This window comes from Indicator indicator, chromosome 18 (assembly GCF_027791375.1).
Source record: "Indicator indicator isolate 239-I01 chromosome 18, UM_Iind_1.1, whole genome shotgun sequence".
Lineage (NCBI taxonomy): Eukaryota > Metazoa > Chordata > Aves > Piciformes > Indicatoridae > Indicator > Indicator indicator.
The window spans coordinates 11,133,807-11,195,726 of record NC_072027.1 but is presented as its reverse complement, the minus strand read 5'-3'; the positions used below and the strand labels follow the sequence as shown (position 1 = coordinate 11,195,726).

The 61,920-nt window shown below is 50.2% G+C and overlaps 2 protein-coding genes across 3 annotated transcripts; one reads left to right on the top strand and one right to left on the bottom strand.

Moving 5' to 3' along the window:
- The first annotated feature begins 1,256 nt into the window (after window positions 1–1,256).
- Window positions 1,257–22,383, top strand: STK32A (serine/threonine kinase 32A). The gene is made up of 12 exons (XM_054389127.1): window positions 1,257–1,308; window positions 6,545–6,600; window positions 7,399–7,550; window positions 8,414–8,587; window positions 12,057–12,094; window positions 17,218–17,307; window positions 19,050–19,147; window positions 19,729–19,845; window positions 21,016–21,141; window positions 21,483–21,605; window positions 21,924–21,988; window positions 22,296–22,383. Exons 1-12 carry the CDS (start codon window positions 1,257–1,259, stop codon window positions 22,381–22,383), a joined length of 1,179 nt encoding a protein of 392 aa, XP_054245102.1.
- A 3,112-nt stretch (window positions 22,384–25,495) lies between these two features.
- Window positions 25,496–57,600, bottom strand: DPYSL3 (dihydropyrimidinase like 3). Of its 2 annotated transcripts, none has more exons than XM_054389308.1 (14): window positions 57,307–57,600; window positions 38,943–39,031; window positions 36,532–36,716; window positions 35,371–35,535; window positions 35,124–35,185; window positions 34,440–34,520; window positions 32,998–33,066; window positions 30,526–30,646; window positions 29,610–29,766; window positions 28,056–28,197; window positions 27,549–27,719; window positions 26,799–26,978; window positions 26,046–26,208; window positions 25,496–25,584 (listed from the first exon to the last, which is right to left on the bottom strand). In XM_054389308.1, the coding sequence occupies exons 1-14, from the start codon at window positions 57,598–57,600 to the stop codon at window positions 25,496–25,498; spliced, it is 1,968 nt and encodes a 655-aa protein (XP_054245283.1). The 2 variants fall into 2 exon arrangements, with proteins under 2 accessions (XP_054245283.1, XP_054245285.1); XM_054389310.1 differs by lacking the exon at window positions 57,307–57,600 and adding an exon at window positions 46,241–46,279.
- Between the last annotated feature and the right edge of the window lie 4,320 nt (window positions 57,601–61,920).

Here is a 61,920-nt window from a genome sequence, read left to right as displayed (position 1 = left end):
GCCGGGGGAGGCTCCGATTCAGGGGACATCCATGGCACCTGCTGTGGATCTTCCCGAGCTCCGAGGTGGATGCAGATGAGTTGGGGACCATCCGTAGTTCCTCTGGGACAGAAGCAGTAGGACAATGTCACACGTTGCTGCAGTACTCCTCAGCTTCAATTCAGGAGAACAGCAGCATCACCCACCCCTGAGCAGGATCCAGCAGTGAAGGAGTGGTAATCATTTATGAACCCTCCAAGCTAGCAGTCCTCTTCATAGGAAGCACAGTGGTCACCCACCACTGCTAGTTCTTAACAAAGCAGCTAGCTACTTTCCTCTGGTACAAACCTGCAGCCCCCTCCTGGGCCCTGCTGATCCCCTCTCCTCGTGAGGAACACCTCTGCCTGTGGGGTGACTGTAGAGCCCCAGCTATGCCACTCATCGGCTTTGCTTTGGTTTTGTGTTTATTTGCTGAGGATAAAATACCCTTGGCAATGTGGAGGTGTGCTGCTGGGCTCCAGAGGTGGGAGCTGGGCACTTCCCTGGCCATTCTCAAGAGGCAGCTTTCCCATGCCTGTAACGTTCTGCAGCAGCCACCAGACTGGCTGCCGAGACCCTGACACTACTGAGGAGTGAGTGGAGCTGCTGCTCCGTGATCTGACCAACCGTGAAGTTACCGTGGAAGCATTAATCATCTTGGCCCGAGGGAAAGCAATGATTTTAATAATATTGTGACTTTGCAGTGTGAAGCAGGAGAAGATGGATCATCACTGTGGGCTGGGTACACTTTATAAAGATACAAATTAGTACTCAGAAGAGGCTAGCTTCAAGGAATAAATACCTGTGTCCCTTCCTCGCAGCTGTTACCTATTGATGTATTGTCAAAAACTAAATTTAAGCTACAAGAAAATCTTGAGCAGCTGACCTTGCTTAACACCAATATGTGCTTCTCCATTGTGGCTGGCACCCTCTTGGTCTGTTAGTCTGTACCTACACTTTCCTTTGTGGACAGCAGTCTTGGTCTGTGTTACACTGCTGTGGTGTTCCTGGGTTTCTCTAGTAACATGCATTTTCCCTAATACTCAGTTTTGTCTCCAGAGCAATGAACCTCCAGTGGGAAATTTATGAGCTGCAAAATGTGTCTTAATCCTGAATGCTGCTAACTTTTTGCCTCATGCCTTCTCCAGGATGCAGCAGCAGAACGTTCCTCAGGTCTGCTGGAAGTGACCTGCAGGTAACAGAGAAGTGGAGAGAGCTGAGCCAGGGCTGAGCGCGCCATGGGAGCAAACACCTCTAGCAAGCCATCGCCCTTCAGTGAAAATGAAGATGGTAAGAAATTCTCCTAGTTGTTGTCTGGGACTACAAAGTACAGAGATTGTTATTCTGAGAGTTACCATGCTGGGGTTGCAGACACCCAGACATTCTTGATTAGCTAAAAGTGTGCAGCAGTTGCATGCCTTTGGTATCCTGCCGAGCTGTGGCCAGGGGCCGGGTGGTCTTTTCACCACCCCTCTCTGCAGCCAGGCAGTGGGAGAAGAACTGTTGGCAGAAGCCAGGCCCTTTGGAGGCAGGGGGGGGAAATGCTGCAGTTCTGCAGGCAGGTGAGGTTTCTTCTGAGGATCACAGCACAAGAAGGAATGGTATGAGGTGTGGTGGGAAGGTAGTTTGAGTAGTGTGTGCTCCCATCCCTGTTTTGAAGTTGGTGTGAGAGCCACTGAGAAAGACCTGGTCAGCAGCAGCAGAGTGGAGGTTCCTGGTGCCTGCCCAACTGGGCAGCTCTACCCACTGGCACTGGGAACCCAGCATGCAGGCTTGATTGGCTGGAAAAGGAGAATGCAGTGCTGGAGGCCAGTGTCATCATGCTGCCAAGACTGTAGAGACGGTCATTAAAAGATTGTTCCATAAATATATTTTCTGTTGCATGAGTCAGCTTGCCAACTGCCATATGGGCTTTCACCTAGGTTCAGTGATAAAATGCAGATGTAGATAAATACAATCACAGAGAAATAAAATATAGAAGAACCTAGTCAGCTCACAAACTGCTGTCCCAAATGTAAGAACTCCAGCTGGGGAGGAGGTAATCCTGGTTACTGGGGGCATAAGGAGAAAAGGAGAGAATGCTGGCCAAAATGTTGTCTTTCCCACGCAGCACCTGAGGAAAGAGGTCTCGAGAAGTGCCCTTTCATCCTGTAAGTGCAGGGATCTATCCCTAGTAGTGCTCTCAGTGCTTGTCACACAGCAGCCTCTGCCCTTGGCAGTGGCTGTCCCACTGCTCCATCTCCATGAGCATCTGCCTAGGGAAGAAAGAACCTGTTCTGCACAACACAATTTTCCCCTCACTGTCCTGGGCCACCCTTTTGTGATCCAGCCCTTCCCTCTACACCTCTATTCCTCATCCTCCAGGGAGGGTTTGGCACTTCAGGGTCTTGGTGGCTGCTGGTGCCCTCAAGGAGGAACCTCCCCTTCCTCACCCCCTGCACTGCTGCACCCACGACACCAGCTGCTCTCTGACTGCATGGCCAGAGTGGCTGCAGTCCCCAGCTGCTTGCCATTTTAATTTATTTTTCCATATTTTTTCCATTAGTTTAATGCATAAGAAGCCCATGCTGCAGGGTTTTTCTGGAGGTTTTATTGCTGCTGCATCTCACCACTCAGTAGTGGCCTTTCTCCCAGAGAGCTGCCAGAGCTAGCTCAGGATGACTAACACTGCTCTCGCTGCTGACTATCTGCCTGTGGGACTGGCTGCTGCAAACTGAATTCTCCTTGGTGGGGCTGGGCTTTCTGCTGAGCCTTTCTCTGGGTTCAACATTCTCCATGTGGTACTAGACCTTTTGCCTGAGAAATAAATGGCACTCCAGGCAGGGCAGTGACCTGTGCAGGGTGACTGTGCCTGGGGCAGTAAATCTTCTTGGGCAGGCTCTTACCAGAGCCAGCTCTGTGCTGGGAAAAGATTGGTTTCAGCAAACAAAACCTGTTGGATGTGAAGCCTCTGTTAGCTCCTTGCCAAAGGGCTTTCCAAGTGCAAAATGCTGTGCCCCACACTTGGTGCCTTTGTGTATCCTGCTGGGCAAGTCAAGGGAGAGGTCCAGTCCTGATTATCTTAGGAGGTTCAGTGTTGAGATATCAAGTTTCAGTAGGCTCCAGGCTCACCCCTGCACCCAGGCACTGTGTCCAGACCAGTGCAGTTGTGCTTTCATGGGCCTGCCCAAATCTAAAAGCAATAGCACATTTTGTCTCATATTTTGATATAATGGGGGAATAGAAACCCAGCTGAAATGGGGATGTCCTTTGTTAACTTTTCCATGATCTTGGCAGATTTGTGACCAGAGACTATCACCTTGGGTGTCATAATCTTGTCCTTATTCTAATTTCAATTAAAACTGAAATTAATTAAGAGCTTCCTACAGCAGGAAACAGCACAACAGCTTTTCTGTTCCATGACAATGGTGGGTCCCTGGGCTGTGGCCAGTGGAGAGCCACCTTGGCGGTGTTAGGGAGAGGCTTTTGCTTTGGGATCTGTGTAGATACAAACAGCAGCAATGTGAGCAGTGAAGTGCTCCAGAACCTGATTTTCCCCAGCCTGAGTTCCACCTCTGGCAGTTGGGTGCTGTAGCTGCATCTACCAGTTTGGCAGCTGTCTGACAGATGCTGCCAGATGCTCACTGGGGCATTGCTGGGAAAGGTGGGAGGAGGAAAAATCACAGTCTAAAGGATATTTTGCTGTTGCACCCAAAAATTAGGTCTGCTTCTCAGAGAACCATGCTGTAACCTTCGATGATTTAAATTCTCTCTCAATTTCCTTGAAAATAAAAAAAGTCCTGAAGAATACTCAGGCAGCTGCAACAAGGTGAAACCTTTTGTAAAACAAGCTTGTTAAAGAGCTGAGTCAGGGGTGAAAACATCTTGATTTATGTTGTGCTGTAGTGTTCTGAATAACCCTGGCAAATGTCTTCACCCCCATATGCCTCCATTCTTCATCAGCAGGCTCCCTTCTCCTCCCACAGCTCAGCTGTTTGCTCTATGGAGCATGGACCACCTTCTACAGAGTGTGGACCACCTTCTGCTGTGCAGAAACAGAAGAGAGCAGGGCTCACACCTTGCTGGGCTCCCCTCACCCTTTGATGTGCACACACAGTCCCTACACGTTTTCCCAAACTGCTATGATTTGCTGTCATTTGTTTCCCGTGGCACCATCATTTTATTATCTTTTTTTAATGGACTTTGCAAAGAGCTTTTCTTTGCCTTCAGCTGGAGTGGGATGCCAGCACTATTTTCTCTCAGCGTTTCCTCTGAGTAGGCACAGTGGTGGATAATAAACTGGTGAGATGAAAAGAAAATGTAATAACCAGACAGAAGGTTCAGAGCTGCAAGATGCTCTCAACCCTGATGCAGTCAGGATGAGACCATGTTAAAAGCCAGATTTTGTGCTGCTTCTGGGCAAATGGATGTGGAAAGCATCCTGGAGGATGGCAGCCAGATATTTTCCCCAGCTGGCCAAATCTGCTGGAAGATAGAGCAGAAATAGTTGGTAGGTGAGGACAGTGGCTGGGCGAGAGGGCTGTACATCATTCTGAGGTCCTTTGCCTGTGTGTCCTCTAGCAACTATCAGCTATTCTGTCCTTAAGTTGCCCCATGGATGTATCTTTGTTCCTCTGCCCAGGTCTATGTGGACTTCAGCTCCCCAACACAGAGTGACTTGGGTTGTCCTTCCTGATCCTGTGCTAGCCCTTGTTTTGCTGAGGCTGCAGTGAAGGAAGCAAGGAGGGGAGGGAACAGAGTGAAAATGGGGGAGATTACAGTGACAGAAGGCAGATGGGTTGTAACAGACCATGGGGTGAAGGGGCTGGCAGGACCTGAGCACCTAGAAGCAGTGAATTTCACTTGGCAGATGGAGTCCAGTGGCTCTGGCAGGGCTGACTTGTCTCTGATCAGGATGTTCTTCGTGGCTGGTTAGGTTCTGTATTTTTGCATCGAACTATTGTTCCTTGAAGCTGGATTTAGAAATACAACCCCTCCTTTCAAAACAGTATGTCATGGTCATGCTTCAGTTGCTTCTTTATAGCAGTTGTACTATCTGCCTTGGCATCTCTTAAACGTCATTTTTCTGTGTTGGCATATCACAGGAACTTTCCCTCTGAAGGGCAAATGCTTTGGTGTTGTCATTGTTCTAGATGCCATCAGGCAGTGAAATGAGGCTTGTCAAAGCTGTAGATGTGGATTCAGGATGAAGAGCATGTGTTTGGTTCCTGATTCAGACACCACTAATGTTGGTACTCTTTGGGAGTAAGACTTGGGATTGGCTCAGAGTGAAAACTGGGAATGGCATAAAAGCTGAGACGGTACCTGGGACCTGAGGGTCCCTCTCCCCACAATCACAAGCTGCATGGGACAGCAGGCAGCCTCTGCAGCTCATTGCTCTCCATAGCAAGCTCAGGAGTTTTTCCTTCCCCTCTCATTGTCCTCTGCAGGTGATAAACATCTTCACTCTCCCTTTGCATTCTGCAGGTATCTACTGCCCTTCTCTCAGATGGTCTAACTGATAAACAGACCTAATTAAACTCCTTATCAGCTTGTGTTAGCTCCCATACTTGTGGCTGTTGTTCCAGGCTTGAAGTGATTCCATGCGTGAAAGCTGGTTAAAGATAATGAGCTGCTATAAATGTATTAGAACCTTTCTCTGGTGTCTTGAAGAAGCATTTTGGTGTGGTTTGGTGCAGCCAGCAGGAGCAATTGCTGAGCCTGACCTTCCCTTTGCTGATGGCTGCTGGGCACAGCCATGTGGAGAAGCATTAGCAGGGTCCAATCCAGTAACCATTGTTGCGGTGCCTTCTCCAGCAGCAGGTTTGAGCCCAGTGCAGTCAGTGCTTGCTGTAATCAGGGTAATTTGATTTGCTGTTTCTCTGGATCTCTTTACTGCCTGAGATGAAACACAGGCAGCTTCATCCTGCCTGATCAGAGACACTTGGTCTGCAGGGCCCTTCAGAGCAGCACTGCAGAACGTTCTTCCTTGCTGTGCAGATGTCCACCTCCCAGCCCCATCCTTAGCCAGAGGACAGGAAGTGAAGCACATTAAGATTCCTCCCTCCCTGGCTCAGTGCAGGGTCTGCAAAGGTGCTGCTCTGTGGTTCTTTTCTGAGCAGAAGCAGCTGTCCTGGGTGAGGAATAGCAGCAGGGGCTGCTGTCTTCATCTTGCACAGCTATTGAAGGGTTGTCTAGAAGCTGCCCATTTACGTCTTCATGGGGTATAAACGTGTGATGGACTCATCTTCTTTGCATTTGGTTTCAGCAGCAGCAAGATGATGCTGTCATGTTTAACAGGCAGGGCAGACTGAAGACACTCAGTGGATGGTTCCTTGCCTGGTCTGCTGTGGACAAAGGCTGACCCAGGGAACTTGCTGTCGCAGCTGAGCTGCAAAGACAAAAAGCAAGTTTTAAGCAGCAGCCACATCTCCAAAAGCAGCACAAACTTGCTGAGACAAACAACGGACACTCCAGCTCTTATGGAATTACATCATCAGATGTTTTCTCAGCCATTTAACGTTTGAATCTTTCCTCTTTCTTGCAGTCACTTTTGACCATTTCAAGATTTTGCGAGCTATTGGGAAGGGCAGCTTTGGGAAGGTGAGTATTTTGTGAACTGCTCACTCTGTGGACCCCTGGGAATGTGGCTGATTGAGAGATGGATGAGTTAGAGCCTGACATGAGCATAAAGAAGGAAACCCCTGCATTATCAATGTGACCTGAGCTTCAACTCCTGGTAATCAGGAAGGAATCAGAGCCCCATTCCTCATCCATTCCACAGCCACAAATTATATTACAGGAGATTAAAATGAGAAACAGATAAATCAAATGAGCTGAATTTAATTATCTTTCTGGAGAGCAATTTCTAAGACTTCCCAGCACTGAACATCACGATGCATCTTTATTAACAAAGAGCTACAGGCAATGTGGAAGGAGAGGCAATTTTTTTGTGAGGATATCTCTCTATAAAACAGTATTTGCTGTTAAGCATCAGGCTATGGTAAGATGGTTTATTTTTATGCTGAAATCAGTACTGGTTTCCATTTTCTAACCTGTAGTTCTGCGGTGGAAGGAGTCACTCATGTGGGAGGGACAGACACCACCAAGACTGATTAATAGTTTCCACTGTTAAATACAGCACTGACTTGTGTATGATTCCCTGTCTCACATCCTTGTGGTGGTGAATTCCTCACCTCTCCTTCCATTCAGCAAAGTTTCTTCTATGGCTGAAAACTGAGTGCTGGTGATCCATCCAGTGCTGCAACGTTGATGCGTGGACCTGGGACTTGGCAGTGTGGATTTTGCTAAAGCCCCTGGAGACCACTCATGTGGCCATGTCTCACTGCCCAAGTTTGCTGGCAGGTCAGCTCTGATCTGCCCCTTGATTTGCTCACCTAGGTGTGCGTTGTGCAGAAGAACGACACCAAGAAGATGTACGCCATGAAATACATGAACAAACAAAAGTGTGTGGAGCGTAACGAAGTGAGGAATGTCTTCAAGGAGCTGCAGATCATGCAGGGGCTGGAGCACCCTTTCTTAGTTAATTTATGGTAAGATATTGCTCCTTTACTTGCTGGCTGCATCTGAGATGTCAGAGACACTTTTCAGACCAGACTTAGCCACTTCTCTGCTGCAAGCTGGTTTCATGAGCAGATGGTGTCTTGCCACCACAGCATGAGGGCACCATGACGTGTGTGGTGCTGCCCACCAAGCTGGGCACCAGGTGAGGCATGCATGTCTAGTGGGAGGGCAATCTCAGGCACTGCCTGCAGGGTGAGCAGCAGCAATATCCCAAGAGTGCTCTGGGAAACAAGATTGCCCAAGGGGAAGTGTGGTGGGTTGAAAGACAGCATTCTCCAGAGCTCCAAGCTGGATTGGCACTACTGTGGTGAGTTATTGACTGCTTGTCTGGCTGTGACATGGCAACGAGTGAAGGGATCTTCAAAGATCCTTCAGGGGGATCATTCACTGCTGCTCCTATCCATGATAAGCACACCCAAGAACTGTGAGGCAGGCTCCTGCCCATCTTTATTCACAGCCTTGGGGAGGGGACAGGCAGCAGCAAGCTGTGTCAGAGTGGTGGATTTGGGAGGTTTGGATGTGGCTTTGTTTTTGAAGTGTCTGACAGTAAAAAGTTCAACATGAAAACATTTGGTTCCTGTTCTTCTCATGGACCTGCAGGTAGTTGTTCATTTAAGCTGCTCTGGCTCTGTTGTGGGTCTGAAAGTAAGTTATTGTCACCTCAAGTATAACAACAGGAGTTTAGTCCCAGTGGTAACAGAGCAGGAGAAGGTCAGAAATTACCATTTCCCAGGTGGAAAAGTTCCAAGGCAGGATGAGTATTCCCAGAGATACCACATGTCTCTCTTTTCAGTATTACCACCCCTGAACCGTGCCTGTCCATACATTTTAGGTACTCATTCCAGGATGAAGAAGATATGTTTATGGTTGTAGACCTGCTGCTTGGAGGAGACCTGCGTTACCATCTCCAGCAAAACGTGCGGTTCCAGGAAGGCACCGTGAAGCTCTTCATCTGTGAGCTGGTGCTGGCCCTTGACTATCTCCAGAGCAGACACATCATCCACAGGTCAGCTGGGGACCCCTGGATGGGTTGATGCTTGCAGACTGCAGTAACGGTGGACTTTTTCCTTTTTTGATATTAAAGGACAAATAGAGACTTAACAGCTAAACAAAATATTCTCCCAGGACCAAGCTTCCCAGGGAAAAGCGTTCCGTGTACAGGCAGGGAGCATCTCACTTCTCCCTCTGGGATGGCTGTAATAAGTATACTTGATTTGTTTGCTGATCCTGCAAAGCTGTCTCTGATAGGTTTAATTAGCTGTATCTCATTAATATCCATTCTGGTCCAGGGAGAATAGGCATCAGCACTCAGAATTCCCCTGCTGTCACCCTGGAAGGTGTCTCCCATTTGGTCCCTCCCTGCACAGCGCTGAGAGATGCAGAGGGGACCAGATGCAGGTTGTTTTGTGTGAGGTTAAATCCCTTTCTAAAAGTGGGGAGAATTTCTTTATGGCCATTGAGATTTCTTTTTTTTCATGGCCAATGGAAAAATACAAGAGCTTTTCCCATACATTCAAAGACCTGTAAAATAAGAGAGGAGGTCAAGGTTTTCCCTGGCTGGAGAGGGAAGTTTCAGCTCCAGACCAAGGGACATGCAGCTGCTTCCTGCTCAGCAAAGCAGACTTAGGGTCCAAGGGTTTTTCTTAGGAGCTGCTAAGAGGGGTTATGAACAGGGACTAACAGAGGATTAATAAAGGTGCAGAGAAGATCATCTCATTTGTAAATATAATTCCAGAAGATTGTTCTTGTGAGGTGTAAAAATGAAGCATGATACAGAATTTAAAACTGCAATATCCTGGCTGTTAGCAGGGGAAGGAGCATGCTGTGAAGGGCTGGTAAAGATGAACACTTGATGTTCACAGCATCTGGCTGCTATTTGTGAGCTGTGAAGGAAGGCAGAAAAGCCAATGTCTGACATGCCCATAGAATGCCCATACCTTGCCCTCTGCAGCAGTAGAGAGCCCTGGAGCACCAGAGGGATTTTGCTCTGATGCAGTTGGAGCCAGACCTCCTTGAGGAGAGCTCCTGCTTTCTCAGGAGTCTCGTCTTTCACGTTGCTTGTTTGGTTTTATACCTGCATAGATTTCTACTCTGATGCCCCTGATCTTGGCACAGCAGCCATCCCAGCTGCCCCGCTGTGGTCTGGGACATGAAGCTGGTGTGTGGTGATGGGGACCTTGTGCTGGCCCTCTCTACCCACCACCTGCTCACCAGCACCAAATAATGGATGAGCATGAATTAAAGATGTGAAATGCAGAGCCCTGAGCAGCCAGGGGTGAATCCTCATGCTGCTGGCTTGGCCTGAACATGCAACATGGGGCACAGGGGCAAAATCCTTCTCCGTGAGTGAGGTATCACAACAGTGGTATTTATAGGACTGAGGAGTTGAAGGTTCTTCACAGTTCCTTGCTGTCAGAACAAATCTGGATGAGAAGGAGGCTGATTCTATAATGATGAAAGATGTGATAGTTCTGGGAGCGCAGGGTGGCTGCATTCCCAATTCTGAGCCTTGTCCCTGCAGTTGTGTGGCCATGAGCATTGTGTGGCCACCAGCACTGCATGGCTGTAAACATTGCCAAGAGCTGGGCTGTTGTCCTGCTGTGGCTGCACCACGAGGACAGGTAGAAAGAGGACGTCCAAAAGGCAAAGCTCTGGGCCTTTCCCAGAGAGTTATTGTAAATAAGGATGGGAGCAACTCAGGTTCAGTCTGTCTACACTGTGCACTTCAAGCATCTATATGTGTTTCAGGTGAGTTGAGTAGAACAAAACACCTATGGCAGTCTGTTTAATTTGCAAGTTGTTTAATTAACACAGTAGTGCAAGTTGTTTAATTAGTACTATAACCTAGTGGGACAGTATTAGGTCGATAAAGTGACTCAGCAGAGTCAGTTTCCTGCAACATCTGTAACTGGGACCAGCAGAGACAGGCAAGAGATGGAGCAAAGCTGTGCAGAGGCAGCAGACAGACCCATGGCTGGAATGACTTCTCACCTACAGGGAGAAGAATGGGAACTATTTGTTGATATTTCTTTTTTTTTTTTTTTTTTTTTTTGGTCAGGCTAGGAAATGTTTATCAAAAGGAAATATACAAATAATCAATAAACAATGTGATCCCTGCTCGTTGTTTGTCTCTTGGGAATGATCTCAGTGTGCTGGTGCAATTACCATAGCCTGCACACCAGCCTTAGCATGATTAAGAAAGGCCCCAGTGGGAATTTAAAAAGGAGTAATTGTGTGTGGGGGGGAAAGGTTGAAAATTGGATGAGAAATGAAAAGCTATCCTTATGGTTCTTTCAAAAGTGGAAGTAATTTTTGTGTCAGGAGATTCAAAGTCCATTTTTTCCACGCTCTTTTTGCTGAAACATTTTTAAAGTCTTTGCTTAAATTAGTATTTTCTCAAAAATACCAGGTGTGGCATCACCTTTTGTTGCTGTCACATACATGCTTCTGCCCTTCTGGGCTGTTTGGCTCTGAGCTGAGGCTCAGTTTTGCTGCACTTACTTGGGAGAACCATCCCCTGAATCCACCCTGTAATGTCCTGACAGAGACCTGTCCCTGTGCTCCCTTGTGTGGGGTGAGGGTGGCTCAGGGAAGGTACCTAGGGTATTTATAACCCACTGGCAGAGGTTTGGGTGAGAAGATGGCAGCTGTTATTATAATTAATTATATTGGCCCTTCTTGACTCCAGGTGCCCAGGTGAATTCAAACTCTAGCTTAATGACAGCATTTTTACCATAAAATCCTAACCCTGCCCATTTCCTCCCTTGAAGCCCAGGGCTGATGGGCAGTGTCAGGATGGCACCAAGTTACTGAATGTGTGTCTGCCTGCTGTGTGCCAGGCTCCTTACAGGCACTTGGCTGCCAGGTGCCAGGCTTATCCAGTAGTGGGTGAGCAGGCACTGGTGTAATTAGCTCATTAAAACCAGGTTAATGCCTTGTAAAGGCACTGGGGTGGATACAGTTGATGTATCAGGTGTACCTGCACTGTCTTCAACAGGAAGCCTTTCTCTGCAGCATGGCTTTAGGTGCTGGTGTCCTGGGTTTGGGTTTGGTTTTCAGTCAGGAACTCATTTGTTTCTAGAACAAAGATGTTAAAATAATTTGCTCTTTACTGAGTAAATGGGGAACCGTTCTCAAATAGTACTGAAACAGGTTAAGAACTAAAAGGGGAAAAAAAAAAGATAAACAGAAACTCTAATGGAGGTGGAGTACTGCCAGTCCAAACCACAGCAGCTTTCACAGCCACAGCCCTCTGCCACCATTTCTGCTTTTGTTCTTTGATTAGTTATTCTCTGATGGCTAATCCAAACCCTTCAGGAATACCAGGGCTGAAGAGCCCCAGCAGACACCTTCCAGGCCACACTGTCTCTGGGTGTGTGTCCTTCCAGAGGCCAGGCTGTCTAAAGCATCTGCAGCCATGTATCATGTCACTTTCCCAGGCTAATAGCTGACTCCCTTCTCTGCCTTTTTCTCAGAGACATCAAGCCTGACAACATCTTACTGGATGAGCATGGTAAGTGCCAGTTTCTTCCTGGTCATGAACATGCAAAAAAACAGAGTCAGGAACCAAACTGAAGGTCAAGTGCTCTCTGCCTCATTTTGTGCTACTCCCTCACCCTCAGATAGGTGCAGAATGAGACCATCCTTCCCTGCCTTGCTTGCTTTTTGAGTGACAACACCTGGTACCTCCACGGTGTCCTAGGAGCATTGGCAGGGACATGTTTTGTGCTGCTTGTGGTCAGGTGCCTGGCAGACCTTATTCTAAGACCCTTTTGGCTCTTGCTTAAAACTTTCTCAGCATGCAGTTGTTTGAATGGAAATGCTGGTGTGATTGCAGGCTGTGTCATGAATGCTCACAGGCAGAATGAGCTGTGGCTGAACTGATAATCTTCACTCAGGGATTTTTTTGTTCCTTGAGTGTTTGACACTGGGAGGGAGCTCCAAAGAGGATTTGGAGTGGGTACAATATAGATATTGCTCTTGTTTTTGATTTAGTCAATTGCTCTGGCAAAACTCTAACTTGCATCCCTCCCTAGACGCCTTTTGGTCCTGACAAAGCTCTCCTAGTGAAGAGTTGTCTGATGTTTATTAGCTTTTCACTCATTACAAAATCACTTTGTAATTTCATGTCATTGAAAACTAGCTTGTTGTGAGAGATATTCAGGAGCAACTAGAGCAAGGCACTGAGGAGAAAAAGTCAGTGCAGGGACAAGGTGTTTCTGAATTTATGATGACTTCAGGGGTTGCAATTGAGACGCTGAAGCTCCTGGGGATCACTGTGGCTCTGTGTGACAAGGGTTGCCTGGCAGCACCTGAGCCCAGGCTCTGCCTGTTTTGCATATGACCTCTAATTTCAAAGTGCAAGCTAATTATTTATTTAGGACCTGTCAGCACAGCTGGCTCTGCCTCCTCCTCCAAGTGCAGAAGCCTCTCCCCTGCCCCATGCACAGACTGATGCAGGGACCCATCCTGCTTCCCATCAGTGCCTACCAATGGACTGTGGTCCTGTTTGGCCAGCCTGGGCCAGGGTCCCAGCATCACCAGGGCTCCAGGCCCCCCAGCACAGTGTGGTGCTGGTGCAGAGCTGAGCTCAGTTAGCCCTCGCCAGTAGATGCTCTTGGTGATTTGTTACCATCATCCAAGAACTTCTGTACCCACAGGACTGAGGTGCCACAGCCCCCTGTGAGGGAGCTGGGAGAGCTAGAGCCATGGAAATGTAGGTCAGTGTCCCTGAAGAGGGAAAAAAAAACAGAGGAAAAAGCTCCTCTTGTCCCTGCAGCCCCATTCAGCCCAGCAGGATCTACCCTGCATGCTCTAGTAATGACACCACAATTTAGGTTGATTTTCAGTCTGTTCTCTGCTGGCTGTGATTCTTTAACTGTCTGTGGCAGAGGTTTCAGAGCTATTTGCTATGGATGTACCCTTGACCTCAGTGTCCTTCTGACTGCCTTGTAATATTCCTTTTCTTCATCCATAACAGCAAGGGTGTGCCCTCTCATGCATACAGAAAGCTTTATGCACACACAGTTCAAGTTTTTCCTGTCCCCAGAGCAGATGTTGCTGTAGCATGGTTATCTATCTATATTCAGCCTGGTAGATTGTGCTTGTTTTTCAGTGTCTCTTTCCCCATGGAATGGAGCTGCAGCTCCTCATTCTCTCTCCCTTCAGGAGGCTTTCACAACAGTGATCAGAAAATAGCTGCTATTTGATAGCATCCATTTTTTATAACGTTCTGGATTGAGACCAGGCCCCCAAGAGTACAAAGCGCCCTAAGACCCTCAGCAATCAGACTTCAGTCTTTCGTTTTTATACTTTTCTTGCCCCTCAACTCTGTCTTTTGGCTCATCTTCCTTTCCAGCTGTGAAGGCCCTTTCCAGCTGTGACTCCTTCAGCCTGTTGGATTTTCATGTCTGTTAGGACTTGCAGCAGCCTTTTTTGCCACTGTTAATCACTGCTGAGGCTGCAGGAGCCTTTGTGCACATGATCTGATCCTTGCCTAGCAGCCTGGTTCAGGTTTTGGATGGTACCAATGCCCCCCTCACTATGCTGCACATTGAGGTGTGTCATCCTGCTGCTGTCATGACCTTGACACACATCTCATGCATTTGCCTCTGCCACCCTGGTCGGTGGCATTCTGTATTACCATACCCATTTCAGCTAGGAAATTAAAGTGAGACATAAATAAATTGGAATATCAGGCAAATGTCTTGCTGTGCAATAAATAAAGAATTGGTCCAACATCAGAGATTGGGATCAGGTCCCACAAGGAAAAAAATCCTCAGCAGGAGACCACCTTCAGCAGCCATTCCAAGCACAAAGTGATTTCCTCCTTTAATGATGAGTCTATCGATTTGGCTCAACGACAGCACAGCTCACCTGGGAATTGAAGAATATAACAGATGGCAGTTTCCAGGAACTGTGACTAATTCATCTGGAGTTTTCAGCCAGGTCATTTGTCTAATAAAACTGAAGAAAAGCTCCCTTTTATCTCTAGTAAAACAGAGAAGGCTTTTTTGCAAGAGCCCTGTAATGGCTTTGCTCAGAGTTGTTTCTTATACTGGTGCTGAAAGGTTCTGGAGGGCAGTGCTGAACCAGGCAGGCTCATGCCAGTGCAGACACTGCACACACAGGCCCTTTGCTCTCTTCTCCTGTCTGAGAATCTCCATTCTTCACAGCTCCCAATGGCTCCAGGTTCATCTTCTTTGAAATGCTGCCTTAGCTGGATCTGCAGAAGCCTGATCTGTTTTGTTTTTTGGTTTGTTGTTGTTGTTTTTCTTCACAAAAAAAAAAAAAAAAAGTTATAGAAAGTTGAATGCACTGTGCAGTAACAGAGGTGCTGAATATCATCAGAAAATCCTTTGCCCTAATCCAGAACCAAAGGCTTGGTCTGAAAGTGCTGGTTTCAGGTGGTCAGAGTGAGCTCTGGGAAGGACTCAGTGTGGAGCACAGCTCTGGCTGTGCTGGTTCCAAACAACTGCAACCAGAGACTGAGCAGCCAGGAAAACAGGAGCCTCAAAGCGTGAGTCTCAAGTCCAGCAGCAGCAGCACTCAGTGTGTACCTCTTGGCTACCAGCAGCTTCCATCCCTGGTGTCTCAGTCCACCCCAGTCTGTAACACTGCCATGTCTGTTCAGCCTCGCTGTGCCATCCAGAGCCTTCTCCCTCAGCCTTGCTGGCTTCTCTTGGTAATTTCCCAAGAGGGCAAGTTTATGAAACTTGTGATCTGTTTGAAGTGAATCACTTAAAAGATGCGTCTAGAGAACAGCACATTTGTGCTTGGAATCTCAAATTCTTAATAAGTCTTTATGATTCAGACTGAGAACAGCTCCCCGAAGAGGGCGAACAGCTGGGGATGGAAGAGGGAACAATGCAAGGGTGTGGAGGACTTACCCAAGCAGGACAGCCTTTCTCTTGAGTGCTCCCCAGGGGTTTGTAACCTGTTCCTTAGTGGGTAGACTGGAGAGGAGCTGATGATGTGGAGCAGGGTGAGCAGCAGGGAGGGACACGTGCTCTGGGCAGATCAGTCAAGTACCCTGTGGGTACCAGCTCTGACACCTCACTCACACTCTCCCAGCAGTGTCCACATTTCACAGAGAGACCTCAAATTTTCCTTTTCCTCCTTCAAACTCCAAACAAGCTCCATGGATTTGATAAGGAAATCGGTGTCTCTGTGGCACTGGCAGCCCAGAGAGCCTGCAGGTGCCAGGACAGGTCCCATCTGAGCAGGGCTGTCAGTAGGTCACTGTCTTCCTGGGCTTCACCTGCCTTTCCCTGCTTGGGGAATTCTCATGGGGAAAGATGGAATTGCTGAAGAGCTGAGTGAGGATGAGGAATTTAGTGGTTTTAGGTGAAATCACAAATCTTACTTTTATTCCCTAAATATTCCCAGCTAGATCAGAGATGTGCAGCAGGCAAACATGTCCCTGTTTTCATGTCACAGAGATATAGTCACAACCATTTGGATGCTGTGAAACAGTTAAGTTAATCTTTACAAGACAACAGGAATTCATTACAGAAGCATCAACTTTCAGACCTATCAAGGTGTTCTTACTCCACCTGAACTCATGAACAGACAATGCAGTGACTCTTTGGCTGTTGATGCTAATGACTGAGGGCAGTACTGTCACAGAGTCCAGCAGCAGAAGCCACTTTGATTTGATCTCCGTGGTAAAGAGGAACAGCAGTAGCTCAGCCACCCTCTGCGATTGTAGAGGAGGGTGATGAGTCTGCAAAACACAACAAAGAAAACATCTGATGCTTTTGATAAAGAGCCCAGCTCCATCAGCAGTGAGCCAGTTCAGTGCCTTAGGAGAAGGTTCATGAGGTCAGGGAGAAATGGAAACTGCCTGACTTTAATCAGAGGAATTAGACTGGACTAGCCCAGGAGTTCCAAAGAAATTCTCTTCAGTGAAGCCAGCCTTGTACTGCTCACCTGGACTGCTGGGACAATGGGTCACTCACTGACAGGTGGTGGGAATGAGGGAGATTAAATTAGATGCTTAAAAAAAAATTTAAAAAGCAAGTAAAAGAGCAGGCAGAAGCTGGGTGGAAGCATTTCCTTTCTCATCCCTGCAGATCACACCTGCCTTTCATTTCTGTCTCAGTTGGCTGGCAGCAGTGACAGCAGAAGCTGTGCCTGCCCCCAGAGGAGGGGTCTGTGGTCTTTGAATTTCTTTTACAAGGCTGTTTTGCTTGCTGCAGAGACCTTCTCTAATGAAGGAAATGGGGAGTGCTTAGTACCTGGGAACATCAAAGGGCAAGTGGCTAGAATGTGAAAAATACCAAGGATTTTTGGTTGGGTTCTTAGTTGTTTGTTTTTTCTTTCAAAAATCGTAGAGGAAATTTTTTCAGTTCTCCTTCCCAAATTTAGGAAAATTTAAAACAATAATCATTAAATTATTTTTTTGAGACCTCCAATTTTTTTGGTCCCCAAAGGTTAATCAAGGTGATATTTGATATAAGAAGAGACATCTGTAAGCAGCCTGCAAGCTGAAATATTTTCCGTTGCTTCTCCCACCAGAATATATTTTTTTTCCCTAGAAACTCTTTTTCCATAGAGGATTTAAGTTTTTGACTCAGAGCTATTTCTGTGTGAAATTAAAACAACTCGAGTTACATATTAACCTCTGTCTTTCAGGACACGTGCACATCACAGATTTCAATATTGCCACGATGCTGACTAAGGAAATCCAAGTCACCACCATCGCTGGCACAAAGCCCTACATGGGTAAGCAGCAATGACAATCATTAGTTCTTAACTACTATCTCATGGGCTTGATCCCACAGCACTGATGGGGTGCCAATGGAGTTCTTTTTGATGGGAGTTTGAACTCCTCTTCCTCGTTTGTGGCAAAATGTGTGTGTCTGAAAGGAGGAGCAAGCTCAAGAGGTGCAGCAGGAGAGTATGGTGGGAGTTCTCCCCTTGGTGACACCCAGCTGCTGCAGCTGGTAAATGTGGTTTCACACAACACCACGGCAAGTGTACCATAAACATGGATTTTAGTGCCACTACACCACACTGTACAGCATGTTTTTGATTATAAAACAAGATAATTGCACTCCTGAGGTCTGGGAGCGTTTCACAGCAGCAGCCAAGCCATGCCAACATGCTCTTTCTCCCCATGCAAAGGAAAATGAAGCATGAGGTTTTGGCCCCTCAGTACGTTAGTGCACTTGCACTGCTGCATCACCAGCAATAATTGGAATTTTTACATAAGCTGGCTGCTTTAAAAAGCAGAATTACTCTGTGTTCAGGACAGGTGACTTGGCTTAAGACTTGCTGCTTTCCTGGGCAGTAGCACCTACTCAGCTGGGGCAGAAGGACTCTATTCTGTGGTGCCAGGCTGGCCAGTTGAGCGTGTGGCAGTGCTGATACCAAGCCTGCATCTGAAACAGGCAATGGGACTTTAGCTCTGGTCTAGTTACAAAGGTGAGAGCACACCTGTTTCTCAAGGCCATCCCACCACTTACACACACTAATCAATTAAATTCTGTAACAGTCCATTGAAGCAGAAATTGCCACAGGCCCCATTTCACGGGTGGGGCACAGAGGAGCTGGAACATTTGTTTGGGTTTTAACACAGTGGAAAATCATAGAATCAAGAAGGCTGGAAGAGACCTCAAAGATCATCGAGTCCAACCTGTCACCCTAAACCTCATGACTATCTAAACCATGGCACCAAGTGCCACGTCCAATCCCCTCTTGAACACCTCCAGGGATGGTGACTCCACCACCTCCCTGGGCAGCACATTCCAATGGCCAACCACTCTCTGTGAAGAACTTTCTCCTCACCTCCAGCCTAAACCTCCCCTGGCACAGCTTGAGACTGTGTCCTCTTGTTCTGGTGCTGGTTGCCTGGGAGAAGAGACCAAACCCCTCCTGGCTACAACCTCCCTTCAGGTAGTTGTTTCATTGTGTGCTAATTGCACCTGTAGTTAGTCAGCAGGGTGGGGGTTTTAAAGTGTATCAGCTCACAGGGCAGGAAAGTACCTGAGCTAAGATCCTGTGCTGGGATCTGGGTCGGGTCTGGCTCTCAAGGCGACGACACTCAGTGCTGAGCAGGACGTGAGGCTGGCAGGTCCTGCTGGGCAGGGAGCAGGGGCAGCAACCAGTGTGGAAGATGAGGGTGGGAGATAGGAGTGGCTGGCACAGTTACAGGTTTGCTCCTCTCTCCATGCCAAGGCTTCTCACTGGCAGGTGTTTCTGCTCTGCAAGGCTGACAGCAGTCCAAAAGATAAACTTCTGCAAGGAACCCACTGTGTTCTGACTCGAGTCCACCTTGGCAGTGTTTTGGTAAAGGAGCAATCCACCAGTTCTTGAAGAAAAAATCAGAATTACCCAGAGGTGTGGTAGTGTCATACACTAGGTTGTGTCCCAGGCAGAGAAGCAGGGTGTTCTCTGCAGTCTGTGTGGCTCCTTTCTGCTTGAGATCACAGCAAGGCAAACTCTCCTTTTGTTCTGTTTTGCAGCACCTGAGATGTTTAACCCCACAAAGCCCACTGGCTATTCCTTCGCTGTGGACTGGTGGTCACTGGGAATCACTGCCTATGAGCTGCTCAGGACCCGGGTAGGGTGCATGCTGCCTCATCCCCATCTGTCCATCCCTGTCTTTTAACACTCTGTGGGGAAGGTTAATGCTTGAAGACACAGGTTCTGCCAGGACACTGGTCATGGGGAGAAGGGACAGGTCCTGCAGCAGCCTAATGGCCCACCCAGGACTTAAAAGCCTTCCTGGAACATCATGTTTTCAGCTGATTGAAAAACATGGGAGGAATCCTGCTCCTTTTCACTTGTGAAGAATTGAAAACAGCAGCACATTTGAATATGGGGACAGCTCTAAGCATAGCTCTATAGATAGATGTAATATATATGTATATAAAACCTAAACACAGGCTGGGTGATGACACAGACTTTGGGGGGCTGCCTCCTGCCATGCTGTGTAAATGTCTGGTTATTATCATTGTTCTAGCTGACTGTTGTTTTGTTTATTTCAACTGAGCTACTATCACACAGGGAGAGACTTTCAACCAGGAGGCTTGGGGAATGAACAATGAGACTTTGTTTGAAACTTTTTTGCTCTGAAAAGCTTTCCCAAGGAGCCTGTAAAAGCAGGTAATGGAAGTGCTTCCCTTGTGTTATTCTCCACAGAGGCCGTACCACATCCGCTCCAGCACCTCCACAAACGAAATTGCTCACGTGTTCAAGACAGCAACAGTGATGTACCCTGCAGCATGGTCTGCAGAGATGGTGTCACTCATCAAGAAGGTGAGGCCACGGCCAGAGCAGCACTGGGGCTTGTGTCTGAGCACTGGGGGAAAGCACACCAAGTCATTTCACCTTGATTTGTAGCTTTTGGGGCAAATGGTGGGGAGTCGTTGTAAACTGTGTTCAGAGCCAATGCCAGTGACCTTCAGGTGGTGCTATGTGACAAACATCCAGCTCTTAGCATTGCAGCAGAGCTGTGCAATGACCAGCTGAAGATCTGGGTGGTGGGATGGAGTTTGTGCTGGCAAGCAAGGTGCTGCTAATGCAGCTCTTCTAAGGACACCTGAGTTTTGCTCCTAGAGTTTCTCCTGTAACTTTGTCTCTCTGCAATGATGTAACTTGGAGGTAGATAATCATACATACATCAATAAATTGGGACGAAAAATTGAATTTACATTTTAACTCTAAAAAAAACCCACAACATTTTTCCCAACGGTGAAAAGATTCACAAGAAGTGCTGAGGCTGCTGAAATCCTTTGATGCTGTGTGGTTTGTGCACCACTGTAATTAATTTTTATTAAAGCTGTTATCAAAATTGCTTCAGAATCATTACTGGGATCATTTTGAAGCTGAAATCATGCTTGAAGTGAAGCCATCACTTCAATAAACAGAACTACTGCTTGACAGTGCCAGGGGCTGTCTGCATGCAACAGCAGCAGAGCTGAGGTGCTCAGCCTGTGTGACAGCATGAGCTGCAAGGCTGGGAAAATGTGTAAATAGTTTTCTAGTTCTCAAATTAGTGTAGGCAATGAAGGAATCCTTAGTGTAGCTTTCTTCTCTCTCTCTTTTTTTTTTTTTCAAAACAGTAGGCACAAATATTTTTGTTGTCTCTCATTAAATACTCTCAAACTTCTTAATGAAAATGGGACATTGATCCCTTGCTGAGTCAGGATCATGGCATAGTTCCCAAGAAGAAAAATTGAAGAATATGTCCATTTGCTTAAAATTCAACAGAGCTAATATTTCATTAAGCCTAGCAGTAACATAGGGTCATGAGCTCAGCCCAAACTGGGAACTTTGTTCTAAATGATGGCAGGTCGAGGTCCTGGAGCTTCACCCCAGGGTCCATTCCTGGTGTAACTGCCACTGACACCTCTGTAGATGCCTGACCTCTGACTGTGCATCTCCAGGTCTTACTCTCTCATCTCTTTCATTTTACTCTCACTGCAGCTGCTGGAGCCCAACCCTGAGAAGCGATTTTCTCAGCTGAAAGATATCCAGGACTTTCCATACCTGTCTGATGTGAACTGGGATGCTGTTCTCCAGAAAAGGATCACACCAGAATTTATTCCCACAGTAAGGCAATTTGACTTTAAGAGCTTCTCAGAGTGCCCTCATGCCTGGCACCAGATGGCAGAATTATAGAATCATCACAGGCTGGCTTGGGTTGGCAGGGATCTGAAAAATCAACTAGTTCCAAGCCTACCTGCTACCAGCACAGACACCTCCCACTAGACCAGGTTGCTCAAGGCTCTGTCCAGCCTGGCTTTGAACATGGTGCAGTGGGTGCTCTGAGTCTGTGTGCAGGTCTAGTTAGTTTATTTCTGCCAAGATTCAGCTCCCAGATGCAGTCTGATTGAGGGGAGACTCTTCAAGACAGGCTCTGACTACTTAAGGCATCTTTCTCTCCCCTCCAGAAAGGCAGACTGAACTGTGACCCAACCTTTGAACTGGAAGAAATGATCCTAGAATCCAAACCTCTGCACAAGAAGAAAAAGCGCTTGGCTAAGAAGGACACCAATAAAAGCAACTCCTCCCAGGTGAGAGCCAGCAGGTACAAGCATGTGGTCAGGGAAGTCTCTTGTTTTCCCAGAAAGAAGATTGCCATCTATGAACAGACTTTTTTTTCCCTTGTGACCAACTTTATTCCCCAAACTCTTCCACATCTTCCCTTTGGAGGGAGGCAGCATGTGTAGATACCAGTTTGTGTGAGGAGAATCCTAATGCCATTCTCCCTACTGAAGTGCTACAGATGCTCTTTACCTACCTATTTCCTTGAAACTGTCCTTGTAGTATCTTCCTGAGTCACACTGTGAATTTTTATCTCATCTCTTTGTTTTTATATTTGAATGTCAAAGGCCTGCCATCTTCAAAAGCACCTGGAGATGCTCCAGAGAGACTTCATTGTTTTCAACAGAGAAAAGTAAGTGTTGGTGCAGAGGCAGCACAAGACACTCTGACCCTTGGCAAAGCCTTTCACAGAGCTGGGTTTGGTGCCACCTTGGCAAATGCTGTGGGTGGGGGTTTAGGAGCTTCATAACAAGAAGAGCAGGTACTGGGCATGCTGGTTGCTCTGGCATCTGCTGGAAACCACCCTGGCATTTCTGTCCTTGAGGTGGAGAGCTGGGCCCACAGCCACAAGCTGCTTGAACTGCCCCATTTGTGCAGGCACTGCTGCTGTGGGGGCTGCAGGGACCCTCACAGCTCAGCTGTCACTTTCTCTCCCTAAGGGTGAGACACAACCACAAAGACACCCAGGAGACACTGACAAAAAGCAGAGGCACATCCCAGGAAGACAACCAGAACAACAACCTCTGAGAGCAGCATAAACCCTGCTGGAGTGTTTCTCATGGGGCCTCTGCATGCCCACCTCAAACCTTCATGGCTCTGGGCCACTGGATTCATCCATTGCTACCAGGACACTGCCCACAGCCCAGGACAGGGTGGCTGGTGGGATATGGGATACCCACTCCCTCTGCCTTCCACCCCACAGATCATGGATCCTGGGTGTGGGGGGGAGAGGCTGTGGGTGCTGCCTCTGCAATTTGCTACAGCCAGTCAGACTCAGATCCTTTTATTCTGCTTTTTTTGGTGGCAGGAATGTGACTGTGTGAAAATGGATGAGACAGTTGTCACCCTTTCAGCTTGGCTTGCCAGCGTCACTGCCCCTGGTGCTGCCTGCAAGGTGACTGCCAGCAGCATCACCCAAGGGTTGAGCATGCATTGTTCATAGAGCTGTCATCACTACTATTGGTCTTGCTGGTGGATCTAGGCTCTGTAGAGGTCTTAAGTCTACATGGGCTCACAGCTGGTTGCTCCAGATGGAAGAGGCTGCTCTCAGCTGCAAGGTCTCCATCAGTGCATAGTGACAAGGGTAGCCTTTGCTTGCAGACACCTCCTGTGAGTGTGGGCACCAAGGGCTGGAGGTGGTGAAGATCTTCCTTAGCTGGAAGCAGCAATGATCTCCTTCCAGAGCTGGGAGGAGGAAGCAAAGGTGTCTGTTTGCCCCTCTCTCCTTGCTGGTTCCTTTAGACCTGTTTCTCATAGAGAAGGGCTGGCACGGTGGGTGCTCAGAGCACACTGACAGATGTGGACTGAAGAGGTAACAACCGGGTACTCCTGAATAACTGACATCCAGCTGCTTTTCCAGGCCAGCATTAAAAAAAAAAAAAAAAAAAAAATCCATCATCACATGATACTGTCACAACTCACTGAATCTGATGGGGCTTGGCCTCCAATACCAGAGGTAAATCTGAATGGGGATCTTCAGCCTCTCTGACATTGAAGCCATGCCTGATTTTAAGCAGCTCTCTTTGCAGGAACAGCTACCCTCTGGATGGAGCAGGCTGTGCCCAAGCTGAGGTTGGCCAAAGCATTTCTTTCACCTTCATGATGGCAATGATGCCAATGTTTAAGTGCTCTGGCAGACCTGAGGTTTCGCTTCCTTATCTGACATTTTCCCTGTTCTCAGCAATACAATGAATGAGTGAAGAACCATTTGCCTCCCACTTACCCAAAGGTGGTCTTTGTGTCCCTTGTGCCTTCCTGTCTTTCTGATAACTCAAAAATCTGACCAAGTCAAAAAATGACCTGAATAAAACACAACAGCAAAGGAAAGGCACCTTCCCAGATGATCAGCAGTCGTCGTTACTTCTGAGGTTACTTGCACAGCAAGGCAGAAGGGGTGTTCTTGCTGCATGGAGCCCTGAGGGTGTGCAGCCTGCGCTGGTTTCCTCTGCACAGTTGGTAAGTGCCCTGTGGGCAGGGAGCAGTGCACAGCAGTGCCACCACCTGGGAAACAACCAACCAGGGAAGCGTGACCTTTCTTCTGTCCAGGGAGTTGCAGTGCTGGAGTGGACTTAGTTCATGAGTGCTTACCAGAAAAGCAGGTCACTGCAAGTGGAAAGCCACCTTCACCTGCTAAGTCACAGCACACCCTGCTCCTCACTTGGGAAAAAGCTGCTGCTGCATAAACGTTGTACTGGGTTGGCAGAAAACCCCAATGTTTTGAGAACTTAAGTGACTTCTCTGCTTTCCCCTCTTTCTCTGTAAATGGAGGCACAGCCTCAGCTTGATCAGTACCAGGCAGGAGGGAAAAATCTTTAATTACTTGATAGCAGAACTTCACAGAACTCCTAAGCATGAGCAGCCTTCCTCACCCCAGCACAGCTAAAGGATGGCTGCATGGACAATTTTGTCCTGAGTTGCAGGCATGTAAAAATAAATATTTCAAGGTCAAATACTTAAGGAAAAACAAAAACAAAAACAAACCCAAGTGTATTTATTTAGCACAGCTTAAACTGGCACATAATTTTTGTAATACTTCAAAAACAATTGGGTTTCTCTGCATGCTTTGCAAGCTTTAGGACGGTAGGACCCTGGGTTTGATGAACAGCACTGGACAGAAGGGGAGGATTTAACTCTCAGAAAGCAGCCGCCAGGCCAGACCTGGCTGGGCTGACCCAGCACTGAGCACAGGCAATGCTGTGCAGAGGTGGTCTATGCACCACACAGATGACAGGTGCAGCTCTCACCAGCATCATAGTCCATGATGGCCAGGCCTGGCTGCAGCCAGGGACCAGAGGGACAAATTGAGCAGCCTGTCACACAATGCAGCATGCCAATTTGCCCATACCTCTGCTCTTGCCCAAGAAGCCCCAGACTCAGACCTGCAGCAGCGAGCACCATGCTGTTTCTGCCCAACAGCATCTTTCAGCTCCAACAGACCCTGCTGGAGCCCCACTGCCCAGCTGGCCCACAAGGCACAACTTCCCCCAACCCCTGCCCAGCAGCAGCCTGAAGAAGAAAAAAATCCAACCAGCCACAGCAGTTGTTTGAAGGAACAATTTTTTTTTTAATAAAGTGTACAAAGTAGTAAAACTCCAGACACGAGGCGCTGCGGCAGTTCTTACAGAGATGATTTGGGCTCCCCATGGAGCCTTGCAGTGAAACGCTAGCAAGTGCCAGGCGGAGATGAAGGACACCAATATGACACAGCCCCAGATGCCCCTGCTGGCACCTGTGAGCCTGCCCTGTCCATCCCACACCCTGCCTCCAGCCAGCCCCACGCTTTGCCTGCCCGGCTGGCTCCCCAGGCCGGATCCTTCCCGCTGCCCGCGCCACCGCGTCCCACACGCTTCCAACACGAACACCACACTGACCTGTCTGAGCGGCATGCATACAGAGAGGAGGAGTAAAAACACGACCCGACCGCACCCACGACAACAACCACAGGGGTTTAAGGCTATGCATAAAACAAAACGAAGCAATATCTTTAAAGCTAGGTAGCGAGGAGCGTTTGTGAAACATAAGGCTTGAGGCTTATCGATTCTTCAGAACAGGTTTATTTGCTTTTCCTTCTTAAACACCAAGGTACCATTTTTCCTCCTTCGCTTCTGCAGGGGTTTTGTTTCCTCCTCGGCAGGGACGCTTAACTGAGGGAGGTGATGTTGGAGCGGCCTCCCGGGGGCGCAACGATGCGCTTGCTCGCAGAGCGAACACCCTCATCGATCTGGGTACCTAGGAGAGGAAAAAGCACAAAGGAAACAGGGACACCCAAGTTAGGAGCATTTTGTTCATAGGACTGAGATGCCAGGCAGCCCAGGGTCTTGCCAAAGGACCTCCCAAGGCTGCCCACAGCAACCTGCTCCATCTCCGACTCCAGTAATGACCCCAAGAGCTGTGGTGGCTTCAACACCTGTGCAGTCCTCCATGAACAGACCCACACTGAAAGAGCAGGGGTGATGCTGTGCTGGCACCTCCATAGCCACAGTCTTGCTCCTAGTGAAAGGTGCACAAGGGTGGAGGGCCAGCTCCAGCCATGTCCTTTAAGGGACACACAGGGTCTAACCCTGCTGTGCTCTGCTCTTGTGCTCAGCTTGCCCCAGGTCATCTCCCACTTGCCCCCGCCACAAGCCAGGGCTGGGACAGTGTGGCCAGTGGTTCTGTGCCCTCTCAGCCCAGCCACCACATGTGTTTACCTGACAGGCTGAATCCAGACTGATGGAGGTTCCTGACTGGGGGTGTCTGCCTTGTTGGGGACCCCCTGGTTGAACCTGCAGGGGTGCCTCCCTTGGGAGTGGTAGTCAGGTCAAACACAGGTCCATCATACATGCCCCGGGGCACAGCATGCATCTCTGCCATCTGTCATTGAAGAGAAGACAACAGTGACACATTTCTGCTTCCAGGAAGCATCCTGCCATGGCAGCAGCACACTCCAGTGATTCTTGGCTTCACAGTCCCACTGCAGAGGCAGTTCACACCAGCAGCCTTGTGCACCTCATCCTGCATGCCTGAGACTTCCTGCAGCATAGTGTAGCCTGGTGCAGCCCTACCACCCCTCCTGTGTGACAGCCTCCCTTCACTCCCACCCTGCAGAGTGTGCACAGCCCAACAACAGGCAGTCCATCGGCATGAGTTTATGTTGCCTGGATGAGGAAGCAGAGGCCATTTTTGCCCATTCTCCTCATTTTGAGCTCAGCACAGACTCCTGCTGCAGCAGAAGAGGAACAGCAGCAGGCATCATCCAGTGCTGACCCACCCTCAGCATTGAGGACAAATCTCTCTGCCCAAACCTCAGCTAAACCACCTGCAGGCTCAAAATATATCAGTTTGCAGCACTGTTTCCAGGGTCCAATTAGAATAGCAGAGGAAAACCAATCAGTTAAAAGGGAAAAGGGTAATTAGGGCTAACAATATCCCAGTTCTGCCTTGGGGCATCCCAATCTCCTCACCTTCCTCCTGGCTTTGATGCGCTTGTAGACATAGTCAGGGAAAGGGCTGCTGGGCAGGAAGCGTCCAGTCCCCTGGGTCACATGCAGGTTTCCATCCTCCAGCATGATCTTCCCCTGGCATATGACAACCAAGGGGGCCCCACGGAGCTCCATCCCTTCAAAGATGTTGTATTCAGCTGCCTGCAACAACCAGAAGACGATGGTCAGGAGGCACATGAGCACTGCCTGCCTGCTCAGGGCTGGTTAGTTGGCACACCTAGCTGCTGGCATCACCACTACAGAGAGGACACCTGTGACAGCCTCCCTGGCCCTGGAGGCCTCCTTTAGCTCACTAGTCCTAAGACTAAGAACCCACCAGGACCTGCTGCTTCAGAGCTTGAGGAAAGCAAGGACTTCAACAGCAGAGGAGGGCAGGATCTAGGCTCAAGGTAAGGCATGAACAAAGCAAGCTAACAAAACCAGGAAAAGTTTGTACCTGGACAAGGAACCAGATAAGAAGAAATGCACCTGCCTGGGCCAGGCCTAGCAGAAGAGCAACAGAGTAGGATGAGAAAAGCTCCATGTTAGCCCAGGGCTCACAGACCTCCTGCCCCACAGTCACAGCAGCATTGCACAGAGCCTGGGCTCAGTCCCCACTCCTCAGAGCCCAGCACAGAAGGGCAGTGCAATGCTCCCAGCAGCCAGGCAGCATTCGCACAGTGCACCCCACAGAGCAGCCCCCAGCATTCCCACAGGTGAGCAGAGGCTTACAGACTGATGGGTTTTTGCCGTGACGATCTTCACGGCATCGGGGTCCCAGATAACCAGGTCGCTGTCCGAGCCCACTGCTATTCTCCCCTTCCGTGGGTACAAGTTGAAGATTTTTGCAGCATTAGTGCTGGTCACAGCCACAAACTGGTTCTCATCCATCTTTCCTGTGGCCTGCTCAGACATAAAGAGAACAAAAGCACTCTTCTGGAGACAGGAAGGGTAAGAGCCCCAGGAAGTACCAGACTCACTCCCAACAACGCACTGCCTAGCTGGACCCAGACTGCTGCAGCTGATCCCACTGCTGGCACCAGACGGCCCAAGAACTGAGGGCACCAGCACAGCTCCTGGCTGTCCACCCTAAACCCACAAGAGCTACCTCTGCTGCCCTGGCTTGTTTTGACTCTCAAAGCCAGAGGAGAAAGGCAGCTGGTGCTCAGCTCTGCAGAGAAGTGTCAGACATGCCCATCACACCTGCCTGCTCTGCCCTCTCCCTGGCATGGCTCTTACCACTGCCTTGTCCCAGATGACAGACATCCGCTCCTCTATGCCATTGGTCCCTTCTGGGATGGCTGTGAAGTTGTCCTTTCCAATTGCTTTCTGCGCAGTGCTGAATGTGCAGTGGGCACTTCCCGAAACCTGCAGGTCACCACTGCAGGGTGGTGGCAGCAAAAGCATTGTCAGTCACTTCGTGGTCAGACAACAGCAGGAACATGAGGGACATGGAGCATGTGTAGCCCCCAGCTCAGTTCTGCTTTACTCTGCACTCTTATTTCTACAGCCCCTCTGACTGAAGAATTCCACCCATGGTGGTTGTGTCCCCTGGGGGCACAGAAACTGCTGGGCCATACTACCCACCTGGGCACAGACAGCATCCTGCACACCTGAGGGTCACCAGCTCAGCAAGAACAAGGCAGCCTTTGGGTCAAGCCCAAAGATGTCCCTCCATACCAGATTATCATTTGCACTAACACAAAGGCTAAAAAAAAAAAAAAAGTCCCAGCTTGAGCCAGAAAAGCCATTTCTGGCCATGTCAGGTCTGCTTGGGAGGGCAGCCCTTTTGCCATGCAGGGAGGAAGATGCCACTCCTCCTGAGGCCTGAGCCCCATTCAGTCCTTTTGTTGTGTACTGCCAGCTCCTGTTCCCAAAGGGCACTGCCCACCTTCCCCAGTGAGGAGAGCATCCCAGTCTGCTGCAGGGCTCTGGTTTGAGGTGTTTGGCTGGATGGACCTTACCAGGCTCTTTTCAGCCCCACACAGACACTCACACAGCACAGCAGACCAAGAAGCTGTGCAGCCTCTAGCCCAAGCTACAGCATCTCTGCCACATCTCTCTCACAAAGGCAAAGACCACTCAAGGCCACATGTAAATCTGACAGCAGGATGGAGAGAGTCAGGACTCCCCAGAAGCAGCTCTCTCCAGGAAGTCTAGACAAGCCCATGGCTCCCTAGAAGTCATCTGGCTGCTGCTGGGTCCTCAGGAAGCAGCAAGCAGGCAGAAGCTGGCAAACCACTGCTGCCAGGCAAAAGGAAGCAGAGCAACACAGGCTAGCTCCTGGCGCTGCCCATGAGGCAAGTGGCCTCAGGCACTCGGCTCCCAGACCAGCTGCGCCTGAACCCTGGATGGCACAGACACCAGAGCTCTGCTTGGGGCTGTGAGTCAGCCCTAATCCACTGGTAATCTGCATCTTCCTCTGGTAATTTCAGCCATATGTCTGAGTGACTGTGCTGTCAGAGGCCCAGGCTGACAACACGCCTTCTAATCTCCACCAGATTTGTCCCGGTGAAAGACAAGCCACCCAGCCCAGCTGGAACCTTGCAGCCTCTCCTCCTGCTGAAGCCTCACAGAAAACAGCACAGAAAAGGTGTCAGGACAGACCCCTGCAGGCCCTGGTAGTCTCAGAGCCACCAAGGCTTGGGGCTGAAGTCTTATCATCAGTCAGCTCATGAAACAGCTACAGCAGAGTGGTTCAGGTTGCACTGACATCTGCACTGCCCAGATACTTCCTGACCTCCTCCTTCCCTGTCCAAGGCCAGAGCAGTGCCCAGCAGAGCTGTCACTCACCTGGCAAGGAGGGAGTTGATGTAGTCAGGAGTTGTTGGGTCTGGGCTCAGAGGTGGAGAGACCACAAATGCTGCAGCCTTGGCCCAGTTCTTGCTCCAGTAGTGTGTCCCATCAGTCCCAAGACTGGCCGTGATCGGCTCACCGAATACCACATTGCCTAGAAAGGGGAACAGAAAGGACCCTGTTCTGGAGGAGCCTGTTAGGGTGGATGTGGAGGCATCGCTGTTCCACAACAGTACCAACAGCCTGCTCTGACCAGAGGATACCTAGACTCACATCAGGCCATCCCTTGCTGCCTGCTTGGACCTCAGGTGCTGGGCAGAAAGGAGGGACAGCAAAGCCTGCATCGGTGAACAGTCTGGGCAGAGGCTGCCTACCAGCCTCCTCCTCATTCACTCTTGGGGCTAGGGCTCGCTGAACACGGCCTGTGGACATGCTGAAGTGCACATGAGGAGTCCCTGAGATGCACCCACCAACAGAGACAAAGGGAGCCCTCAACCACCCAAATGGGCACCAGCACCTCTGAGAGGCCAGCATTTCGAAGGCAGGCCAGAGCTGTACACAGCAGCTCAAACCATTTGCACATGGGTTGGACAAGATCCTCAGAAAGCCCTTCCACAGCTGCAGGCAAACTTTGCTGTTTAAAGCACTGCTCCTACCAGTGACTCATGTGCTGATGTTACCTGATGTGACAAGAGATGACTCCCTGTGGCCTAATGCAGTGTCCCTGTGCCCTTCACAGGTCAGGTGAATTCCTGAGCTCACTGCTCCCCATGAGAAAGGGAAGCACTGGACTGCACTCACACAGTGGGTGGCCTTGCAAAACAACCATGAGGACAGAGGGACCACTGTCTCCAGCTGTCCAGGACCCCAGCGGCAGCAGTGAGGCTGTGTGCAGCAGGGGTCTGCCACTCACCTTTTTTTCTGGCTTGAGAGATGAGGTCAGCAGCACTTTTGCTCATCACTTTAGTCACATAGAGAGGACAGTTGGTCTGGCTGGCAATTGTGATGGCCCGGAAGACAGCTTCTGCTTCCAGCTGGAAGAGAGAATGGTGCAGGGCTTCTGAGGAGCACAGGACAGGCAGGGAGGAGCCCCTGCACCTCTTGGCACACCATGGATTGCTGCTGATACCCTTACCCCTGACTGTCTTAGGGCAAGTTAATCAAGGACCCCTGAGGGGGACATTCCAACCTCCCTCAGGCCCAGATCACAGGCTCCAGCCACAGGATGCTCAACAGAGCAGTACTGTCCAGACCATGCCTGCTCCACTGCCTGGTTCCAGCTCTCCTGACAGTCAGAGAAGCCCAGGGACTGCTGCTTGTGCCTGACAGCATGGCTCACAGGTTGAAAGGGTCTGCCCCTTCAGATTCCTCCCCGCTCCAAGCTCTCCTGCAGCTGCACTTGTTTTAACCAAGTGTCACCCTGCTGGAGGCTGGGGTGCCCAGAGCCCTGCGCTGGCAGGCTGCTGGCACCAGGGTCTGCTGTCCAGCCACGCAGCTGCTGCTGCCCCAGCCTGTGGACACCCGCCCTGTGTCTCTCTGCCCTGTTGTTAGCAGAGGGCGGATTTCCGTCACCAGGGATATCTTTGGACAATGACATCAGCCCATGCTTGGCCTGAGCTCAACCCCAGAGGTTCTCCAAGTGTTTGCTTTACAGTTTGGCTTCAAGCTTCAGCATGAGAAAGTTCACAACAGAAGCCTTAAAAGACAATGTGCCACAGCCAGCTCCCGGGGGAGGCCAGGGCTGCCAGCTGCAGGGAGCTGCCTATGGCTGTGTGAGCTTTGCTCTGCCAGGAGTCAGAGGAGCAGATCCTGCACCCAGACACCTCTCCTACTTCTGCAGGCCTATTCACTGTACAGAGAAATTAGGTTTTTTGTCTTTTGCTTAAACACTCTTTAAACATAAAATTAAACAAGAGCACACTTAGGAACTTTAATCGTTGAAAGGGTTTAACATGTAGACTGGAGCACAAAAAGCCATCACTGAATACTGTTCACAAGTCACAATCTGGAGCAGCACCATCCTGCCCTACCATCACTACCATCACCTGGTAGAAGAGCATGTCTTTCACCTCTACAGAGGTCCCTCTGGGGCAGAGCAGACCGATGGAGGTATGGACCACTCTTCCACTGGTTAGCCGTTAACATGCAGGCTTTATGAGCAGCTGCAGGGTCATTTGTGCTCTGCCTTACACTTTCCCAGGTAGAGTATGTCTGACTGGTTACTTTTAAAGGCAATGAAATCTGGGTATCTAGAGCCTTCTAGCACTGTTCTCAGCTGCCTTATGCTCTAGTGGCATTTCAAGATCAAACACTCAACGTTTCATCGACTTTGCAGGAGAAGAACCGCAGTGCTGTCTCGTAATAATAGGTCAGTTCTCAAATCCTGGCACAACCATGACATCCCATAATTGCAAGTTATCTTGCCAAGTAGTGGCAATGGGTTTAGAGCCATAAAAATAAATGGCAGTTTACACACAGAGAGACTCTGATTTGACACTGAGTCTCTTCTCTGTGCAGGAAAATGCTTTACACTCTCATGCTTCAAAGAGAGCAAGCACTGCATTGCACTAGGCTGTGTCTGCTGTTACCAGCCACAATAGAGTCTAGCTCTTACACTTTCAATTTAAGACAACTGATTTTATTTCCAGCTGACCCTAAAACACAAATCTGTCCCTGTGCTCCCTGCTCAGCTACCAAATACCTATTGTTTTCTTCTTTCACATGCTGTAGGAAGTTAAAAGCACCTCTCAGCAGGAAGCTATCTCAAGAAAACCTATCTGAAATTAGACTCAGCTCATATTAATGGACCAAAAATACCCTGAGAGCTAAAATTAGAAGTAATCTAATTAGTGTCTTGACAATAATTTGTAATCAGGGAATTTCCCCTCTCTATCCCTCCCACTCCTTCCACCAAAGGCTTTGTCCGTCTGATTTTCAAACACACTTTAGACCCTAAGCAGAGATTAAGCAGGAAGAGGCTGGACTCTGCACTCAGACATGCACAGTGAATTTTCAGAGGAACTGAAACTCAACCTGCAATTCTTCTCAGGCCTCTCACAACCATGGACTCGTCTATACAAGACTCAAACCTTCCCCAAATGATGCTACAGCTACACAGACCTTTCTGTTGGTTAATCTCTGGGAGACTTTAGAAGCCCTTTTCTCTGCTAGGAGACTTGAGCAAGGCTGAAAAATGTTTGTAACAAGCATGCACCTCACTCTTTCCTGAGCTAATGACAAGCAAGGCAGTACTGTCTGTACAAGTGGACACTCAGGGGTGCACACACACACACACACATAGTGCTTGCTTGGCCCCACTACACCCTGCTGTGCCTTGTGGAGAAAGCTCTTCAGTGCAAGGCCAGCACTGTCCTTCGCATCTTACCTCCTCAGGTCTGCTCAGCACATGGCCTTCGGGGCCGGTTATTCCCATCTCCAACATCCTGGCTTGTTCCTAGGACACAAAAAAGGCAGAAGGACGTTACAAGACTGTGAAAGTACCAATCACGCAGAAGCAGACCCCTCCTTGTGTCCAGCCCTTCCCTTAGGACTGCTGCCACCACCCCGTGTCGTGGGGACCCGCACACATGGTGAGAGGCTCCTGCACCCTCAAAGGGTTTGAGAGAGAAAGGGGAGGGCTCAGAGGGAGCACAGACACTGTCTGAAACATCTTCAATGAAACCAGAACAGCAAGGATAAAACAAGGGTGCAAAGCTCCCCATCTCCATATAGAGCACTTGATGTTTACAGTTCCTTTCAAAGCCTCCCCCTGGCTCTCCTTTCCTTCTGAAAAGCAAATAGTCCAAGGAGAAATTATTGAAAAAACTGTCATTAAAGCAGTAAAAAGTCCTCCTCCCCAGGTTATTCCTGGGTCCCCAGTGCTGTTATTTAGTCATTGAGAAATCTGCAAATGCTAAATCCTGTATCAGTTTCTACAGAAGCTGGTAGTGTGAGGTGTTTGGTTCCTCTATTGACATTATCCCAAGTATTTTGCTGTTACAATTAAGGATCATGGATAATTGTGTATGCAGGCCTGTGAAATACTACCAACTAATAGTTCTGAGGGATTTTGTGGTTAGGCTGGTGTTGAAGTAAAGATAAACTCTAGCCAATACAATTCCTTTGATCACTCTTTGTTTCCATGTGAAAAAGCTATCCAATTGTGCACTGCAGCTCTAAAAAGCCCAAAATAAAACTGAGTCTTGTCATCTGAGGGGATGTTCTAAGAATGATCCCTTCATTCACACTTCTTCAGCTCCCAAGAACAAGAGAGACAGGAAAAAAGCAAGTAATTGAAGAGCATAACTGAGCAATGTCTTCTCTCTCTTAATGCAAAACAAAACATTTGGACTTTCTCTCATCCAACACCAATTACAGCACAGCCAACACAGACTGCCCACCAAACCACATCCCTCACAACAATTCCCTTGCTGCTCCAGCTCCATTAGCTGGCTGTGTGCTTACAGCAGAGAGAAAATTCCTCTCTTGCCACGGCACTTTTCAAACACTTTAATTCTTTTAGCTGGCTGTGGGCAAGGCAAAGGCCTCTCCCTCTCCACACTGAACAAGAGCTGTGGTCAGAGAGAACATACCGTACTTGATGGCCCACCCTCTTCCATTTAGATAATCACTAACTCACTATTTAGAGTCACTTACACACCACACACTCACAGCAAAAGGAATCTCGGTATGTTAGATATCGCTACTGAGTAGCAAAGTGACCATGTTGCAGATGTCCATGCAGCTTTGGAGTCATTTTGCTAATGCCCTACACATCTGCCTGGGATAGATATTAAGTCCCTGCCCACCAGAAAAGTAGTTAGTTACCTGGGCAATTATATCTCCATTCTCAGCGTGAACTTGAGCTATGGCACCAAGCTCTGCCAGGCAGCTGAATATCTCATACAGCTAAAAGAGAGACAAGAAAAAAATTGTTGCGGAGCAGAGACAGCCGTAGCAGAGAGACAGCCCTGGCCCGTGAATGGCCTTGGCAGTCCCTATGCCCAGCATGGCTGCCATACCCCAGCCACTCTGTGCCAAGCACGGCTGCCATACCCCAGCCACTCTGTGCCCAGCACAGCTGCCGTCCCCCAGCCACTCTGTACCCAGCACGGCTGCCGTCCCCCAGCCACTCTGTACCCAGCACGGCTGCCGTTCCCCAGCCATTCTGTGCCCAGCATGGCTGCCGTTCCCCAGCCACTCTGTGCCCAGCATGGCTGCCGTTCCCCAGCCACTCTGTGCCCAGCACGGCTGCCATACCCCAGCCACTCTGTGCCCAGCACGGCTGCCGTCCCCCAGCCACTCTGTGCCCAGCACGGCTGCCGTTCCCCAGCGGCTCTGCCCAGCACGGCTGCCATACCCCAGCCACTCTGTGCCCAGCACGGCTGCCATACCCCAGCCACTCTGTGCCCAGCACGGCTGCCGTCCCCCAACCACTCTGTGCCCAGCACGGCTGCCGTCCCCTCTCTGCCCCTCGCACTGACACAGCCAAGGCAGCAAAGCAGAGCTCACCTCTGTGTTTGACATCTGGTACAAGTCTTTGTAGGCCATGTACACCATGAAGGAGTTGACTCCTGGAGCAGAGCAAAGAGAACAGTGGGGTGAGCTGAGGCTCTTCCTCCCCACTGGCCCATCCACAGGCATGGTGCCTGCTGGCAGCCATGCTGGATCCCAGCAGGCACGCAACAGTGCGAGGATGGACGGTGACCCCTGGCCCTCCTCACCAAGGCCCAGGTGCAGGGGGTGGTGGGCAGCAAACCTTTCTCATGGACCATGGTGTGCAGCTCCTGACGGACGCGGTCGCTCCAGCGGGGGATGTCCACATGCAGCGCGTAGTCGCAGCAGGCTTTGCCGTCTGCCCACTCCCGCCACCGCTCCCAGGCCTCCACCAAGCTGGACTCAGGGTCCGGCACCACGTGGTCCACTGCAGAGGCACAGCAGGGCAAAGGGTGGGTGTGGGGTCCCCACCCAGGACACCCCACCAGGAGCCTGCATGCTGCCAGCCATTGTCATGATCCCAGTCCCAACTCCAAAGTGGTGCCCATCTGCGATATGCCAGGGCTCCCCCAACTGTCTGTCTCAACAGGGAGCATGCAGAGCCTTTGCTAACGGCCTTTGGCAGGGGTCCAGGGGCTTTTACAGGCTTCTGCTGAGAAATCAGCTGAAGGGCCTTGTCCTCCCTCACACCCACTCCCACTCCATTAACGAACAGCCTTCTCCCACACTGCAGTACTAATGCACCTTTTATTGCCCACCCTGCCACCCCACGCCTTACCACACAACTTATTTATTTGGCCCAGGGGGAAGGAGAACTGACAAGGGGAGGACATGAAACCCAGACCTTTCCTGGAAGGATCAACAGTTGCTCCTGCATCCCAAGAAACCCTGCAGTGCACCCAGCTGTGACCACTGCACAGCCATAAAACCTGGACCTCAAACCAGTGCAGCTATGGCCTTCTCCAGGGAAGGACCTCAGAATTCCTTTTCCTTTTTCGTTAGCACTGTTTATTTCTGAGCAGCACGGGATGCCAGGACATTGCTCTGTTCCTCTGCTCAGTCATCTGAGCATCATGCTGCCCTATTTTTATATAACAGGGGAAAAAAGTAATGTTGTTCCTTTTGAGGGTCCCAGAGGTACCCACATCTGCAGACAATGAAGAGCTGCAGAACATGGGATCTGCAAGGGCAAGGGGTCTTATGCAAATCTCTATCCCACCACTTCATTATTACTAAGGATCCCAGAGATTCAACCCAATCCTCACTCTCTAGACTGCATTGACAAAGAACACAGAAAAGGTGAGCAAGCTGTCATGGACTTTTAAAACAAAGACTGAGAAAAGGAAAGAGAAAAAGAAATAACTGGGAAATGTTTCAAGAGTGGTGGGTGCTGTCACATGCAGGACCTTCCTGGTGCACTCACTGATCATGGTGGTTCCACCAGCCAGGGCTGCTTTCGTTCCTTGGAAGAAATCATCCACTGCTGTCATCCCCTTGTATGGCATCTGCAGGCGAGTGTGGACATCAATTCCTCCAGGGATTACCATCTTCCCATTGGCTTCTATGGTTTTGACCCCTCCAGGGACAATCAGATTGTCTCCAATCTGCCTGATGAGATCACACCAAGGTGGTGAGCCACAACAAAGGAAAACCAACCACAATACAATCAGTGAAGGGTTCAGCTTGGGAGCAGCCTGGTCAACTCTCACTGCTCCTCTCTACTTCCAGAGCTGGGCTTGTGGGAGCCAGCAGAGTGAAACCAGATTGTCTGTCCTGCTTAAACCTTCAATTTGCATAGCTCCAGGGGTGGCTGCCACCTGTCCCACTGCTTCAGTGGTGTCTTGATGGAACCTGCTGTCTGAGGTAGGTGCTGGTTTGGGGTAGCTGGTGAGTATGTTGTGATGGGCATGGAGCTCTCTGTAGCATATGGTGGAAAGCAGCCCAGGGCACTTGACACCCAACAGACTCATGAGTCAGGCAAGCACTTCCAGAAGGCAAAACTGCTACACAAAACCCCACACCAGCCCTGCTTCCTGTAAGCTGTACCCCTAATCTCTCCTCTCCCTCATCCTCCTGACCACTTTAAGTAAGGCTCAAGTCTGAGGCTTACTTACAGAGAAAGATGATTTCCCACTGTAATGCCACAGCTGCTGGGCCAGCTCAGTGCTCCTCAGAGACCTGCAGTGCTGCTCACAGCATCCAGTCCTGAGGACAGAGGGAAGCCTCCCCCCAGGGAGCTGGTGAGAAGCTTGTGAAGTGCACAGCAGTCACCTGCAGCCTGGGTGGCCTCTCCCCACGTCCTCCCCACCCCAGGACCTTCCCTCTCACATTGTCTCCTTCATGCCCCAAAAGGATATTTTTGCTATCAGCAGGGCCATGCTGTAGTGAAGGCAGCTAAAATCTCAAGTTCCTAAAAATAACTCCTGAAAACAGGAAACCAAAAAAGTTCCAGTTTACCTCTGCTCATAACTTAAAATACCAGGACAGTCCTCTGGAGTTTGTGCTGTTCTAGCACATGGCAGTCTCCTCCCAAGATAAACCCAGCTCTCCTGCAGGCCAGGTCACCTGAGCCTTAGAAGCCCCTTCCCTCAGCCCCTCACCCCCTCAATCCCTTTATCTGTCCATATGTAGCACCCAGCCTTCAAATCTCTTCTTTCAGAAATCCTATTTCCATCAAGCCCTCCTCAGCCAGTCTTCACTGGCAGATCAAGAAAAAAGACAAGTTGGGTTTAGTGGAAAACTTGTGATTTTCTTGGCACACTGGGGAGGTAAATAAAGAGCAAATTCCATTTCCACATTTCATTCAACCCTAGTCACTTTGGAGGCTTTTTTCTTATAATAATAAAATTCTGTGGACAGAACTGCTCTCTCCAGCATCCTCACACCATGAACCATCAGCTCCTTTCCCCACTTTTATGGGGATGAATCCACCACCAAAGGATTTAAACTTCTTGCTGCTCTCTTAACAGAATTCACTTGTGAGAGGATTTTCCTTCCAAGGCAATGAAATTCTGTGACCTTCAGGATGCAGATGAGGCCAAGTGATTTGCCCAAAAGTAGCCAGAAAATCTGTGCCATAGCAAGACCTGAAGCTGGCTCTGATCCCTGCCTGGGTATGAGTACAAGTCAATCACAAATGCCTCAGTTAATACCAGCCTCACAAAAATACAGCCCCACTTGTTAAAGTATTTCTCTGTTCATAGGTCTTTAAAACATACCATGCTCTGAAGTCTGCATATTTTCTTCTCACCATGGAGCAAGCAATGTCTTTTTAGGCCTCTCTGCTACAAACTATCATGGCTCCTTCAACTCACTCAGCTTGGAGCTAGTCCCAAGGGGATACATTTCGACATTTGAACTGCAGCCTTTAAAAAATGAGGCCATTACTGCACCTCCAAAACACAGATGAAGAAGCTGGGTGCCTGCAATTTCTGAAAATCTCAAGGATGCAGATGACCTGCAGCACAGCACTGGCCCTGGTAGTGCCAACAGATGGGATCTTGTGTGGGGCCATTCATGCTAATGCTGTTAACAGGGCAAAGCAAGAGTCAGAGATAAATCTTGATCCTGATGCAATCAGATGCAGCTCTGCTGTACAATGGATGCTGCATCATGGAGTCACCATCCTGGCTGTAATTCAGCCACTGGAGTCACCATACAGAGCAGGTCATACACTGCTCACACTCTCTGCACAGCTCAGCCTTTAACCAGAGCAGGCCATCAAGATTTACTGGCTGGCAAGTTGGGCACAGACCACATCCACAAAAAGACAGTAACCATACAACATGAAGCTGATTTAAGGAGAGGTGGAGCTAACAGAAGTCCCACACTTACTTGATGAGGCCATCTTCCATGTAGATGTCAGCATAGAATGACTGGTCATCATTGACTATCCTCCCTCCTTTGATAAGGAGACGATCACTCTGCAAAGGGAAGAACACAGTGGTTGTCAGCAGCAGGCAACACTCATGCTTCTCAGTGGCCACCACTGTCCTTGGGTGCTCTCCAACTGCACTGCACAGCTCAGCACCCCAACAGAGACTGCAGAGACTGCACACCTGGACTGACACAGGACAAGGGCAAGGACCAAAGCAATCATACTTGTAGGGCTGATTTTTAGTGGAAGAGGTTGCTGTCAGGAACAGCACTGAGGCAAGATGAATACAAAGGAGAGTCACTAGGGACACATCAAAGATGCCTCCAATATACAGAGCGAAGTCAAAAGCTTCCCACACCAGGTCATGATGCACAAAAATCTGCAGCCAGCACAAGCCATGCACTGGTATTTAGCACATATTTGTTTCTTAAGGGCACATCCTTAAATCTTACCCAAATACTATGCAAAGTAAACCACATTAAAGAAGACACCTTGTATCTTTCATGTTACCACCTTGCAAAGACCACCCACGAGATAGGCAGCCCTAAAGATGATGCATCTGCTGCTGGAATCTGTCCCTCCCTTACAACACTTGCAGTAGTCCTTTTGAGGCACCTTACAATGCCCAGGAGGCAGTAAACTGCATGTCCATCTTACCACCTCCTCTGTTTTCCTTTCTATTGACCCAAGTGGCCATCAGCCTTCTCCAAAGGAGTGTGGCCAGTCAGTGGAGGAGCACCAAGACCAGAACTGCTCTTATGCTCTTCCTGTTTTCACCCTTTTGGATCTGGGCAACTCAGCATACACTGATGGGAGAGAAAGGACATTGTCCTGTGGGAAACAGCCTCTGTCCTGAGGAACGTGGAAGGCTGAAGTGCTGCTGTACTACCTCTACCTGCACAAGTCTGAACACCCACTGCAGGCAGTACAGGGGCAAACAGCCTGATCTCACACATGGCTACCAGGTACCGGGTGGCTGATGTTCCAGAAAATATTCTGTCTTCCTGAGTGCTTAAAATGCCCCAAACAACCTCCAGCTCCCCTTACCCTCCTCTGGTCTCCCCAGCCAATGCCCACAGCCCAGGCTGTGGTGTATGAGCTAACCCCTTCGACAGCCCCAGCCTGGACCACGGCTGCCCGGAGCCTTCCGCAGGGCTCACAGCCAGCCTCGCCCTGGGAAGCTCTTGCACAATTAACTCCTCCCCAGGGAATGGGTTTGTTCTTCATCTGCCCCCCCAGGGTGGTTTCTGGGAGTATCACCGCAGTGGTGGCAATTTGCAGCTTCCTCCCTGGCAACAGAGGATGAAAGAGAATCCCCCCGTGTCCCTGCAGCCTGCAGCAGCCGAGGCCCTGCCAGCCGTGCGCGTTTTCACAGTCATCTCATCCTCACAGCCAGACAAAGAAACTGGGTGGGGAAAGGCTGGGAGCGCTCCGCATGCTCAGCCCGGCAGCAGCTCGGCGCTGGCGCAGGGGTACAGGCACGGGGGCACAGCCTTGGCCTCTCCTTGCCCACAGCTGTGTCCATGACCCCAGTCCCAGCAGTGGGGATTCATCTCCCTGTCCAGCGCAACTCAACACAGACCAGCAGCTCAGCATCCCACCAGGGAAAGTGCATGGCTGAGCTGCTCCCCTGCTCTGTTCCACCCACTGTCCTCCCTGGCAAGCAGATCTGGGCTCATCTCTTCTCCCCAGACCCAAGCTAACGCTAAGGCAGGGGGTCTGGAAGCTGCTGGTCACAGACCTCCCCTCACAGCTTAGACAGCTGGCTCCAACAGATCACAACTAGCACACGAAGACAGCAGCCTTGACTCGTGACCTTTGGGACCATCACCACCTCTCACTTGCAGCTCTTTTCTTCAGGCCAGCTCTCAGCCTGCACCATGCCTCCCTCCAACAAGACACACAGCAATGCTGAGCTCTGGGGCTGAGGACTCCAAGCACACCCAAATGCTGTTGACAAGCCACTGTTTTTCCTCCTCCCTTAGCACAGGACACTTGTCCTTCCCTTTGTGTCTACCCAATTGTCATCTCACTAACAATGTTGTAATTTTAAGTTCAGAAACCCCTAAAAGAGTAAAATGTGACCACAGCCAGGTGCTTATAGCCTGTCAGTCACTATGGCTCCCATAGATGCAAATTATGATAGATTTAGATATATATATTTGTATATATAAAGCACCTATCACCACATGGATACACATTCTTTGGAACCACTCTGGAGGCAGAGGTAAGGGCTCAGCCTGTCCCTACCTCAGCACTTCTGCTTCCAACCAATTTAAAAACAAACCCCCCAAAAAAGCCACAAGACTGCTGCCACCCTGCCTGGTTTCTGTTTAATCCTGCTATTCCATCAAGGCTGGAGGGATGCCTACTGTGAATGGCAACAGTTTGCACCATGACTTCTCCAGCTATGCTGCAGAAGAGAGCGCGTGTGGCAGGAGGACAGTGGGACATGAAGGCTCAGACAAGAGACATAACTAGAGAAAATGCAGACAGAAACTATCAAGCAACAGTATCAGGCCATGGTTAGAAACACAAGGAAGAAGAGTCTTGTTTTACATTTCAGTCAACAGCATGTGGAATTTGTCCAATCTAACCAGACCCCTATGCTCTGGTAGATCCTCCTTGGCTTTATCTAGCCTACATGATGAGAACAGAAGAGTCTAACTGCCCAGATTCAATAGCATGACTGGGCTTCTGTTTGTCTTCCCCATACTCTTTAAACCTCCCCAGCTTTCTCTCTCAAAGGCCATGGAGTTGGTTCTCACCAGAGTCCAAGAGCAGCAGCACACAGTGCTGCTGGCCTGCATCAACCTGCACCAGGGACAAGAGAAAGCAAAAGCAGACAGGCACAGGTGGCATGGGGGTAGGAGACCGCAGCACTCAACAATTACTGAATAAACTGTGAATATGGACTCAGAAAATATGCTGCCCACAAACACACACGGTCATTCTATGGCAGATGTGAAGGGCTGCTCAGTGCTCACTCTGTTAGTACACAAGATGGTGAGGGCCATAATGGCTGGAGCACGAACAAGGCATTCATTGAGGGGAGCAGGCGCTGACGCGGGGCCTGCCCAGAGCCTGGCTGCCAAACGTCCCCATGCCTGCAGGAGAGGGAAGGGCTGCATGGGCGTCCATCCACCAGCTACAAGAGAAAATATAAAGTGAAATAAGTAAAATCCAAATGACACCACCTCCACAGGCTCTGGCACTGCTCAGGAGTGCAACCAGATGTCAAGAGGCATGAAAACACCAAAGGAAGAGAACAGAGCAGTTGCAAGGAAATAAGTCTGACTCTACAACAACACTGCAGCACTGGCTGCCAGAGCAGCCTCAGATGACAATAAATGCACTGTTTCTCCTGCCAGGGCTCATTTCTGTGTCTCCACACCCACCTCTCTCCCTGCCAGCCAGTGTCAGACTGTGTCATCAGCTATTGTTAGCAGACGGAGAAACCCTCCTGATCCAGGAGCTGGGCACACTGCAGGGAGCACCTTCCCTCCCAGCCTGGCAGAAGCATCACAAAACTGGGTGAGTGTGCCCAGGGACCAGCCTCTGCACAAAGGGTTTGGCATGCTAAAGTGACAGTGGGAGTGAAAGGTACCACCTCCCATGCAGACTGTGGTTGCAGGCAGCTCCACCTGACCGCTGGCATGGACCTGTTGGCCTTGCCAGCCTCATCTCCACTGCTGATAGTGCCTCAACAAGTCTTCTTGCAGCTAGCAACTGCCCACTTGTCACCAGTGTGGCACCTTTCATAAGTGTCCACTCCTTTGGGCACAGGCACTGCTACATGAGGCCAAGCCTGGAAGATCTCCTCCAGCACAGCTCTGCCAAAACCTGGCAGGATCACTCTCAGCCCCCAACACCCTGCCCTGCTGAGAAGCCTGTTTGCTGAACGCTCCCTGTCTCTCTGCCTGTTGGCATTTGGGATCAAGCTTTCAAAACATTACCCATTCCCTCATGCCCACACTCTGCTCTGGGTGCTCTTTGGCATCACCTGGTTATTTGAGATTCCAAAATATCAGAAGGTCTCTTAACATTTCTCAGTGTGATACTGCAGAAGGATAGGGAGAAGCAGCTTCCCAAAGGCTGATGAATCCATCCAGGAATAGTGCTCACCTTGTTTAAAGCACACAGGCATAAAGAGGGCAGCATGAAAGCAGGCACATGGCTTTACTGATCTTTCCTTTGTAAAAGAAAAGATACTAACTGAAGCGGTGTTTCATCAGCAGCTGGATGTCTCCTCCCTACTAACAGACCACACTACAGCATGGAAAAACCCCTGGCTGGAATTGCAGGGATAGAAGGGCAGTCACCAGCTACACCCACTCTATGGACACAGTGAGAAACGTCACACTGATAGATGCCAGCTTACCAAAATCTGTCTCCTCAGTCACTGAGGCTTTTCTCCCCACTTTCACCTGACACAACACACCAACCATCACCACGCAGACCTCACTGGTTTTAGATGTGAGGGACATTACAGAGCTTGTGTTCACGGGCTGTAATGGAGTGGTTGACTGGGATGGGCATGGCTCATGCCAAGAAAAAAATATGGGAACTCCAGTCTGCCTGGAATAGGAAAGGTTTTTGTGACCTAAGCACAAAGACTGGGCAATTTTGATTCACCCAACAGCTCTGTCAACAGTTATTTTGTGAAATCAGGGTGAGGTGTTTCACTATGTGTCTTCCACCTCTCTTTCTGTAGGGATAGGAAAACATACCATGGACAGCAGGAGGGGAAATATTTTGACTGGATCTCCAAACAACCAAAGAAAAGGAACTAATACAAAGTCTGCCAATAGATGCACAAGGCTTGAAGCAACTGTTCTCCTGAGCTGGGCATCTCAATATCAGCACATACCTGGAAAGTAATCCTACAAACCAGTCTCTGATGCACTGTGCACAACTGAAGGCACAGTGAAGATCAACACTTCCATACCAAGCTGGTGAAGGAATCTCTGAGAAAGCCAAAAGCTCAGCTAACCTCCCTCCTCCCTGTGTTTTCTACACATCACAACCAACAGATCTGCCCACACATCCCCATCTGCCCTCAGTAGCTACAGCCTCACCCATCACACACAGCTGTGGATTTGGCTTTTCCAGCTCAGGTTGGGAATCACCCCCACAGCACTTTATCTTGCCCAAGCACACGCACCCCTCACTCCTGCTCCTGGCTTCTCCACTAAAATCACTGCTCTAGAAAATAACAGAAATTGCTGCAGAGTGGGCAAACCGTGGGGTTTTAGATGTTATTGTCTGAAACTAGCTACAAATTCCAACTGTAGCACAGCTGAGTATGACAGGAACCAGGAGGCAGGGTTTGTGCATCTCCAGAATCTCACTGTTCAAACAAATCTGTCAGCAAGTAAAAATATCCAAATTCCCAGTACATCCTCCACAAAAGCCAACTCTGCCCATTGCAGGGTGACAGATGGCAGGAAGGCATTGCTCCCTCCACTTCAGGCTCAGTCACCACTTCAGTGCTGTGTGTTTTGAGATTCACAGGTGAGTTACCAGCACCTGGTGGCTTCTGCAGTTCTCTGCTCGCATTCCAGACCCCACTCATGGTTTAAAGGCCTCTGACAGTCCCCAGAAGTTGCTGTGTCCTGACCTGCAAGAACAGGTTCTGGGGCAGATATCCAGGAAGGAGGAATAAACAATCAAGAGAATGCCCGGGGCGGGGGGGGCAGTCTGCAGAGAGGGACAGCAAAGGCTTTGTTCTAGGGGAGACACCATAGCTGAGGTTTTCTTTCTGCCATTCTGTTAAAACACAGAAGACCACACAACACCTGACTTCACTTCACTGCTTCCCTTGGGCCTCAAAACAGGGGCTGAGGACGGGTGAGTCATTTGACCAGAATTCCAGAGCAATCTCCTGCACCCATCCAGGACTCGATAATGCTGCAGAACTGGGCAAGTGAGTCCTAGAGGGGTGTCTTCTGCTGCAGAAGACAGAAGAGAACTACCTGTAAGGTCAGCTACACAGACACCACTCACCCTTCAACTCCAGCAGGATGAGGAAAGGATTTAATAGGGAGAAATAAAGAAGTATGTCAGGTTTTGTACCACTGAGGTGAGAAAAATTCCTGCTGGATCCCACAGGATCAGGCTCTGCATATTTGTAAAGCACATCATTAAAGGTCCTCATAGAAAAGGCCCCAGGGAACAGGAGAAATCCCACCTGCAGCATCAGTGTTTTCACCATGTTGGTTGAAGGACACAGAAAAGGTGAGATGTGTGAGGCTGTAAAATTGCTCATTACAGCAACTGAACCTGGGCTGACAAAGGAATTTCTCCTGACAGGGGTATGATCTTTGTGCTTCTCTGAGAGCATTTTGCTCACATCTGTACACGAAAAAGATTAATGAAGCTCAAGCCTTTGTTCTTCTTTTTTCTTCAAGGGCCAAAGCTGTCCTCTGGAGGAAAGACAAGAGCTATAGGAAGCCAGCAGAGAAGCATCAGCGAGATGAAAGGACCCGATCGCCTTCCCAGAAGAAAGCCCCACGCAGCTGCCTCTGGGGAAGCAGGGGAGGCACCGGCTGGCTCCCAGCCTGGAAACCCGGAGAGGAGTGAGCACCGAGAGCACCAGCAGGGCCCGATCAGGGGGCCCTCACACAGAACACGCCAACCCCTTTCCTCCCGCGGAGCGGGGCCGGGCCGGGCCGGGCCGGAGGTAGGTGTGGCCCCTGCTGCACCTGATGCGGCAGCACCAGAGAACGGCTCGGGATGCGCGGGCGGCACCGAGCGCGGGGAACGCCCTGCGGCCACCGGGCGAACGCCAGACCGCACCCGCCGCCCGCTCCCCGGGACAGTGGGGACCCGCCGAGCACCGGGAACGGCCGCTCGCGGCACGGGCAGGCAGGGCAGCAGCGCGACCCGCTCCCCGCCGGTGCCCCGGGCTCGCTGGGTCGGTGTGCGCCCAGACGTGTTGCCGCGACCGCCCGGCAAGGCAGCTCTGTGGGAGCTGCTCCAGGCGGGGACTCGGGGACTCGAGCAAGTGCCTGGGGAGCGCCTGCCGCCGCAGAGACTGCGCCGGGTCCGAGTCCTCTAGGGCGCGGCTCCTCCCAGCCCGAGCTCACCGGCGGCACCGGACCACCTGCGCGGGCGGCGGGCTGGGCAGCGCTCTTTGTCTGCGTGCCGCCGCCCCGGTCCGGCCCGCACTGCCCGGCCCCGGCCCCGGCCCCATGCTCTCCGCCTGCACCGCGACCCCCGCCCGCCCCGCGGGGCGCTGAGCCCCGGCACGCACCGTGATGCGCGGGATGTTCTTCTTGCCCTGGTACGACATGGCTCCTCCCGGCCGGCTGCCGCCTGTGCTGCCCTCCGCACCGGCTCCGCACAAAGGCGAGACCGAGCCCGCGCCCGCCGTGCCAGCCGCCACCGGAGACGGACGGGCCCGCCCCGCCCCGCCCACAGCGCCGCCCGCCGCCGCCAGGGGGCGCCCCGCCACCGGGCACCGCTCCCAGTGCAGTGGGTATTGGGTTCTGGGCACCGCTCCCCGTGTACCAGCTATCAGGTACAGGGCACCGCTCCCAGTGCAGCAGCTATCAGGCGGTGGGCACCGCCCCAGTGTAGTGGGTACCGAACACCGAGTACCACTCCCCGTAAAGCACGTATTAGGGTCTGGGTACCGTTCACAGCACACCGAGGTGCAGCACACCCAGCATCTCCCACCAGCCCCTGTGGGGCCAGGCCCACACCCAGGTCCAGCCTATGCAGAGGACGGCTGGGGGAGCAGGCACAGACAGGGCTCATTGCAGAATTAAACTTTTCCATGGCATAATTAGTAAAAATGAAAGAGATTTCTAAAAGAACAGGTATTTTGGTGCTGCTGGAGTGCATTTGGATGACCTCAAACTTTCTTTCTCAAGCAAAGAACTGGAAACATTTACAAACTAGTAAATGCAGTGCATGTCTGCCTCAGGAATCCTGTGTCCTATGCAAACACCATAAGTGCCAGCAGCACTGGGCACGTCTGCAGCTGTTCAGCCTTCCCTGGCAGGGAGGTTTAAACTGTGGAGCTGGTTACCAGCACTCAGCATGTGCTGAGACTGACTGATGCTGGGCCTGGGACCCCACCAATAGCTGGGAGTGGGCCAGCTGGAGATGTGCTACCATGGGAAGAACATGTCTGCCCAATCCCACCTGACGTGATCCATGATGCTGCTGGCAGGTTTCCTGCCCTGCAGAGTCATGGCCAGGCCTGGATCTTGCTTTCTCTGCCAGCTGCAACTCCCATCACGTGCAGAGATCTGAATGCCATCAGCAAGCTCTTCCCACAGATTCTGCCACCAGGCAGCAGCTCATCGTGTGTCCCCCACTACCAAAACCCTACAGCCACATTTCCATGGGTAAATCCGATTTCTAGTTCCTGCTAGAGAAACAAGCCATCTGATCTGGGAGATCAACACCCAACCCTCCCTTCAGTTCCTTCTAAACCAGAACCCCACTATGGTTTGCAGTGGTGCAGCGGCTCAAAGAGCTCTCAGCTCACTACTGCCTGCAGAGCAAAGCCATCTCCACAGCACAACCCCCAACACTTTGTGGCAACCCTCCCTCACCACCAGCTTTAATGTCTCAAGAGCTCAGTAACCCAGCCCCAAGCTTTTGTCATTCACTGAGCCTGTTATTCTGTGTTTGCTCACACTGAAGCTCTTAGAAAGTATTACTGGATACATATTTATTCTAAACCCAAAAGCTTTCACCAGCTTAAAGTGAAAGCAGCTTCTCAAGAACCTACTTAGAAGTGCCAGGACTTTGAGGGAATCTGCAAAATCACATGGGCTGCTTGAACCACTGGAGCCCTGCATCCTGCCTCCCTTCTCCAGCTCCTGTGCTGCTTGCTGGTGAGCTGGTGCACCCCAGTAAGTCACCAGAAGATAGGCTGAAAGCCTTCTGGAAGCTTCCCCCTCCCTGGTGGATCTGTGGGCAGAGAGGTGTGTGCAAACGCCAGGAAAGGATAGGGGAGCAGAGTTGTGCTGGAGCCTCTGCAGCTAAGGAGTGTGTGGGGAGGAGGCATAAGACCACTCTGTTCCTGCCACGACACTGCGATGCCGGCCGTGGTCTCTACAGAAATTAGACTGGCTGGGGCAGGACATGAGAATGACCCTTGACCCTTACTGCCAAACCTCCTGAAACTTCTCTCACCCATTTTCCAGAAAGTTTAAGAGCATCCCTGAGCTGGGTGGTACCATGTACTGTGTCTGCAGCAGCAGTTAATTAGTTAGTAATAGATAAATGGCCACGCAGACAGATGCTGCTGACTTGAGCAGTTGGACAGCTACAAGACCCAAGCTTGCATCAGCCCCCCGGATGCTGGCCAACCACAGTGACTTCAGACCCTTCTGAAGAGATGTGCTTTCCTTCTAGTTGCTATGTGACACTCACACAAATACACTATAAAAAAATGCTGCCCTGGGCCGAAAAACATTCAAAATGGAAAAAGATTCTTTTTTTCCATAGGACCTCCTCCAGGTACAGGCAGAGAAGTGTTACTCACACGCTCCAAAACGTCCTCAAAAAGGCATGGTCAATTTGAAATTTAAAAGTGGCAATACTCCTACAGCTCAGAACCTCCCCAGAACAACCACATGGATCATATGGCACTAAGTGCTTGTGGACAGCCACAATGGGTGACAGGAGCCTGGCAAGGAACAGTGTGAACAAGGAGTAGAAGGTTGCAAGGACTTTGTCAAAAGGAACTTCAGCCACACAGAAACTTCAGAGAAGCTTTCCTTGTACTTGTGCATACCATCGCTTTTGGAAGGGTGCTGCTGGCTCAAAGCTATAGGTTTCCCTCCACACTTTGTCCCCTTTCCACTGAGATCCATGGGGTCATCTTTCCTTCTTTGTGGGAGTCCAGCTACAAGTGATGAGTGCTCACAAGCATTTGACAATTGTGCTATTCAGAGGTGCCGGCTCCAGCTTGCCCAGTCTCTGATGCTCAACTGGAGAGCCAGAGCTAGAAGCAACTGGGAAGAGAGCCCACTGGCTCTGTTACTCAGAAATACAACTACACTGGCTTTTGCACCATTCCCACCATCTCCCAGAGGCAACAAGGAGCTTTGCAGCCCACACACTTCCACTCTGGAGCCCCCACAGAACAGCTCTGCACACAGAGGTGTCTAGGCAAGGGAGAAGCTGTTTCTTCTCTTTGCCAGAAATAAACGAGGTTGAAACCAAACATGTCAAATGGGATATGCCAATGTGTGTACACGAGTGACTGCAGCTTCAAGGCCAATTAATTCAATTATAGCCTGATCCTGCAGAGCAATGAAGTGCCATTGAGTTGGGGGACTCAGCAGGTGCTTTTCCTTTCACCCTGTGACCCACACAGGGACAAGGCTTTGAGGCAGCTGCCAGCCACTGCAGCTGGTCCAGTGGGACCAGGTACCATCAGGGCCCTTGTCCTCTGCTCAGCAGCAGCATCAGGCAGTGACCAGGTGAGACATTTCACCCCTGGATAATTGACTTTCTCCAGTTCCTCCCTCCAAAGGCATGATGGAAATGCAGGGAGCCCAGAGGAGTGGCACGTGTGCCTCAGCTTCATTACCGACCATGTGCATTAACAACTCCCTGTCCTTTTCACACTCCCCTGATCCAATACCCTGGGTTCTGCTCCCCACAAACCCCTGGTCCTACCACAAGACCTGCTGCAGGAAAAGCTGGAGAAACTGGGCAGCTCAGAGGGGAGTGGGAGGCTTCCTGGCTCACCACAGCAATCACATCAGGTAAAAAACAGAGGGGAAAAAAAACAGAGGAACAAAAGGTTGGTGGCATTGGGCTTGCAAAACTCACAGATCTAGGTTTGCCACCACATACGTTTAAAGAGCTTGGAACTAGACTGCAGAAGTGGGATGGAAATTAAAGCAGCCATAGGCAAAGAAGCAGAAGCAGTGGAACATACAGCCAGGCTTGCAGGAAGAAGTAAGAGGTGCTCCAGAGATGTTCCATCCCCAGTCAGGAGATGTACGCTTCCCACTCCAGTTCCAGCCTGGCAGAGATGCCCCATGCCAGCAGCACAAGGCTGGTAATGGGTACTCCTGCCACAGGATGTCACCAGAGCACAGAGATGGACCCACTGGGACCCAGGGCTGGTGCAGCTGCTGGAGGGTGCTGCTGACTGAGGACTCTGCTGTCACCTTCCCTGTCCCTGCCTGCTGGAAAGACAGTGCAGGATGCCTGACTGCTTTGTCATCTCACAATCTTTAACCCAGAGTCAGTGTTCATGAGGCCTGACCCTGGCACCACAGCTGGGGATGCAGAATTTCTGGCACAAGCTAACATTCCCATTCCTTAGGACATGTCCCACAGACTTCACAACAGCTGCCACCTCAGGGCAGTGAGGTGTCTGAGTGTCACACCCCTGCTGCCATGGGAACAGCAATGCACAGCACCCAACCACTGGAGATGCTGCATCCAGGCTAGGAGAAACTCACCCCAAAACAGTCTCTGGGGTGAAGCCAAGCCTGAAGGCAGACAGCTTCCACTTCATGCTAAGCTACACAAGAGCCTCAGGATTTCCACTGAAATGCCTCAATTCCCTCAGAGTATAGCCAAGCCAGCCTGAGCCTGTAAAATCCAGGCACCCGTCTGCCCCCCTTCAATGTGCAGAGCAAGGACTGGAAATGTCTGAGCTCTCTGCTCAGCATTGTCTGTTTCCCTCCTCAGCTGAACGGAAACAGCCAGAACCTGATCCAAACCCATGTGCTGTAAAATGGAGCTCAGCTCTTCCCAGCAGCACGGGGGAGATGCTACTGGATGTGCCCCACAGCTGAGACCCAGCCCAGTTGAAAGAGCCAAGGTCCAGCTATATTTTCCAGCCTCTCAGCCCTGTCTCCAGGAAGGCTGCTGGCATGTTTGGTTTTTGTTTCTTCCTCCCATTTCCTCCAGCCACCCATAGCAACTGCTTCTCAGCCTTCTCTGCCTTCCACCTCTCCGCAGAAGCGACGATGAAAGAGGTCTGTGCAGGGAAAGCTTTCGACCGAAGTAAAAACCACAGCTCTAGCTTGCTGCTACCATGGCTTTCCCTGGGAGTCGGTCTGACCATCAATGACCAACTTTGCACTCACCCAGATCACCTCTGAAGAGAAGGCCACACAAATGAGATGACTTTTCTGGGCCACATGACAAAATGTCCTTGTTTTGATGCCACTTGCAATGACATTCACATTTTACAGCCTTTCTCTAGGTCTGTTTGCTTGCACTTTTCAGAGATTAATTTATTTTTGTCATTCCTGGCTCATGTCTCTAAGTCCTCAAGACCATGATGGATCACTCTACTCCAGCTGGTGTTCACGACACTGCTGTCACTTGCACACATGCTGTACCTCCAAGTCATCAGTGATACTGATCAGGGTCACTTTTAACACAGCCTCTCACCACACAACTCACAGAGCATCCCTTTAAGCCCCCCACAATTTTCCTACTGGGCTGTATCCACCCAGCCAAGGTCATGCTCAGACTCCAGTGCCAGCAGCCCAGCTGATGGATCATTTCCAGGTCTCCTCCCCTCACACAGGAGCTCACAGCTTCTTCTGCGCTGCCCTAACCCCTGTGTCCAGTGCAGAGGCTGTAAGCAGCTGGCCACCAGAAAGCAAAAGCAGCCTGTGAGCCCCTGAGCCTCCCACGCACCCTGCCTGGGTAGAAGGCACCAGGCACATGGTGCAAGGAGAGCAGATGAGCATTGCAGCTGAGTGACACAGAAAAGCTGCTGAGCTACAACCCCAGGACTCTGTCGAATCCTCGTGGAAGAGTCATGTCCTGGCAGCTGCCTGTCTGCTGCAAGACACCACCCATTAGGAAAAGAAAACCCCCAAAAACCTATCTACCTTGGTGGTGGCTCCTTTTGGAGACAAGCACTCCTCCTACCCGATGGACAGGCAGACCTGGGGTTGTTCTGGCCTGTTGGAGGTACTGACATCTTGAATAAAAAGAAAAGAAAAGATTATTTTGGACAGAGCTAACTATTTTGCTGTGGCCAAACCACAACGTTTCATTTAAATTCAAACCTACTGCAGTTTGTGTTTGACACTTTCAGCTATGTTCATAAAATTGCTTAGAAGAGTTTCCAACACAACAGAGCCTCTCCCGAGAGAGAGCGAGCAGCAAGTCTTGCCTTGCAAATCTCCAATTATTTAGCTCCTTCTCAGAATTTCTCATTGTTTTCCCTTGTCCCCTAAAATGGGCATCTCAAAAGTCACACAAATCTGTGAGAACCACAAGAAATGGCTCATGTAGTTCATTTGGCTCCCAAAATATGTCTGTAGCTTGAAAGCTATCTGCCACGAGGCTCCCAGTGACAACTCTGCCAGGACCAGAGATGCCCAGGCATCAGCCCTCCATTTCTGCACCTCATACTGAAGCCAGCAGCTTGGCAGGGACAGAGGCCCCAGCACCCACTGGGTGAGCCCAGTGATGGTCTGTGGTCAAGGGAGAAACAATCTCAGCTACTCTGGAAGCTACTCATGAGAGCAGACTTTTCCCAATGCAGGTGCAGGTCTTGCTGTGTTTTCTGATAAACTCAGCAAATATATACAGCATTAAAGAATCATCACCCATCCTACCTGCTGCACTGGGCTACTGCCAGAGTATCTTGTGTGTGGTGTACTTCATGGCATGCTTGGTGATGCCCCATTGTCCCATGAAATGTGCCAGATCTAGGATCCATCATTAGTTGTTAGATGTGGAGAAAAACACATCACTGCCTTTATATTTTACATAGAAGTGCTTTTGGGGTATCATTTTGAAAGGTAAGGAGCATTTTAAACCCTATCACAGATATAGTAAAGAACTCCTTGTCTTGCACACAAGTCCTTTCTAAATCACCATGCCAGAATCCCTCTAAACACTGCACATCCCAGGGTAGTGATACAAAAGAAGGCACCAGCAGAAATGCTCATCTTGCCAGTTGTCCCAGTCAGCCCACCCAGTGCCCTGCCTTTTTCAAAGAGACGTGTTCAAGAGGCTGAGAACAGGCTGGATCAGTGGATGACTTAGTTACCAGCAGCCCATCTACTTTACACCTGGCTGCAAAACCCAGTTTCTTTCTTGCATAAAAGTTCCATAAAGACCTATATTTTCCTGGGAAAAGCATGAGCTTTTCAAGAACACATCACCCAGAAAGGCAGCTGCAGCATCCTTCCAAAGCCCCAGCTGCCTGAGCTCAGTGCCTCATGGCCGTGCTGGGCAGGCATCCCCAGAGCCCAGGTCTGCAGACAGCTCTCTGCTCTAGCAGCACCACGCCACACAGTGGCTGAAAGCTTTGGCCACCCAGAGCCGAGAACGTGTCCAGATGAAAACCAAAGGCTGCTGCCACGAGGTAGTACAATAAACCAAACTATTACCGTTTTAGGGTGCAGGTTTGGGTAAAACAAAGGCTCTTTGCAGCAAGCATAAAACCTCTTTTCTTCAGAAATCTTCCCCTCCTGTGTAACTCCTGATATCCAGGTTCTATGTCTTCTTACACAGGCAATGGTTTATCAGACTCTTCAGTTTTGCATAACTGCTGGCACTAAGCTGTGTCCTGGCATGAACAGCTAAAAACTGACCTCTTACTGTAGTCCTTCAGGCATCAGATTTCTTAAAAACAGTGAGATATGTGAGACTTCTTTCAACAAAGATCAGAGTATTTAGTACCAAACTCTATCATTTATAATATGGGTTTCTCTGTTGTGTTTGCACTGTAGAAAATAGTTCAGTGGCTTGGGTTTGTTCCTGTTGTTTGTAGAAATACCAAAAATATTGTAACTCCAAATCCTTCTCTTAAAAAAAAAAAAAGAAAAAGAGAAAGAAAAAGAAAAAGAAAAAGCAAACTGCAAATCCAAGCTCTGCTGAACAGGGTGACACTGAGGTTATGAATTAATGCTGCCAAAGTGCTTCAGAATCCCTTCCACAAATGCAAGATTTTAAACTGTGTTAAAAGGCAGTGTACAACTGTTAACTCCTACACCACACCAAGCGATCTGGTGAGGAAGAGACTGCAGCTGCCTTGGAGTTTCTGCTATAAATTACTGGCAATGGAAAGAAAAAAGCCAATTGCTGGAGTCACAGCACATTTTGCAACAGTCAGAAAAAGAATTGAGTTAGTTCAGGCTGCCTTCTCCATGTGAGGCAGCCCTGGTGTCTTTCCAGGATTTATCACAAACTGAATCGGAGCATGACATGGCACATGTGACACTTGCTGCCTCCAGCAGAAAGCCAAGGACTGGCTCCAGCAGGTCTCCTAGAGCAGACAGACCCTTTGCCTGCCTTCATTGCCTGGTATTTTCCCTCACAGTCCTCCTCCTCCCCAGCCAGCAGGCTGATGGAGCTGCCCTAGCCTGCAGCAAGGCTGCAATCCCGTGTTTGTGGGACCACAGCCAGTTGCCTTGGAAATGACGACTGCACTGGAGAGCCACGCAGCAGGCCCAGCCCAAACGTCTGGGGTGAGCACGACCAGCCACGGGCTCCTGCCTGCATGACTGACCAGGAAGGTCTCTGCACATGTGAGCAGCAAGCAGCTACATAGAGGTGACCACAGACTTCTGCTCTACCCTTCTCCCTGGCACTGAGCACAGAGTGTAAAGCTCCTTCCCTGCTCCTTGAAGTCATGTTACCTCTGCAGCTGCCCAGCAGTGCAGCTCTCCAGTACCTACCCATATGTTACTAGCCCTTGATGAACATACTTACCACAGAAATTCAGACAGTGCTGTTATCTGTGACCTACAGAAAAACTCTCTTTGGCTTCACTGTAGTGCAGTGAGTGTTGCAAGCCACTTTGATGAGACAAAGGGTACGGCAGCTCTCAAGGAAAGCTGCAGGAGGCTTCACAAGGGTAGAGTCCACACTGGCTGTTACTGATGGAAACCTGCACCCAGTCAAATCACCGCTGCTAAACAATTTCTGTGAACAGTCTAGATCAGAGCAGAATCTGCCCCCAGCATTGTTACTCCAAATCTCAAGTGTTCTGCAACAACTCTTGCTGCAGCAGATCCTTGTGCCACGGAAAGCAGCTTCCTGCTTTTAGCAGGAGCACCCAACAAGCACGTCTGTTCTTCAGGTAATACCTATGCCAGGACTTTGGATGTGGCCAAGTTCAGTAGTCCTTCTGCCCACAGCAGTAGGTAGGCAGCAGCCCCCTCCAGCAGCCACTCCTGACCATGCCCCAACAACTGCTCAATCTCCCTGTTCCTTAACCAGTGGGCAAAGCTCAAGTTCCCACTGCTGAAGCACAGACAATGGCACCTGATTGCCCTTAGCCTGTCCCTCACTGCAGTGTAACTGTGGCTGCACACAGTGCCCAAATCCACAGCTCAGCTTTTGTCCTCTCAGTAGACTTTGCGATAAAGCAAAGCAAGGTTAAAACATTTACCCAGGCCTGTACTCCACTGGCAGGTCAGATGACATCACATGTCATCAAGGAAGCTTCACACCACAGGTGTCTTCCCACAGAAATGCTAGGGCTTTAATTGTAATTAACGCCATGAAAAAGAAAAGAAAAGGTGTGTTGGTCTGTTGTACTTCCAAGCAATTGTTCACTGCAAAAATCAGGAGATACCCTGTTGCCCTGGGCACAGGCAAGGCTCTCACTTCCAGCTTTCCTGACAAACAAATTGCCTGGTCAAAGGTAAATGACTTCACCTCTCTCTGTTTTTTAATCTGTGAAATTACTCAAAGAAGTTTGATTTGCTTCAACAAAAGGGCCTTTGTGTGCTCCGAGTCTGCAGAGTTCAACATGATCAAACACTCTGCAGTGGAGCAGGCACGATGGGCACTACTTCCCATCAGGATGGTCACACTCCAGGACAGTCCTAAACGGAGCAGTTGTGGTACTAAGTCACAGGATTCCTTCTAGCCAAGAACACATAAGAACACATATATGAAGCTTCCCATCTTCTTACGACAGACATGCAGAGAAAAAGAATTTGGTTGCTGATGCTTATCAAGTGGAAGGCCTCAGAGGAAGAAATTTAGGAGCAGAAATCATGAAGAAGAGAAAAACCTCAGCTACAAAACTCCAGAGATAAGTGTCTACAAAAGACCTTAAAAGGGAACAAGGCTTTCAAATTTTTGTTACAGCTAATAAAGAGAAGCCTGCAGCAAAGCCTGCAGACAGCCCCTCTGAGTTTCTGTTTCTTTTCCAACAAACAGCAGCATGAAGTCAGCGCAGTGGTCAGTTCTGCAGCTGCTATTCAAACCACACAGACAACACTGTACTGACTGGAATAATGTCAATTTTGCTCCTGACTCTGTAAAATGGGCTGCAAAGGAGCAAAGCTCACAAGCAGGAACCAAACCCTGTGTCAGCTTTGAGGTTTGCTCAGTTAGAAGTTTCTACAGAAGATAGTAGGCATTAAGGACAGCCTGATCCTTTCCCCCAAACCAACCCAGGCCAAGTCACTGCACTTCACTGCTTCTACTCCCACCAGGGTCCTGCAACTGAGGTCAATCCTCCAGATGACAAACATCTGCAGTTTATCGAGGTTCTACTCTGGACACAAGCTGAGGTTCTTGCAGAACCCCAAGGCAGCCACACCACCTCTCCAGGCCCTGATACAAGATCCTTGAAAACCAGGGTGCTTAAGATATCTATTTACTGAAGAAGTTCATCTCCAAGTGAACTCAGTGACCCACAGGCCTGCTGGTGGCCTTGTCTCACACGTGAATGAGCAACACCCTTGCAGCAGCCCCAACTAAGGAATTCACTCAACACTATTCACTCAGTCACTCATCCCTCTGCCAAACTCAGGCTGGTGACACCAGAGCTGGACCAGGAAACTGTCCCAGCCTCTGCCTGAGGATCTGCAAAACAGGGTGGGACAACTCTGACCACTGCTCTCAGCTTGGCTTAAGCCAAGAAACTTTGTGTCTGATGATACCTTCAGTGATGCCCCTTTCAGACCAATGTGATGCCACTCACTTCAGATTCGTGTCAGGGTGAGAGAAGGGTCAGCCTGGTTTGGAGTAACAACTCCAAAATTTTCCTTTTTGGGGGGAGGTGCAGCTATTCCTTCACTTATAGAAGCAGCAACTCGAGTTCCCAGGGTCCAACAGGCTGCCGCTCAGAGTCACCATTCCGGTACCGGGGCGAGGGCGGTTCCGCTGAGGAGAACCGTCGGCATCCGGCATCTCGGCACACTGGAGGGCAGCGAGGCCCCTGCCCGTGCGGGAACGTCGGGCGCGGCGGACAGCCGGAGCCGAGAAGCCCATACCAGCACCACGGCGGGGGCCCGTCAGTGGCCCCTGCAGCGCCAGCCCCGCCAACACCGGCCCGATTCCCGCGTCCCGCACCGGTCCCTGGAGCCTCCCCGCCGTCCGCGCCGCGCCGGTCCCTACCCTGTCGCCCGCGGGGGCCACGTCCGGCAGCCGTTCCTCTTCGGAGGTAACGCGAGGCTCGCCGGTGTCGGAGCCGGGGCCGGGATCGGGACTGGGACTGGGCTGGGGGCCGGGAGGCGGCGGGGCGCGGCGCTGCCCGACCCGCAGCGCACCGAAGTCCAGGGTCTTGCTCTCGAAGGCGCCCTCGACGCTGCAGAAAAGGCCGCCACGCTTCTGCCGGGGCACTGCCGCCGTGCCGGGCCGCGCCAGGTACACCGGCAGCTCCTCATCGTCGCGCCGCCCGCCCTCCGCCATGCCCGCCGCGCCGCCGGGACGGGACGGGCGGGACGGAGCCGCGGAACGGTTCCGTGCGGGGCGGGGCTGACGGCGGCTCTCAGTGGGGCGGGGCCGCTCACCGGCGCCGCTGGGCTTCGGGTCGGCGGCAGGAGCTTAGCGGACGGGTAGGCGGGCTTGCTGTCGCCACCGGTCTGGCAGAGCCCGGTCCCGGCGGGCCTTCGGCGACAGAGGACGAGCAGCGCCGGGTGGGACAGCCACGTGCACGGCGGGCCCGGGCGCGCCCCCGGCGACGGGCGGGACACGAGCAGCCACCTCCCCGCCCGGCCCCGAGGGCGGCTGAACAGCGTCCCCAGGGGCGGGGCGGGACAGGACGCCGGTACCTCTGCGCTGCCCCGTACCGCTACAGCCGTCGGTTCCCGAGGGTCTGCGGCGGTGTGATGGCACCGGCCGCATTCCCGGGACGCCTCTCCAGCCTTTCGGGGATAGAGCCGGGACTCGGCGGAGAAGCCGAGGTTTTCCTGTGCTGTTCACCGCTGCCGGATTCAGCTCACAGCCTGCCCCGGCAGCGGCCACCCTCGGGGGCTCCTAGTCGCGATTGTGCACTGGCATACGGTTGCATGTCACTGTGCTCGGGCCACCGGCCCTGGCAGGCATCAAAGTCAGTACCCTAAGGCTGGACACAAGCAATGCCAGCTGCGCAAGGGGCTTGCTGTGCACACGCGTGAGGACCCATAGGCCTGTCACGCCAACACCTTCAACACAGCTGCAGAAGCGAGCTCGAGGAGTGGGCTGGCTTCAGGTGCTGCTCGGAGAGCTCAGATGCAGCTTCAGCTCCAAAGTACCGGAGGCCTGAAAGGGAGTGTGACAGCAAACCTGGGTCTGAGATGTGCCAGGAACAGCAGCCCCTGAACTCTGCCACACGGCACCAAAGCTGCAGTTCTGACTGGAAAGTCTGTCCCCAAATGTGCATTTCTTTCTACAGAACAAGTGTGCACAGTACCTGGGCTCAACATCCTGCCAAGCAACTTCTCACACCACGTATCTTTTACGAGATATCAGTTATGCTTTTTCCAACCATTTTCTTTTCAAACAAAACGATTCTATTGTATCTGCCAGCCCTCCAAGGACTGGTGGTTCTCAACTCATGGAAAAATTCCCATGGAGCCTGGACTATCTTGGAGAACAATGTTCCTGTGATTAGCCCAGAGTGGGAGTCTATGGGCACTGGCTGACAGAGGCTCAAAGTTACAAAGGAGGAAATAGTTTAGGATTGTTTCCTTCCTTTTGCTCTCTGAGAAGCAGCCTGCTTTTGTAACTGGACTTGTATACCAGTGTCATTACCTATATCCTTTTTTTTTTTCCACCTGAGTGGAACAATCTACAGGACCTTGAATTTTTGACTGATTACTCACATCTGAGGGGCTAGGAGAAGATAGGATACACTATAAACAGACTGTCAACAAAGCTGGATGGGTTACTCTAAAAGCGTTGTGTCATCTATCAAACACTGGTCAGTGTCTGCCCCTAGGTTCTATAAAGCACCATCAGAGAAGGTTACATTTGGTGGTTCTCACAGTCTGACACGAACTTCATTGTGCACTTACCCCAGCTTTGTGGTTTCACAGAATTTACTGCTGTGGGCTTCATGCTGCACCAGAGCTCTGCAGCTCACCCAAGAAGGGGCCTGTGCTGCTGCCCGTGCGGTGCTTGCTGTCGCATCCCAGGGACAGGAACAGTAGCAGCACCTGGCAGCTAGGGAAGGAAGCATCCCCTCAAACAGGCAGGATGAGTTTGGTTTGAGATTCTTCTACTGCTGCTCTCCTGGCAAACGTTCTCCTTCTGTAACCAACTGCTTAGCAGTGAGACCACCAGTATTGGATAGATGCACAGGGTGACTGCCCATCATGTCTTTGCCTTCCTCAAGAACTGCCTTGGCCTGAGTGAATTTATCTGTCTTTCACTGCAAGCTGGATCCACTGAGCAAATCCACCTGGGCTAAAAACCATCTCAGCCAGCTTCTGCCCCTAGCAAAGGGGGATGTGTGCATATCTGCTGATGTCAGAGCTAGTGTCCAGAAGACCAGACAGTGAGCAGAGGCTGTGCCTTCTAGCTGCCAAGTACTAACACTTGAGGAAGCAAGCCTTTCCCAGGACAAAAAGCCAGCTCCTGGGGCCACAGACTGCTGGGTGGCTTTGTGCACTGACCACAGTGAAGTTAGAGTGAACCCTTTGTTTTGGTTGGGACTTCTCCATATGGTTGTGTAGCTTTATGGGGAATTAAAATTCCTTGGAACAGGGCCTGGTCTTTGTCTGGTTCTGCAAATGTGCAAAGTTTCAGCATTGTACTTTAATAGCAATATTTATTCAAATCCTGATTCTAATGTTTATCTTTCCTAGTGCCTTGCTGCAGAAATGATTGCACTGAAGTTATCTGCACCAGTGAAGGAGTACAGGGGCTCTTCTAAGAAGTGAAGCTTTTAAAATCTGACCTTTAATGGAAATTATTCACTGTATGAAAGACAATTCTTTATGTCTCAAATTGCCATTCCATTTCAATATTCATTTTGTAAGGCCTCTAGTTCAAAGAATACCACAAAAACTGAAGTTTGGGTTTAGTGTTCACTGCACTGGCCTTGCTTTGCAGCCCAGCAGAATACATCATTTGTATTTCTGTGTGTGTACATCTCAGATCAGATTTGGAGCTTTCAATTACACAATGACAAAGTGTCCATCCCTTGTAATGAAGCACATTTTCTTTAAATTATGTTTGTTTGCTAGCTTATAAAAATGCTGTCGAGGCAAACAGTCATGAGTGGTGCATCTTCAGTGCTGCTGGCAAACCATATCTCCTCCTGCTTGTCTGTGCAAAGTAGATGGGTGACACAGATCAGGGTGTGGGGATCCCATGGCGAGGGGAGATTGTCCTGACCCCCAGGGGGATGGAGACAGCAGGCACTGCAACACATTGAGTGTCACTTGGGTGCTGCTGCAGGACCTACCCAAACTAAAACATCGGCCTGCAGAGCATTTCCTCAGCTCAGGGGCTGCATTCACATTGTGACCCCAGCAGAGGAGTGCCTGTCCCTCCTAGGTCAGAGTCTGAGTGTGCCATATGGGCACTGCTGGTCATGTTTGGAAAGAAAACAAATAGGCTGGTATTCTGATTTAGGAACAGCATTAACTCTATCAGAAATTACCTTTTGTGGTGGCAAGCTTCTAATGTACGTCTGACTAGCCTGCCTCTCTGGCTGGATGAGAGCTGTGTCCATGAAGCAGAACTCTGGAATGGAAATCAGCCATGCTCCAGGGTGAGCTGTGCTGGTTATGAATGGGGGGAGTGGTGCAGCCTTCTTGGAACTGGTCTTTAAGCAAATCTCTTTCTACAAAAGGATTAGTTAATGAGATGAGACATAATCACCCTGTCTGCGGTAGGCGTTTCCTCATTCTGTGCCCTCAGCCCTTTGTTGGTTTCCTTTGTTGTTCTCATCATCTGCTGCCAGGGCATCAGCTGTGTTTCCCAGTAAGACCTGTGCAGGGGAATCTTGGCTCCAGAGATGACTGAGTAACCAGAGCAGGTGGTATAACTTTCACAAGCATTTTCTCCATGAGGCAGCCCACTTACTAAGTGTTACCTTTTTAATGTTTGGAGGGGAATTTAAATTGCCAGACAAATCATTCAAACAGCAAAGGTACTGACAGAGAAGTCTTATTAGGTCATCTTGCTGGCAGCTGCCAAGGCACCATTGCTCTCTGCTGAGTATCTTCTGTCAATCTTACTACTTCACTTTCTGTTAGTGAGGCTGGCAGGCAGTTTTTTAACTCGAAAAGCTCTGCAATCTCTGTTGGCAAATTCCTGTGCTGGTTTCCAGTTCCCAGATGCTCTACACAATGTAATTCTGTCTACAATAAAAACAGAAAAGGATTTAAAAAGAGTAAAGCATGTCTCAGATTGTGGCTTCTTGTTCACATAATGTTGCCTGTGCTGCTGGAAGCTGCTCACTACTGAATTAGAGGGGTGGAATAAAGGTGTCTCAGGCTCTGTAACTGTGACCACGATGCTTATTAGACTTGGAGAATGCTGTGTTATTTGAAGGAAACAGGCTGCTGACATTAGGTGAGATTTGACCCCCTCCTTCACCAATGCTCACAAGCTCAACCAAAGGAGAGCTGTACTGTAAGTGAGGACATTTCCTTCCTTGATGTCAAATCAATACAAAATGGTTTTCCTGTGGGCCTGGAGGCTGCAGGTCTTTAATTGTGCATGAAAGGGACATAATGACAAAATAACATTGTTAGCATGATACTTGCATGTCTGGTTTCATAGCTCATTTGCTTCTAA

Bases quoted from the DNA above. Each gene is read 5' to 3' on its own strand.
- STK32A (XM_054389127.1), top strand. From the start codon at position 1,257: ATGGGAGCAAACACCTCTAGCAAGCCATCGCCCTTCAGTGAAAATGAA. The intron at 21,606-21,923 runs GTGAGAGCCAGC...TGAATGTCAAAG, and splicing joins ATAAAAGCAACTCCTCCCAG to GCCTGCCATCTTCAAAAGCA. The intron at 21,989-22,295 runs GTAAGTGTTGGT...TCTCTCCCTAAG, and splicing joins ATTGTTTTCAACAGAGAAAA to GGTGAGACACAACCACAAAG.
- DPYSL3 (XM_054389308.1), bottom strand. From the start codon at position 57,600: ATGGCGGAGGGCGGGCGGCGCGACGATGAGGAGCTGCCGGTGTACCTG. The intron at 35,536-36,531 runs GTGAGTGCACCA...GTGCCTCTGCAG, and splicing joins TGGTGGAACCACCATGATCA to TGGACCACGTGGTGCCGGAC. The intron at 29,767-30,525 runs GTGAGTGGCAGA...TCCCCTTTCTAG, and splicing joins CTCTCAAGCCAGAAAAAAAG to GCAATGTGGTATTCGGTGAG.